Here is a 72,089-nt window from a genome sequence, read left to right on the forward strand (position 1 = left end):
AGTACTCCATATACTCAATATAGGAATAATAGCAATCCTACCTACTTCAACGGATTCTTGTGAGAAAAGCACATTGTCAACTGTTTTTTCAAAACACTGTATTCTAATATTCTTGATATTGCTAAGGGCTGAGCAGCTGGCATTTCTGTCCTAGTCTTGCCGTTTTCTACTGAAGTGCCCTCATGTTTCAGTGGCAACAGGCTAATTATACCTATGTTCCTGAGGGAAAGGACTCTCATTAGGATCCACAGCATTTAGGCTTTTTAGTTCCTGGAATTATTCTGTCCTGGCACCAAGAAAATACCCTGTTACAAGTCCCTCAGCACCATTCCCAGTAGATCAATCAGAGAAAAATGACCTTGTCCAGATCAGCTTGGGCTTCCAACCACAAGGCATCAGAGTCAAAGCATTGACTAGGGGCACCTAGGTGGCACAGTGGACAGAGCACTGGTCCTGGAGTCAGGAGTACCTGAGTTCAAATCCTGCCTCAGACACTTAACAATTACCTAGCTATTGTGGCCTTGGGGAAGCACGTAACCCCATTGCCTAGCAACAAAAAATCAAAAATAACAAAACAAAACAAAACAAAAAAAACCAAAAAGCATTGTCTGGTCAGAGAAGGAGCAGTTATTGCCCTAAATTTAGAATCAGAGACTCACTCTTTGGTTGGACCAGAATAGCCTGGTTAAATGTCAGTATTTGTTAGCAATTTGATCTCAATACAGTTTGCCTTTCTGATAAAGACAATAGCTCTTACCTCCAATCTTGAAGCGGTTTCTACATCCCAACATCAAGACTTACTTGTTCCTGACCTGGTCAGATGCTACACATTTGACTGTTCTCCAATTTGCCTAGGAACAGTTCTCCACTCCCATCCCATGAGGGGCAGTCCTCCCATCCTTTGGAGCATTCCTGTTTTATTTACCCCTTGTTTTCTGTCTTGTCTTTAAAACTGACATTGTACCAACTACCTGCTCAGTCTTCTGAAATTGATTTCACACTTTGGTTCATTCAGTTGTCTAGCAGAGCCCTAGTGATATATGGGCACCAGGCCTGTCAACCTTGTTCCTGTGCAAATCTACCAATCGAGTCTTTTCTATCTTTCAAGCTTGTGGAAGAAAGACACACAACATGCCCTGTTAATTTGGATGCTACCTGCACCCTTTCATGCTTTTGATTAAAATTGAAAGGTTCACTAAAACCTCTAGGGACTTTTAATCTCTAGCTTATACCAGAATTTTTCTTTAATTTTAAATATACTACTTTGTTGTTCAACTGTTTTTCAGTCATCTCCAAATACTTGATCCCATTTGGAGTTTTCTTGGCAAAGATACTAGAGTGGTTTGCCATTTTCTTCTCCAGATCACTTTACAAATGAGGAAACTGAGGCAAACAGAATTAAGTGACTTGCCCAGGATAACACAGAAGAAAGGAGTTCTCCTTACTTAAAAACTGGTATTCTATCCACTGCCCCAGTGAAAGAATTTGTTCCAATTAAATTTTATTATCTTTTTGCCTAGTTTCCAGTCTGCAGAGATCTTTGAAGCTGCTGCTGATGTTATCCAGGGTGATTGCTATCCCTCCTACTTTTTAAATTTCTGGAGTAATGATGATTTTTGTCTTTCATTTTCAAAGAAGAACATGGAATCAGGGAGGTGATGCCATGAAAAGCACATGAATTGGGTTTCAGTGAGGAGGGATTGGGCTATCACCAGTCTCACTTTCTCCTCCAGAGTCTTCTGGTTCCAGTGGCCAGATATGAATAAGGATGACTGAAGATGGTCTCAGGATGTGGGGCAGCTAAGTGGTATCATGGATAGAGCACTGGCTTTGGAGTCAGAAGGATGGGAGCTTGAATCTAATCTCAGATACTTGCCACTTACTGTGTGACCTTGGGTAAGTCACTTAACTCTGCCTCATATCCATCTATCTATCCATCCAGTGATATAGTGAAGTCTAAGATATAAACCTTACTTATGGTTGGTGGAACCAAGAGTATAAACCATATCACACAGTAGTGTGATGAAGAAGTATAAAGTGTAGATGGACTTAGGCTTGGTGCAAACTCTGGCAAAAACCACATCACACTGCAGTATGATGGGGAAACCTAAAGTGGAGACCCTAAGGTATAGACAGCCTTTGTGACTGGCTAAAGCACAGTGTAGGTCAATGGAGTTAAGTGGTGAAAGGGGAGGATAGAAATATCTATGTGCATGCTGAAATCTCCAATTATGAAGACAGAGATATGGGGTGGAAAGAAAGACTGTGCCAGTTACTGAACTGCTTGAAAAAGCAGAGTGAGTGGGAATCTGGTGGGGAGCAGATGGTATGAGTAAAAGAACGTGTAAAGAATATTCAAGGAGTGATGATGACTAGACCATTTTGGCTGCAATGGAGAGTCCATAGAGAAGAGTGGGAAAGAAAGCTGGCAAGGTGGTTTCCTTACTCTAAGGGACTGATGATAGGCACTTTATTATCTACTGTCTGGCATTGATCACTGCTTCTTTCATCTAAATCTCCACTTTATAGTGAAAGTTTAAATAAAGTCTTTAAAGGCAAGGCTATAGCCTCAGAAATCAGCCCTCCCTGCACTTAAAGGAACTCCAAAGTACTTATGAAATCCTATTATTTACAGAGAAAAAGAGAGAACTTAAGGATGCCTCTTGCCAAAACTGCTTCTCCTGAGTCTAGAACCAGAAGAGTAAGGAAACAAATCTTTCTCCTTTTAGGTATAGGGAGGAAAAATGTAGGAGAAATTTTGTCCATGGACTCAAAGATGGTCATACCTTTGATCTTGTCAACATCCATAAATGGACCACCTCTATGTTCAAAATCAGAAATTCCTTTGTCTTACCGATTATGGTAAGCCTATAGATTATTACTGGCTTTTTACCTCTCCCTCTCCCTCTCTATCACACCACCTTCTGTTACACTTTCTCTCTCTCTCTCTCTCTCTCTCTCTCTCTCTCTCTCTCTCTCTCTCTCTCTCTCTCTCTCTCTCTTTCCTCTAAATCCCTATGCATCATACTTGCTGCGATCTCCAATCTCTTTCTTTACCTTCAAATCTCTCCCAGAAAATCTCCCCAAACCTAACTCATCTTGACTCCTTGGTAAACCAATTCAATTCTACACTGTCCTTTTCTTTGAATTAGTAGTAGTAGTAGTAGTAGTAGTAACAATAACAACAATAATAGTAATCACTGATTATACTTAACTAAGACTTATCTTGCCTACTCCCACCATTCATCACCTTTATTCTTTCACCTGTGCTGATAAACAAAGTTGAAAAAAATCACACAACCATTTGAACTGAGGCTGATACAAATTGAGGTTTCATAATTTGAAACCTTGAAGCTGTACTATAATAATTCCCTTATCAACTTTCTCTCCCTTGTTCCACAGAGATTCTTTCACATACCTCATCAAATCTCCTATGGCTCTCCCTCTCCCTCTGACTCTTAATTCAGAACTTTGTCTTATATTTACAGAAAATATTGAAATTATTCTCTGAACTCCCTTCCCCCCTCCCTTCCTCATTTCCTATCATGCAGGTACCTTCGGTCACTCTCTCCTCTTCACCCTTTTTTCACAGGATAAAGTGTTCTTACTCCTCCTTATCAAGGCTGACCCTTCTCCTTGTTCAAGTGATTTCATTCCATTCTGTTTCCTTCCCCAGCTCCTTTAATCCCCCACTCTGGTCTTCAAAATTGAAGGACAAACATCATCTTTCTTTTGTTTCCCTTTCTGTGACTCCTTTTCCACTGCCTACAACTTGCTCATCTTTTCTTTATCCTGAAAAAAACCTTCACTAGATATTTCCATCTCCACTAATTGGATCAATGAATGTGGAGGAGAAAATAAGTTTGGTAACTTTACACAGTCCTCCCTCACTTAATCAAATTCAGTTGCATGGTGTGGAATCACTTCTCTGATATCGGAAAAAGGACAAGCAACTATATTCCCAAAAGGTTTTTTTTTCCCCTTTGTATGTAAGTACCTCAAAATAGGATGTCTAACAGTAGGTGCCTCTACTTTCTCTCCTCTCTATTAATCCCTAACAATCTGATTTTGATGTTATAATTCTACCGAATCAACCCCTTCAAAGTTACTAATGATTTGCCAAATCCAAATCTCAATCCTCATTCACTTTGGTTTCTTTGCGGCCTTTGACATTTGATCACACTCTCTCCTCTTTAATATTTCTTCTCTCTAGGTTTTCAAGATCCCACTTTCTCTTAGTTTTCCAATTTATCTGATCACTATTTCTTGGGCTCCTTTGCCAAGACTTCCTCCAGACCATACCCTCTAACCATAAATGTCTTTCAGATTTCTGTGCTAGGTCCTCTTCTCTTCTCCCTTTATCCTGTTTCATTTGTGATCTTATCTGTTTCCATCATTTATTTACCATATCTAAGCTGATGATTCTCAAATCTGTCTATCCTGCCTAACTTCTGCAGACCCTTGATCTCATATCTCTATCTGGCATTTAGAACAGGAAGTTCAATAGACATCTTAAATTAATAAGTCCAATACAGAATTTATAATCTATCAATCCAAATACCCCTTGCCCATTGCTATAAAGGACAATACAATCTTCCCAGTTTCTCAGACTCATCCTGGATGATGATGATGATGATGATTATTTCTTCTTCTACTTCTCCTTCTCCTCCTAATTTTCTTCCTCCTGCTCCTTTCTTCTTCTCCTCTCCCTCCTTCCTTACCTCCTTTAATTTCTCTCTCTCTCTCTGTCTATGTCTCTCTCTCTCTATCTCTGTGTTTCTCTGTCTGTCTTTCTCCATATCCAAGCTTTTCAATTTCATTTTTGCACCATCTCTCACATATACCTCTTTTCTTCTCTGACATTACCACCACTCTGGAGAAAGACTTAATCATTTCACATATTGATTATTTCAATAGCCTAGTAGAGGGCCTGCCTGCCTTCTTCAGGTCTCTCTCCACTCCAAACTATTCACCATTCAGCTACTAATGTGATTTTCCTAAAGTGCAGAACTGATCATATCACCACCCCACTCAAGAAACTCCATAGCTTCCTTTTGCCTGTATTAGCAGATTCAAAAATTATCTATTTAGTATACAAAACCCTTAATAATCTAGCTGCCTCCCTACTCATTTAGTCTTCTTAAGCTGTGCTGTACGAACATGATCCAGTGACACTCATTAGTATCTTCTCTAACTTTCCCCATGGCTGGTATTCTGTTCCCCCCCTGCTCTGACTACTGCCCTGCCTGACTTCTTTTAAGTCTCAACTAAAATGCCAACCCCCTTTAGGAATCCTTCCCCAACCATTGTTCATTTCAGTGCTTTCCCTTTCAATTGAATTAATTTGTATTCATCCTGCACGTAGTTTGCTTTGTATCTATTTGCCTGAATATTGTCTCACCCATTAGACTGCATGCTCCTTGAAGTCAGGGATTGACCTGTTGCTTCTTTTTGTATCCCCTAGTGATTAGTTAGGTGCTTAATTAATGTTTATTGATTTATTAGACATGTAAATGTAGTCAGGATTTTTATTGGTTGATTTTGATTAATGATTTTAAAAAGATATTAAGGAATGTCTCATTAGGCAAAGGGGCAGAAGAATATATTCAGAAATGAAGATCTAACAACAAAAAGATATCAGTGAGAAAGAAATTTTCTTGTTATGATTTCAATCAATAAAGAATTTCTCAGACTTTGGTTTTTATATTAGTGTAGGTGAGGTTCAAGATTTGATATTTGATTTCAATTGGTATGGGGAACTTCCAGTGAGGAAATTTCCTTCACCAATAGCAATTTAGTGCAACTTACAATTCCCACCAACAATCAGCAGTTTTTATACAATTTAAAATTATCTCTACCAATAAGCAATTTATGTGAAACTTAGTATCAAACAGTTACATAAGGAACTTAGAGTTTGTCAATTGGTCATGTGTATGTGTGCTTGCTGTATGTTGCTTGCACATGGTAAAAGCTTGACTTGGATCCATGTCTTCCTAACTCACAGACTGGTCATCTCTTCAATGTACCAGATTGCTGACAATAGTATTTGTTTTATGACTCTAATATTTGCATCAATGCCATTTTCTACCTTATAGTCACTAGATTTGATCCTCTACTAAATTGAAAGCTCTCCTTGGAGGTTTGGTCATATCTCAACTGAAGTTTGTATATTTGCCCTAGCAACTAATTTGGTTATTGTACACAGCAGGAGGTTAATATATGTTCATTGAATGAATGCATGAATCAAACATCTCATTATGCTGGACACAGAGTAGGCACCCAATAATTGTTGTGGAATAGATTTAAGCCATTTTTCTATTCTTAGCAAAAGATAAAATCTGAGCCTCTTTCTCACTTTTCTCCTCCTTTTGATTTCACATGCGGAAAACAAAAATACCCAAGTACTGAAAGAGATAGTACTGTGAGAGGCTTGGAAATGTTTCTGTTAAACGGCCATACACTCCCTTCCTGCATCTCCTAGCATCAACTGCCAAATGTTGCTTTCATCTCCACTGTTTGCTTCCATTAGCCTCGTATAGTAGAACAAAGCAAAACCGTCAAAGCATAAACTCAATTACTCCATTTGCACTGCACTAAAATCTGCTGATCCATTTTTCTAGTCACTGAATTTACAAGGCAATAAAGAGTTGCATACTGATGAGTTCTGACGAAATATGGAGGTGTTGTAGTCAAGGATTTCCATATGCAGGTACCAGCTAACGAAGCAGTAATCTTTGAAGCTGTTTTTATTGTTTGAAAAGCTAAAATAAAAATCCTGTCTTCTCTTGCTCCCATCATTATTTTTTAATGCTCATCTCCCATCTAACAGTACCTTTTAAGCTGCTCTTTGCTTCTAATCAAACAAATTGCATCAAATTAGATTCTATTTAAATGTTTAATTTGATTGATCATGTGCATATAAATCTCAGGGAAGGTAGTTTGTTTGTTAAGGGGGCAGTTAGAAATGATAAAAAGTCCTGATTTCCTCTACGAGTGTCTGACTGATTCAACCTTCAGGGATTTAATTTTTTTTCAAATCCAGTCCAGAAACATTCATTAGACAATTACTATTTTCCAGGAACAATGATAAATCCCTTCTACATAAGTAGAAGCAAAAAAAGAGAGAAAGCTTACCTTCAAAGTGTTTCCACAATAATGAAGGAAGATAACATATAAACATAGTTGGAAATGGGTGGAATGAAGAAAGTTTTCCATGTGTGAACATGATAGAGGGGAGGGTGTAAGAATGACTGACTTGAGGGGCCGCTAGGTGGCGCAGTGGATAAAGCACCGGCGGTGGAGTCAGTAGTACCTTGGTTCAAATCCTGTGTCAGATGCTTGATAATTACCTAGCTCTGTGGCCTTGGGCAAGCCACTTAACCCCATTTGCCTTGCAAAAAAAAACAAAAACAAAAACAAAAACAAAAACAAAAACCTAAAAAGAATGACTGACTTGGGCTCTCATAAAAAAGAAAGGTAAATCTGAGAGACATTTAGCAATGGCTACCAAAAAGCTACATGGTTAGAGGTATCTTCCACAGTGAGAAAACATTTTGTTCAACATATTGCAAAGAGTTTTCTTGAATTTGGAGTCAAGATTTGGGTTCAAATGCTGCCTTTAGAAAGAGTAGCTGTTTGACATTGGGTAAATCAGTTTCTTCAACTTTAAAAAAAAGCATTGACAAAAGCATCTAATTAGCAGGCATGTGAGAATCAAATGGAAAATGTATTTAAGTATTCAAAGACCTTTGAAAACATTAAATGACTATATAATTATATGCCATCATCATCATTGTAATCACTATCTCCAACATTGTTATGATTATTATGAAGAAACTAGTCAGTTATCATTACTTTTTTTCTTCTACTAATCATCCCTTTAACTTTAGCTTCATTTATAGAATCATTGAATTTAGTCATCAAAATTACCCGAATTTATCTAATTCACCCTATCCCACATGAGATTTTTTTACAGATAAAGAAACTGAGTCCCAAAGTATTTGAGTGAATTTGCATTTAATCATGAAGACATTAATTAGAAGAAACAAGGCTCCAAACCCAAGTCTTCTGCCTTCAAATTCAGAACTAGTTCCATTATACTGTACTGCCTCTCATTCCAAGTAGGCTGCTTCCCAAGCAAAATTTGCTTACTCCCAAGCACATTGATTGCTCCTTCCCCCTCACCCTCAGCATTACATCTTCTCCGTCTGGAAAAAGACTTGAGCAATGCTGCAATTTGAACCAATACAACCTTAATTCTATCATCTTGTTGAATGGTAAGTCCAAGGTGATAAATGAACAACTATAAAATCTGCCCAGCATGTGACCAAATGAATAGCTAGAACTAAATTAAAGTGGCACGAGAACAATGGTGATGCATTTAGCAATCAGGCTTAATTGAATAATTATTTAATTTGTCCTCTTTGTCTCACTGGGGGAAGTCCCAGAGGATGCCCCATGAATTTACCAAGTGAAGGCAGTTCAAGCTTTGTGCAGGAAGCTGAGAAATGATTCAGGAGCCCTTCTGCTATGCATGATTATGGTTGAAATGTTCTTCAAATTCAGCTTCATGGAAACATTTCTGCCCACAGGAACTTGGATTCCTGAGTTATCTGTCATTCACAGCTAGTGTTTGACATTTTCAAGTAATTCCAGAGTCATTTTGTCCTTCCTTTCCACCCCCACTTTTTCTGAGATGTTTAAGTATAGCCAACCTACTCTGTAGTGTTGGACCACCTGAGCCCAGAGTCAGGTAGCTGACCAGCAAGTAAATAATACCCGTCATATACACAGCCTCCCCCAGTTTTTGTCTCAGTCTGTGCCTCTCTCTCTCTCTCTCTCTCTCTCTCTCTCTCTCTCTCTCACAAACACACACACACACACACAAACACACACACACACACACACACACAATAGTAAAATAAAATGACACTCCCAATAAATGGTTATGATGACATGATGATTCCATAAATCCATTGATTCAGAGAATCATCAATTCAATCTCCTTTCTCTTAGAAAAGTGACTTACCCAAATTCACAAAGTCATTGGATTCTGTTGATTTGTTCTATCTCCAACTCGGAAACCTATAATCCATGAGTTGGAAACAGAAATAGGGACTAGAAATTGCATGTCCTGACTCCCCATCAAATACTATTGCCTTTATGCTATTCTTCAAAAGAATCTCTTTATTGAGTTCCTACTATACATGAAGTCCTAGGTCTGGTTTGTTATCTTCAAGATGTGACCATTTGATCCCTTCCTTAGAAGTATCATTTGCCTTCTCCATGAGGAAACAAACAATATCCATAAATTGGTAACAATAGAAAATAGTACATATATATCAATCAACAAGTATTTGTTAAATTTCCATTACTTCCCAGATGCTGTGTTAAGTGATGGGACCACAAAGATACTTTTTACAATGCTTTCCCTCAAGGTGTTTACAGTCTCTAAGGAGAGACAAATCTATAAAAAATATAAGTATATCCAGTTTAAGGGGAGTTAGGAAATTAGAAATTGGGAAAAGAAATTAGAAAAGTCTTCATGTAGTAGGTATGCTTTAAACTAAGCTTTGAACACAAATAGGGATACCAAATTAATAGATGAGAAATGAGTATATTCTACGTATATGCAACAGTCTATCGAATAGGAGAAAATAAATATAGCAAGAGATCAGAAGAGGTAGAGGTGAGATTCAGGTGACTTGTAGCGTATAGTCAGAAAAGGCTTCATAGAGGAAATGAAACTTAAGCTTGACTTTGAAAGCTGGACATAATTTTAAGAGAAAGAATGAGAAAATCTAGGGAACAAATTGAGTCAAAGTACAGATATAGACAAGTCCCAGATGTGGTGATGGGGACTGAGAGGAATAGAGAAGAACAGTGAGTCTGCTTGTTATTAGGGGAAGCTGGTTGTAGGAGAAAGAGTTTATGAGGTAAAATAACATGGCTGAGGTCCATGTGATGTGAAAGGGCCTTTTATGCCATTTTAAGTACTTAGATTTTAACCTGTAGGTAGAAGAGAGGCATTACAGGATTTTGAGCAGGGCAGTGCCACTGTGAAAGTTAGCATCTAACCAAAATGAGACTTGGTATCATGGATACAATGAGCATCCTGAATCCAACAAGCTCAGATTTTGTTTTTCTTTCACCTTTCCCCACCGGAGGCCCATTTCTTTGCCTCTTTCTAATTGTCAATTCTTTTCCTTGTTTAATGTGGTTCTATAAACCACTGAGAGTATACCAACCTCTTAGATGACTTCAAGATTTATTATGAAGCCCTCTTACAGAGTAGACAATGAAGACAGGAGAGGAAACAGTAAGAGAGGGTCTTTTGGATTAATCCTAGTTCTCAATGTTAACTATCAGATATCTGGTCATTTCTCTTCTAAATTTCTTCTTGAAGTCTCAGTTTTGAAATACTCCTAGTTTCAGTTCCATTCCCATGGGATGGGCTGGCTAGGGATTGCTAACTTTAGACCTTGGGAAGCTTTTCTTCAAATCTCAAGACACCATACTAGGCAGACTTTCTCCTAACATCCCACCTTTGGTTAATATGCAGAGTGAGAGAGAGATCTGGATCTGGAGTCAGGGGAAACTTAGTTTGAATTTTGATGGATGACACTTATTTGCTGTGTGGACAGGAACAAGTTGCTTAAATTCTCTGGGCCTCTGTTTTCTCATTTGTAAAACAAAGCTTTTTGGGCTAGATGATTTTGAAGGTTGCCATCATCTCCCAATATATAGACTCTATTCAACTTAGCCAAAGTGTGGGGAAGTCTACCATCACAAATTTTTACAATCACTTTGTCCCTCCTCCCACTTCCCAGACTGTTTGAGGTGTTTAAGTGTAGCCATGCTAATTGGGAACCTTGGACCACCTGGACCCAAAGTCCTGTGACTGACAAAAAAGTGATAACACCTCATTTACCTCCATCTCCATCTGGATAGAACCTTGAATACAGGGGCTGTCTTATTTTTTTTTATATTTATACTTCCTACAGGTAGCCAGTATCTGGAAAGTGGCGAGCATTTAATAATTGTCTTCTCATTTCATTCACAAATATCCAGATATTCTCATCCCTCAAAAGTGGAGCAGAGTAATTTCAACACATTGAGTATCTGTAATGTTTTAGAGATGAAAAGACATAGAAAGGCCATGACCTCCTTTCACAATGCTTTTGAAACTCTCCTCAATTCATAGGATTCAAGGTCATTTTCTGGGATAGTCAGTGTCTAGGGAAGTTGGATTTTTTTCCTAGATCAGCATTGGAGAAAGTGCCAAAGATTGGTCTCCTCCTGCTGGGTTTGAAATCTCTTCCTTTTTATTGACTCAGCTTTGGTTAAGAGATCCCTGCATGGCTAATGAGTAGAATTCTGACTTTTAGGATATTTTGCTGTTAGATTTTTCTCTTCTGCCTGTGGTAGAGTAGGCCTGTGAGTTCCCCATAATGAAAAGCAGAGCACTTTTCTAATGCTAAAAATACCCACCTCGCCTACAAACACTCTGCCTGGCTTTGAGTAGAAAAGACATGAAGCAGCTTTAAAAGTTAACACTTTCCTTAGAACTTCAGTGGGATTGAGACCTGTGTTAATACTGAGGGAGTGGGAAAGAGGCACAGCATCCCATGTGAAAGTGTCATTTTTCCAGTTCATTCCAGTGTACTGGTTTCTGATAAGTCACTGGAAAAGTTAAAAGAAGTTGAAATGACCTTTCTTACTGCCTGCACTCCTGGCCAAATGCTTATATTGGATTGCTATGATTTCACTGCCAATGTATATCTTCAGCTTCTAGTCTTGGAGACTTGCTAGGGACACTAAGGTTACAATTAACCCAGGGTCATGCATCAGAGGTATCAGAAGCTGGAATGGAATATCACCCTTCCTGACCCCAACTCTGGTTCTATGCACTACCTCCATCACTGATTTGTCAAATTTTATTCCCTAAAAAAGGGAGCCATCGTAGAGAGTCATTTCAGGATCTGAAATCATAACTTTTTGATAGAGAGCCATCCAAGTTGTTTTGACATTCAAATCTAACATAACACATTTGACCATCATGAATGATGCAAGCCTATCATGTGAGAAGGATGAACTCAATACCTTTTGCTTTTTCCCAAATCTGAATTCCTCATATAATATTGGAAAGTTGCCAAGATGTTTTGGGGATTTTCTTCATTGCTTCTCTTCTTCCCTTCCCTCAATTCCATCCCAACCCACTCCATCTAGGGATCCTTCAAAAATCCACTCAATGGCCTCATATTCTTTTCCCAATGATATCAGAACCTAATTTCAGTAGAGGATTTAAAGTGCTATACAAGGTCAGGGCCTATCTAAACTGTCACCCAATTTAGACAACTTAAGTTTAGTTTATTTATCTCTCAAGGGGACAATCAGAAGCAATGAGTGAAAATCAGAGAGAGAGGCAAATTTTGAATCCATATAAGGAAAGATGCTCTAATTAGAGCTGTCCAACAACAGAATGGAAAATCTTGGAAATTAGCAATCTCCCTCGTAATTGGAATGGTTTAAGTAGAAATTAGTTGACTAGTTATTTGAAATGTTATTTGAGAGTTATTTGAGATTTCTTGCATGATGTAAAGGGTCCCTTCTCAGATTCTATGCTGCTGAACAAGCTTCACTGTGTTTATGGTCTATTTATACCTCATAACATCAGAAAAAATATTTTTGAAGCATCAGTGCACATATCATAGACAGCTTGATGATATCATTGTTTAAGCATCACTTGAAGTATACTACACAACAGCTAGTCTATATCTCTTTGAAAGATTACAGTTGCAGACCTTGAATGAGCCTCAAAGGTCATTTAGACTGACCATCTCAATTTTGGAGATGAAGCAACTGAAGTTCCAAGAGGTTCATGTCTGTTGCCCAGGTTCACACGAGCCCTAGTTTGAGAACCTGATATTTGAATCCAAGTTTATATCCAAGTTTAGCTGCTTTTCTGCTAGCCCAGATTGATCTCAGTCAGGTGATTGATAATAGCAACAGTTTCTTCTTACTCAACTTTTGCAAGGTGCCCATTAAGGTAGGTAATAGGAGAATTATCGACTGTCTCAAAAATCTTGTGCAGTTTTAAATTGTAATGCTGAACTAAGACTTTGAGACACCCTGTACTTTCCCTACTTTAAAGATATGGAAAATGAGGTTTTATTATGATTTTTGCAATATCTCACCTGGTCTAGTAAATAATGGAATACTCCAGGGCAGTATAGGGTGGCAAAAAGAATAAAACATTTGGAGTCAGAGCAGATTCTATCACTGATACTTTCTAATTATATGACCCTAGGTAAATCCCTTAAACTAACTGTAAGTTGGGGATAAACACACAAGCTTTGCCTTCTTCACTACTCCAGTGATCTAGTACAAAAAATAAATTTTATCACATCTGAAATACATGTGCTATTACCACCATCATTGTTCAATTTATATTAAAGATTTTTATTTAAGATGTTGTTCAGTGGGCACATAATCATAGTCTGATACAAGATTACAAGACTATACTCTCTTGTGCTAATGTTAATGCTAATAAAAGATAACATTTATATAAATCATACTATGTATTAGGCATTATGCTAAACACTCTAGAAATATTATCACATTTTATCTTCACAACCCCATGGGATAGACATATTATTTTACCCATTATACAGATGAGGAACCTGAACCAAACTGAGTTTAAGTGACTTGTCCAAGGTCACATAGCACAGAAGTATATGAACCCAGCTCTGAACTCCGGTTTTCCTAACTCTATGCTCAGTGCTCTATCCATGATACTTGACTACTCAATAGAGACTAGAATAGAGGGTCAGATTGTTGAGAGGAAGATTGAGCTGAGTAGGATATCAGACTTTGGGGTAAAATTTCTGAAGTTTAGGCCTATAAGAGAAGGTTACAATTGTCATATTATACATGATCATAAATGTCTATTGCCTTCAGTATGCAGACACCAGTAAAGTGTCCTATAGCTAGTTATTTGCTTTATAAAGAATGTCTTCCCTTCACAATCAAGACCCAATTCTACTAGGAAAATGCAAATTTTATTGTTCATGCTTATTCCTCTTTCCTTGGATTGCTAATAATAGTGAAGACAACAATGATGATGATGATAATACGGTAGATTGCAAGGTATATGCAAATGGAAGTGACAGTAGATTGCAAGAATAATTGTTATTATTGTGATAATTATTAGGGTTAGAGTTATTACTTACTCATAGAAAATATTGTTTGCACTCTTGGGGAAAAAAAAAGAACAAAGGCTTCTCAAAAATCTGAAAGTCTGGGATGACATGACATCGTTTGTCCAGTGATGGATGAAGGTATCTGTCACCCAAGAACAAAATTAAATTTGGAGGAGCTCATCAAAGGATTGGTCAATGTGGAATGAATTTTGGGGGAAGAGCAACCCCCAAAACTCATCATGAAGATATGGTGGAGATGGAATCTGGTCCATTGGAGGAAAGAGACAAATCTCACTTGTAATCAATAAAATCATAAATTGCTCTTGAATTATTAAAAAAGGAGTAGAAAAGAGTGCCAAGGACCAGGGAACTTATGAATTCTATTATGTGAATTGGCATTGGGGGATTTACCTAGCACTCTTTGCAGAGATTGCCCTTCCATGCATGTCACTTTGGCTTCCTGGTTGCTCTACTTTGGCTTAAGATTCCTGGGGGTGAAAAGAAAGCTGTCAGTCCAGAATGATTACCCCTAGGCTTAGACAACTATGTCTTCTTTTTCCAGTGTGAATTATGTAGCCCATCTAAGAGGGTTACACTAAACCCCAGTGTCAACACAGCATAAATTGTTCATGAATGTTCCCGTAACACTGAGCAATGTCAATCTAGCCTGCAGACAAAATTGTTTACCATGGGCAAGCATGACATAACTTTAATAAAGTGGAGATGGAACCCAATCAGGTATATAGGTCAGCTTCTTCAAAACAGGCGAATCCTCAGGCTTATCATACTTAAACCAAAACCCTTCTTCATGGCTGTAATAAGTTTGGACTTTTTTTCCTTCACTAATTACTGTGAATCCAGGCTTGAAGCAAAACAAATACCAGACAGATATTCCAAATGATTCTGAAGTTTCATACTAACAGGAAAAAAGAAAGAGGACATGGTCAGCATTAATGAAAACTCAAGAGGAAAAATTGGCAGAGAAACAAGAGAAGCTTTGCTCACAACCAGCTTCTTTTTCCTCCCCTTTTCTTTTTGATTATGACCATTTGGCATCATTGATATCCATTTATTTGTGATGTCCATTTCATAAGGAAGCATCAATTTTATTCATTTTATTTGAGAATCAGAGCAGTATTTTAGAAAAGGAACTTTGGAAAAGAAACAGAAGAGTCAAACTCTACATACTTACTAGCTAGATGACCTTGGACAATATAATTAAACAATCAATACGCATTTCAGCTCTTACTATGTTCTAAGTACTGTTCTAACATTGAAGATACAAAGAAAACCCACCACAATAATTTTTTCCCTAAAGAAGCTTATGTACTCATGAGAGAGACAATATAGACTATATGATGTATATACATGATAGGTACAGAGTAGATGAAACATTTGAGGGGAGGTTTGAAGTAACTGAGCAGATCAGAAATGCCTTCTTTAGAAGATAATATTTGAGTATGATCTTGAAAGGAGAAAGTGACAAGAGAGAGGGCCTTGAAGGTTCAGTGACAATTTAGTGTAAAAGCATGGAGATAAGAAATAAAGGATTAGGTCATTTGCAAAGAAAAGGTAACTAGGCTGATATCACTGAAACATATAGCATGTCAAAGTTGAGTTATGTGAAAAGAATAGAAAAAGGGTATTTACATCTTGCAGTTATGAGATTATGGATAGTTTCAGAAAGAATTGTTTCAGTTGGACAATACAGTTGGAAGTCAGACTCTTATGGTTTTAGAAAAGATAAAGCAGAGGCATTGAGTATCTTTACAAGGAATTTATTTGAAAAGTAAAGGGGAAATATAGGGTGGTAATTTGTAGGGATAGTTAGAACAAGTAAGAGTTTATTTTTTTGGTTTTGTTTTGTCTTTTTTAAGGATGAAAAAGATCTGAATATTTGTAAGAAGAGTTTGTAAGTACCAAATAAGGAACCAAAAGACAGGAATAGATTGCAGATTAGAGAGAGAATGAGGATGACAGTAGAGACAATCTACTTGAAAAGATAGGAGAGGATGGAATCAAGGGGCATATAGACAGGTTGCTCTTGGCAAGGAGAAGAGTCTCCTTTTCATCTGTGACTTGAGAAGGGGAGATATGGTGGGTGATAATGACAGAGGGACATTAGCAAAAGAATTTTTAGTCTTTGGCCTCAGTTTTTTCTTCAGTGAAATGTGAAGCAAATTGAGAGTCTGAAAGGAGAGGGATGCAATAATAGGCTTGAACATAGACATGATTTGGATCAGCTCTTGTGATGAATGGGAGAGAGAATCACTGGAAGAAGTTGAATGATTGACTCTCTGCTTATGAAGGCTCTAGTTGAGGATAGATAACATTGAATTAATAGTAGACTTAATCAACACTGGTGGTCAAGGAGTCCATGAGTAGAGGGTAGAATAGAATTGAACAGGTTCACAAAAATGTCACTATTCGTAAGGGAGCGAATGTCTGGGAAAGTATTGAGGGTTGAGGGGATTAAAGGTCCTAGTGAAGATGAAGATTAAAGTTAACAGTTAAGCATTATCAAAAAAGATGGAATGATTAAAGATGAAATTGGACAGAAGAATTTCAGTTTCTAAACCTTGATATAGATCATTTTGAGAGTGATAATTCCCAAAAGTTTGGTCTTCTTGAGGTAGAGTAGTATACAAAGTAATTGAGTAGATTGGAGAACATTATTTGAAGGAACATCAATATACATTTTAATGTCCCTCATATGAGGGGAGGTGTTTGAGATGGAGAGACAGACTCAGTGAAGGAGGTAAAAGACCCTGGGAATCAATAGATAACTTCATAGTCCTTATCTGCAAAATAGGGGTAATATAATGTGCCAAGCTTATCTGCATCCAAAAGGCATTTACAAAAATGAAATAAACTAAAGGATTTTGATAGTTATAAAACAACTGTTAATGGGCATATGATCCCTCTGAGATTCTGGGGTACTTTTGGGCAAGTCTATCATCATTTTTTAAAGGTAGAGAGAAAAAGATAATGATCAGAATTTATTAATTTATGAATTCTGTACAGAAGATAGTAAAAGCTCAGTTTCCCTACTGATCTGAGATGAATATATGCAGTTAGTTTGGTCTCAAAAGTTTGCTGTGCCTCATTTACTGGCCCTGAGGAGTTTTTGAGAAACAGTGTGGTATAGTGAGAAAAGAACTGTATTTGAAATCAGAAGACTTGAAATCCAAAGCTAGTTTTACTTCTTATAAGTTTATTTGACCTTAGCAAATCATTGTGTACTCTTTGAGCCTCAATTCCTTCTAATGTAAAATGGATATTATGGGATATTGTTCTTCCCACGTACATGGATTGTTACAAGTAAAGTGCTTTGTGAACTTTAAAGTTCTCTATAAATGTAAGCAATTATTATGACACAGTTATTAACCTGTGCTTTCTCAAAAGTGTAATGGGTATATATAGTAAATGCCTTGCAAATGCTAGGTAACTTTTTCAACATATTGACTCAGGTTTCATTATCATGCAACAGGTTGAGAATGATCTAATCCTGCCCTTAGACCAAGCTAACTGCAAAGATTTTAGCAGTCATTCTACTTCATTTTATTGATGCACCAATGTAGATTTTATTGGTATAACCAGGGAAGCAGAGGTAGAGAGGTCAATTTCTTTTTTGCTTTCTCAATTTGTCTGGGTTGTGGATAAAGTTCTTGAATATTCTTGTAAAGGCTTTCCCTGATTTTAGAGTCAAGCAAATTTCAGTCTCAAATATTTATAAGAGAACTCAGAGCTGGAAGAGGGATGGATGGAATCATCTGGGGCTCTCTACTATTATCCTGCCAAGGCTGTTTGGAAGAAGTCCAGAGTTGCTGTTGGAGATGAATATTTGAAAAATGTGATTAGAAAAGTCTTTCCCAGTCTTATTTGCAATAGGCAGCATATGGTACCCAAATGGTAAAAAGAGAAGATGGGTATGGGTACTTAGAAAACTAAGATTCTTGAATATCTCCTTATTACTCATTTACCACCAAACGATCCATTCTAAGTGTAAGCAGTTATGCAAGGATATTGTTACTGGAAAAAAATGACTTATTTCAATTTTCAACATTCTATCTATAATACTCCATTCTTAGACCTGCTTCTCTTGACACTACTACAATGCTCTCATCAACTTCCAAGGATACAGTTATCACTTTGCTGTAGATGAATACCATTGCTACATATTCAGTTTTCATTTCTCTCAAGCCTGACTGGTAATGCATGCTAGATATTATCTTTTAAATTTCTAGTTGATATTTCAAATGTAACATGTCCAAAACTGACCTCACCATTTTCCCCTTTGAAGCCAGTTCTCTTCCCAACTTTCTAATTACTATTAGAATGTTTCCATTTAGAAGGACTAAAAGTCCCTCTAGTTCACAACTTAGAATCATCCTTGAATCTTTCCTCTTCCCTCCCCACCGATATCTAAGCATCTGACAATTCCTATTAATTCTGTTTCCACAACATCTCTCATATCTTCTCATTCTTCTCTCCATTTACCCCACAATCACTCTAATTCAGACTCTTAGAACTACTTAACAGAAATTTTGCATAACCTGCTCACTGTCACCTTGGCTTCCTCCATTTCCCTGGGATGGGGTTAAAGTTCTTGAGTGTACTTTTCAAAACTAGCACTGGAATCAAAAAGAAGAATATTAGTCATCTTAAGTACTAGTAAAAGGACCCAGTTAGGGTTAGCAGCTCATTACTAGAAGGGGAAATGGAGGAGAGATAAATGGAATCATCTAATTATTGTCCTTACATCTGGCCTCTCTCCTTTCATCCTCCACTCAACTGTCCAAATGATATTCTCAAAGCACAATTCTGGTCTTAGTGTTGAACTAATTAAGAACATTCACTGTCTATTTCCTCAAAAATGTGATACCACTGATTTTTGCAATTTTATTGATTTACAGAGGTGGCATAAAGGAATTCCTTTGACCAATGGATGATGACACTTTCTTTGGAACTCATAGTCTTAGAAAATTTCCTATAACCCTGAGAGATTAACTGACAAGCCAGGGTCACATATTCCTTAGGCAAAAAAGGCAAGCCTTGAACTTAGGTCTGTCTTACTCCAAAGCTAACTCTATCATACCTCACTTCCTCTCTACTACTTCTAGAATAAAATAGAAATTTATCTATTTGACATTTCCAGTACCTAACAATTTTCATATTGACAATTTATTATATATTGTTTCTCATCATACAGTTTGTGTTTCAGCTAATGGAACCTATTTGTTGCTCCCTCAATATAATGTTTCACCTCCAGTCTCCAAACCTGAGTGTTCACCCTTCTTAGTTATCCTACCTTTCTTAAAGGCTCACCTTTACCACCACATTTTGTTCAAGGCCTTTTAAACCTGATTCTCCCAATGGAATTGTTCTTTCCCTAAATATATGTTTGTAAAGATATAGATATATAGATACTGATGTTCATGTTGCATCTTTTCTGTTTTCTGTGAGGTTTAATACACACACACACACGTTCACACATACACACACACACACACACACACACACACACACACAAACACATTGTAGGACCTCTTCCAGCAAACTAAATTGCTTCAGTATGAGACCAAACTTGGGATTACATTTGTCACAATTGCATTTTTTCTTGGTATACATGTTACAGCCTTTAAAATAGATGACAGGGGCAATTAAGTGGGACAGTGGATAGAACACTGACTCTGGATTCAGGAGTACCTGAGTTCAAATCCAGCCTCAGACGCTTAATAATAATTACCTAGCTGTGTGGATTGGGCAAGCCACTTAACCCTGTTTGCCTTGCAAAAACCTTAAAAAAAGTAGAATATGATCTCTTTGAAGGTAGAGTTCATCTTGTTTTTGCATCACTAGTGCCTATTTCAGAATTCCTTTGCCCATTTCAGACACTTTGCAAATGCATAAAGAAGGGCATTGTATTTACCCCAATATTTGGGGCTAGAAGGAGCTGTTAAGTTCACCTAGTTCAATCAATTCACTTTACACACGCAGTAGTAACAAGACCAGAAAAAAACATTTCTTGAAAGTCACACGAGTGACTTTGTGTCTACAAGATCTGGGATTCAAAGCAAAGGTCTTCTGCTAAATTTGTTCCTTTTTTCACTAAGCCATACCCTTCACCTGAATGCACAGAACTTCTTACAATTCAATTTTCAGAAATGAAAATTTAGCATTTTCAAAACTGCATAAAAAAGGACTGTTCCTTGGCTTTCTCTTTGTATTCTAGTTGCCTAGGGGATAATGTTACCTTTTAAAGTGAAAGTAAATACTTCCCTTACATCCTACCACCCAAGAAAGGTAATACTTGTAGTCTATGGCTAGTGTTATTATGGAAAGATGTGTCAACTTGGCACATTTAAAAAATAAACATACCCTAAGGTAAAAAATGGATCATTTCTATACTTTCTTTCCCTCCCCTTTGAGCCTGCTGAGACCTCCCATGGTCTCTAAGTTATTAAATTAAAACTTCCTTGATCATCCAAAGGTCATGATGCCTAATGTGTGTTAATGTGATGAAAGTGTCAGATACAATTAGTTTCAGTAGTAAAACATGATTTTATAGCTCTACATGCAATAAATTAGAACATGCCTCTTAGATTTCTAGAGTCAGGAAAATTTCTGCACCATTAAGGCTTGATGAGAAAGCTTGTGCCCTCTTGGATACTGGGGAGATAATGGGGAAAAAAAGGTAGGAACAACTTGAAGTTATTCTCATTTTTCCCTAATTTCCCTAATTGATGTTAACAGTGGTTGTCAACTCATCAATTAATATAGTGACAAATATTAATCAAGCACTTTCCATCTGCAAGGCACATAACAGGAAGTATAAGACCTTCACCTTGCCCTCAAGAAATTTACAGTCAAGTTAGGGAAATGAAAAATACTTTTTGCTCACTGAAGTCATTGTTGGTGCTATCTCTATTTTTCTTTTTTTTGGGGGGGGGAATGACACTATATATTTTTAGAGTCTTCAGAGTCTTTTTAAGTAGAATCATAGCAGCCTAGTTTTAAAGCTGGAAGGGAGATTGGAAGTCAGTTGATCAAAGTCTTTCATTTCATAGAAACTGAGGTCTCTATAAAGTTAAGGGGCTTGTTCAAGCTCATTCAGATAGTAAGTGGCAAAGTAGAAATTTGAACCCAAGTTTTCTTACTTTAGAAGCTCTTTTAACACCATGTTATTATCACAACTATTCTGTACAGTAACTCGAGTAAAGTGAAAGAACATGGATTATTACTTTTTTTCCCCTAGGTGATTGATTTGTGGTTAAGGAGAGTGAGTTGCCTACTCTGTTTTTTTTTCTCTTTTAAATCTCATTATCTTTCCCCTGCACATGGCAGGGGTATATATTTGCCTTCATAAGGGCCAATGCTTACCCTAATTGGTCATCTTTTGGTCACCATTGACTTTGGACACATGAAATTAGTATTATAACTGATCATCCTAAGTTAACACAAACAGAGAATTTCCTGAGAACATGTGAAATTAGCACTACAACTGGTCATCCTAAACAAACATGAACAGTGTATTTCCTTGTCTTGCTTATTTTCATTTAGTCTTTTTTTTCTATTAGGAAAATTCTTAAATATAATTTTGTACTTGAGAATCTTTTCCATTATCTAAGACTTATAGCTGGGCAAAAATGAATTATTTCTTCCTATTTCCAGTCCAGGCTTTTCAGAGTAGACTGTTAAATTAGAAATAGAAATAGAATTTAGAAGCCAACAAATCAGGATAAAGTAATAAGGGAGAATAAATTACAGAGACCTTTCATCTAATGGAATAAAATTATATAATGAGCCAATTTGGTTTCTATTTTCTTCAAGTAAATACACTGTACAGTCAGAATAATACCAGAGTGTAGTGTGACTGACAGGATAAATATGAAAAGAATTGGGACATTAGAATTGGATAGAAAATAAGATGTGGGAGTCAAGAGACCTTAGACAAGTCTCATCACATTTCTGGATCTCTGTATCCTCAAATAATATAATGATACAAAGTTCCCTAAGACTCTGAACTCCCATGAATCAATACTACTTCTGGAACTGTCCCACAAGAGTTATTTGTTTTCTCTCTTTGGTTCATTGTTCCCATCTAGTGAATCTAGGAAACATCCAAAATAAAATGGATATTTGATTTGGAAATAGGAATCTGCAAATCTAGGTAACAAGTTCTGCATTTCAATAAGGTAACAATGCAGATAGGTAGGATAGTGAGTATTTCACTACCACCCCACCAAAAGTATTGTTTCAGATGCAGAGTACACAGGAGTCTGTAAAAAGATAGAAAAATGCATAAAGAACTCAATTAGACCACCTCTTAAAAGGGAATTGAACTTGAGGTTGCCTTTAGGGTAATATTTTTAACATTTTGGTGGTCCCATACCTCTCTTACAACATCCTACACAGTACTTCTTAGTCACAAAGTTAGCCCCATGGTTTAGATTCCCCAGGAGTCAAACATACTCTGGGGCTACCTAATAAGCAACCTTTCCCACCAGACTCTCCAAATAACTCACTGGATTTGATTTTCACATTGAGCACACTTTGCTATTCTTTTCTTTCTTCAAGGGAAATGATATATCAGGAAGTCTACTTACACCTCCTACACACACACACACACACACACACACACACACACACACACATACATACATACATCCCAAAAAACTATGCTTATACTCTTAAATTTGAGCTCTCTTGAATTTGAGATTATCTATCAACATTGGCACTGGCTAGGATATCTTCCTTCTCTGACTAGAAAGACAAGATTTCAAGATCATATTGTCTACTAAATACAATGTTTCTCTACTCTACACAAATATTTGGAATTCATAAACATTATCCAAGAGCTAAGCTTGATCCGAGAATGCATGAATGTGTCTGCTTCTACTATTTGATCCTTTTGGAAATCTGTTAATGTCCCAGTTTTTTGTCAACTCTTGATCTTGGAACATCTACTGGAAAGACTGCCAAAACTGTAGTTGAGAGAGACCTGCTGGCAAATACATAGACTGTGGGAAAGTCACTAAAACTCTTTGAATCCTAGTTTCCTCATCTGTACAGTGAACATATTAATATCTGTAGCACTTTTCTAATAGAGTATTGAGAATTCAGCATATGATATGTTGGTTGGTTCTTGTCCTTCATTATTGAAGAAAATCAAAATGGCATACTTTGTTTGACACAAATAATAGTGTATCAGACATGGTTAATCAGACCAATAGGAGCTCAGAATGCTCTACCACAGGTTGGGTACAAATAGTCCATGTGAACCCCTGGGGTGGGTATTCTAAACTTAACTATGTTACATTTCTTTTGTGCTGCTTCAATTCTACCTTCCTCATGAAAGTACAGCTTCCTCACTAATGAGGGCATGTCATTCTGGGTGATCCTGTGCCAGGGTCTCCTATGCTGTACAATCAATTTTAAAATTCTTCAATGAGACCATCAGGATGTCTTAGTATTTCTTCTTCTGACCCTCTTATGAACACTTGCCCTATGTGAGTTGTCCATAAAATAGTTTTTCTGGCAAGTGTATGTCTGGCATTTTCACAATGTGTCCAACCCATCTATGTAGTAATGCTTGAATGCTAGGCAGTTTAGTTCAAGAAAGGACCTCAGTGTCTGGTATCTTCTCCTGCCAGGTGATCTTCAGAATCTTCCTAAGACAATTTAAATAGAAGTGATTCAGTCTCCTGACATGGCACTGGTATCCTGTCCAGGTTTTCCAGGCATATAGCCATGAGGTCAACACAATGGCTCTGGAGACTTTCAGTTTAGGGTCAGTCTGATACTTCTTCTCTCCAATACTTTCTTTCAGAGCCTCCCAAACATTGAACTAGTTCTAGCAATGTGTCAGTCTCATTGTCAATGTGTGCCTCTTTGGAAAGGTTGCTGCCAAGGGAAGCAAACTTATCCACAGTACTCAAAACTTCTCTATTTGCTGTGATCAATGTTTCCACATATGGATGGTGTGGTGCTGACTGATGGAGCACCTGTGTTTCCTTGGTATTAATTGTTAGACAAAAATGAACACAATCGATTGCATCTCAGTTTCAGAGGCTGCATTGAGGCACAAACATCTGCAAACAGAAGATCATGTACAAACACTCCCTCTACTTTGGTCTTGGCTTGTAGCCTTTTCAAGTTGAAGAATTTGCCATCTGTGTGGTAGCTGACCTTGAGGCCCTATGATATGTAAAATAAAGTTATTTCTATTTATTCAGGATGACTTCCATGGCCTGTTATAGCATGTTAAATAGAAAAGGAGATTAACCTAGGAAACTGTTCTTGCAATTGGCCCTCATATAGTGGAAAATATAGATGATTCCTTCTTAGAATAAAATTCTGTGATTTGGTATTTCCTAGAAAGCAAAGGAATGAGTTATGAAATTGGGGAGTTGGTTTGCATGATTAGAATGTAAACTCCTTGAGGGAAGAGACTGTCTTTGGCTGCTTTTTTTTATTTCCAGCATTAGTGTAATGCTTATAAGGTACTTAATAAATGTCTTTTGAATAATTGATTGATTGATTGATTGATTAATGAATGAATGAATGCTCTCTAATTGTAAGGGTCTGCCTGACCTTTAAGGTCAAAACCTCATCAATACTAGTCAGCTTCCTAGGACTTCTTCCACCCATATTTACTTTAAAAAAACAAATACATACCAACTTCCTGGATGACTTGATTAGTGGGATTGAAATATTATTTGTGGTAGAGTTTTAAAAACCCCATATAGTTTAGGTCATGATAAAATTGTGGCATCAGTTCTAGTTCCCAGAGGCACTGATTATAGTTCTTAAATGGCATGGGAATTTTCTTAAAATTTGGGAAGGAGAAATAGAATGTTACAAGAAAACTTAGACTATGTATTTGCATTAGGAGGGAGCTAAAAGCAGGGAGGGCTTCATAAATATCTTAGAATTCTTCACTGGCCAGCAGTAAATTGAGAAATAACCTGAAGAGAACAGAGTTTATGGATCAAACCCATCAGGAGGTAAGCAACTACAAAAGGGAAAACATTCTGACATTCAGCATAATGGAGAAAGTTGGAGCAAAATAGGAATCAGTATATGGAGGTCTAGTCAGGCCAGTGGTGGAATAATTTCCTTGGATGGATATAATTTGATGCAATCTCATAAAAATGGCACAAAACTGCGTAGGAAACAAAAACCAGAATATAGCTTCCTTTAAGTCCTATCTCCTACAGTAAGCTTTCTTCAGCCTTTACACCCACCTTTTAAAAGCCCACCTGATGAGCTTTCTCCAATCTCTCTTAATTCCAGTGTTTTTCCTCTGTTAATTATTTCCTATTTATCCAGTATATAGCTTGTTTTGTATAGTTTTGTTTGTATGTTGGGGCAAGGCTGTCTTTTGCCTCTTTTTGTATCCTCAGCACTTAGCACAGTGCCTATACTTACTAAATGTTTATTAAATTGAATTGAAAAGTACATAAGTGATGAAAAAGGAACCAAAAAAAGGAGAGGGGGAAAAGAAGGGAAAACGAGTATGAAAGTAGTCCAGGAGAGAGGGTAGCTTTCCACCTATTTCCAGAAATGAAAAACTTCTAGGCACATTAAAGTTCAAACTACTCTTCTCTACAATTTATTTCTTTTTAAGTTTTAACTGTAATTACTCTTCTTGAGAACTCCTTCCAAACTGGACTACTTGTGATCCCCCTTTTTACTCTTCACCTTAAAAAGGGTTTAATCAGATAGAGGAGATGAGGACATTTGATGAGATACAAGGGGCAGGATTGGGGAAATGAGAACAAAGACAATGATTTGAAAAGGTAGTGGTGGGTTGTATGTCAAAAAAACTGATCAGAGATTAATAACAGAATAGTTATGAAGTAGGAGGAATCCAAAAGACGTTCTGTAGCATTAAATTATATGGGACCTAGTTTGAATAATTTGTCAGCTTCATCTGGCAAAATTCAGATAGGTAGAGACAGAAAAAAAGCATAAAGACTGTAGGTGAGGATTAGCAAAAAATCAGGGAGTAATATATTTAAAGATAGAATGTATTTTAGAGACCATTGAGTCTAACGCTCTCATCTTACTGAGGAGGAGACTAAAATTGAAAGGAGTTAAGAAACCTGCCCATGGTCACATATAGAGGTTGATCGACTTGTTCTAATTCACAGACCTAGGATTCTGAGGCTGGATTTGAATTTATATCTTCTTAATATTAATTCCAGTGTTTTATCCAATGTGCTACCGGGGGGGGGGGTAAATAATAGAGTATAGTGCCCTATTTAGTCAGTTCATTGCAATATGTAGGTAGTGAAAGAAGAAAATCAAGACCTCATAATAGTATTGCATAGGGAGGAAGGAAGGATAGAGGAAATAGAAATCTTAATTATTATAAAGAATAGATATAGGAATGAAACAAGAGGAAGAGAGATTATTGTTTTTATAAAAGGAGAGAAAATTGGGGGTAGCTTGCTGGGGCAAGTAAATAGGGAACTGGTTCTGGAGTCAGGAGGATCTGAGTTCAAATAAGACACTTCATATTTATTTAGCTGTGTGACCTTGGGCAAATCACTTAACCCCATTGCCTTACCAAAAAAAAAATGAGAGAGAAAATTTCTGTATATAAGAACATAGATGGAGGAGGGATCATGTGGTTGTTTGCCTGTGGGAAGAGAGATTCCAGTACAGCAAAGGAGGGTGAACTGGGAACTTGATGGGTTTCAATATGATTATTGAAGTGACCACATATAATAATTGAGACTTGATTGGAGAGGAAAACTGTGAGGCAAGTCCAGAAGGTAACTCATCAAGGAGGGTAAGGTGAATTAGAACCCAGTAAATTATAGTAACAAGGATATTGCTCAAGTGATACTAAGGAATGGGATTTCAAAGAAAGAGAGGGTGTCCAATGATAGTGGTAGAGGAAGTGTTTGGAAGTTGTAGAAGGCAAAGCAAGAAATATTGAGACTCTTCCTCTTGTCTTTGTCTTCTGGAGTGGCCAGTGCTAAAGTTAAGGCAAGATAGGAGGTATCTTCAAAAGAAAATCTGGGTGCCTGAGTTCTGGTGAAGGAAAGTGAGGGGAAAAAAGAGGTTTTTAGAATGTCTATTGTTAACAAAAGAAGGGGAATGCTCAGAGAGCGTGATGAAAAGGGATGGGGAGGGAGATAGAAGCTAGAAAGAATTAAGACTCTAGGGATAGGGTTGGGCAAGAGGAAAGACAAGGAGAGAAAGAAATATTTATTAAGTTCCTGCAATGGGTCAGTTACTGTACTAAAATGCTAAATGTCTGAATATTGCCCCATTTTGTCCTCACTTAGGAGAGGTAGAAGACTACCATCATCACCATTTTAAAGTTGAAGATTTTATGACAGCCAGAGGTTAAGTCATATGCCAAGTGTCTTAGGTCAGATGTGAATTGAGTCCTTCCCGATTCCAACTCTGTTCTTTTCACTTTGCCAATTAGCCATCTCAAAGTTACAGGAATATAACAAGAGAAAGGAGTTTCTCTGGTCAGAAAACAGTTCTGAATCTGTTGGCTAAATTGTATGGGCCTTAGTCTGAATAATTTGCTGGCTTTGTCTGGCAGAATTCAGATAGGTAGAAATAGAAAAGGCATATATATATAATGGAGGTGAGGAGTAGCAAAAAAATCAGAAAATAATATACTTAGAGTTAGAAGGTATTTTAGAGATCATTGAGTCCAGCCCTCTCATTTTACTGATGAGTAGACTAAAATTGAAAGAAATTAAGAAATTTTCAAATCGTCACATACAGCGGTTGACTGGCTTGTCCTAATTCACAGTGCTAGGATGCTGAGGCAGGATTTGAATTCAGGTCTTCTTGATGCCTGTTTCAGTGTTTTATCCATTGTGTTACAAAGGGATAAATAATAGAGTTATAATGCTGTATTAAGCTAGTTAATTGAAGAATGTAGGTTGTGAAGGAAGGAAATCAAGGCCTTCTTACAGTGCTACATAGGGAGGGAGGAAGGACAGAGGAATTAGAAATCTTCATCATTATAAAGAGCAGAAATAGGAGGGAAATGAGAGGATGAGAGATCACGTTAAAAAAAAAGAAAATTTCTGTATATAAGAACATATATGGAGGATGGATCATTTTGGTTGTTTGTTTGTAGGCATAGAAGGGGAAAGTACTACCTGGAGAGATTTGTAGGTCAAATTGGCCTTACACTAGAACATTAATGGTTTCTCCCAGATGAGCTCCAGCCCCATGGGAGATCCTCCTCATGAGAAATGGGAGGGGGAAGACCAAGGCTCAGGGTGGTGGGGAAGGTACTGAGGTAAAGGAAACTTTGGCTGTTCTGTTTCCAGGTAGAGCCTTGGAAGACAAAGAGCAGGAACTGACCCCTTTCATGAATGTCATTTTTAACATTGCCTTCCCTGACTAGGAAGAAGGAAGGTTTTCCAACCTGAAATTCCTTTAAAAAAAACAGAAATGCTTCAGGGAGAATTCAAACTTTTAAGCTGTTATCAGCTTATACCTTCAATGACAGCAGAGCCAAAGAACAGAACAAGTGATCAATACAGGAGAGGAAACAAAAGTACAACATTTCTACTTCTACATTTTCTGCTTCCAATTTTTACTTAGAGTTTTTATTCTGACTGTATCTTGGGCATTCATGACATAGATTGACAGTTTAACACAGGTTTTCCACGCTCAGTTGAGATTTGATCTTTGAATGATATTCTCTCATTTGTGGAGATCACACTGAAACATCATTCCTTTTGAAACTCTGGGTCTGGCTGATTCTATAAACTCTTCTAATAAAATTAAGTTGCCCACTCAGCAATTCTTTTCCCCTCAAATTGGTTCTTTCAATATCCAACCTTTTTCATCTCTGCCATCCACCATCATTACTCTAAACACAAATTTCTTTCTCCTTATTTGCCTCTTCCAACTCTCATCCTTATGCTTATCTTACTAAACCATCCCCCTCCCCAAGCTCATTCCTCCATTATCCCAACTTTCATTGCATCCTTTTAAACTTTTGTTCTAATATAATGAGAAATACAAATCCTTCTCTCCCTGTTGAAATAATTCCAAGGGAGTATATCACTCTCCTGTTCTAACTCATTCAAAAAATAAATGCTTTAGGAAGCAGCACCAGGTAGTTTAAACTAACTCAACTAAGCTGTCCCAGAGGAAAAAAAAAATAAGGAAAACTAAGAGATAAAAGAGGAATTTTGGTATTCTCCTGAGCCAGTAGGCCCTTCTTGGATGTGGGCATTAGGAACTCATGTTCATCTAGGTATTGGGGGACTGAGACCATTTGTCACCCTGATCATGATGTGGATAACACAGTCCTGTAGTAGGTATTAGTTGGGAAGAGTTTCTGACACTTGAATATGCTTTTCCTGTGAGAAATGAATTTTCAAGAACCACAACATAGATGAAAGCTCTGATAGAATGTAAAAATCTGATGACAGGACCTATTCATTCAATGCTTAATATATGAGTCTTGTATTTAATGAAAATGGAGTATACAATCTTGTCTACTTCTTTCATGTTTCCTTGTAAATTTCTTTTCCTAAGATTATCTCCTAAATTCAAGCCTGCTAACTCCCACTTGGACTTATTTCTCTCAAACTCTAGACTCTCCTCCTGTAATACATCATCCAATAACTACTATCAGGATAATGTCAAAGATTACAGACCCCATCACATCACCTCCTTTCTTACAAATCTTTAATAGCTAGGGGCGGCTAGGTGGTGCAGTGGATAGAACAATTGCCTTGGAGTCAGGAGTACCTAAGTTCAAATCTAGCCTCAGACACTTAATAATTACCTAGCCATGTGGCCTTGGGCAAGCCACTTAACCCCATTGTCTTGAAAAAATCTAAAAAAAAAAAAAATAAAACAAATCTTCAATAGCTTCCCATTGTGCACAGATTAAATCTGAGGTTAGCCTACCATTTAAGGTTTTCAAATATTTTTTTCAAATTTTATATCCAACTATTTGTCTTCTACATCCTTTAACGTCTTGCATAATGAACCGCTACTTGTTATCCATACATTACTGTGATTTCCAACCTTCAAATATTTATTCACATTATTCTCACTGCCTTTAATGTCTTTTTCTTTTTCTCTGTTTATTCCATTCTTGTCCATCCTTCATAAGAGATGAAGAATCATCCATATATTCTTAGATTTATTATATTATAGAATTGGAACCAATAAGCTAGACTATTGTATACGTTTTTGATGACTAAGTGTCTTTCTCCCAGAAGAGTATCAGACACCATTTTAAGTACTGAAAGAAAAAAAAAACAAAGAGTATATGCCAACTTTATGGATAGAAAAGTGCCACAAATAATTCTTTAAAAAATTTAAATTAACTTCCCAATTACTAATTGTCAAATTACAAAGCTTTGGACATAAGTTCCTTCCTTTCTGTGACTGATTTATTGTCAACCTTATAGCTAAATTTAATTATAATCACCTTCATTAGAGCAAAACCACTTCATTATTTTCAATACCAGAATCTCTGAATGAAGCAGTAATGAAATTAAAATACCCTCTGAGCACAAGGGATCCTGGGAAGGACAAAGAGAATGAGGGCTGAGCCTAAAAAAAGAGGAGTATGTAGGGTTCCCAAGGATTTATGAGACATGTTATAAGTCTACAAGAAGTGTTAAGAAAGATTATCTGTCTTTATTCTGCTGTGTAAGGCTCTAGCAAGAAAAAATGAGTTTGACTGAAATAGTCTTCTAACATTCTTATAAACATCAAGCCTAGCTGCGGTAAGTCATAAATTCCTATTCAACTACAGTCAAGCTTTGAGTCAGAATTCTCCCAATCTTCCATAAGTATTTTCTTTTAGCTCCAAATGCCAAGGATGCCTATGAACTAAGCCTTAAGGGGTGTTTCATGGAAACCTACAACTATTATGTGACAAGGGAAATCTGTTCCCCTTATTAGACAGTATCTATAAAATCAACAATGATTTTGACTTCAAGAGGTACTCAGTCATACATTTTTGAAACTAGAACAGATTGAGCTGAGTAATCAGAGAAGGAGATCGGCAAATATAAGGTTGGCCTCAAGCCCAGGCAGACCAGGTGGCTCTAAGTGAAGACTACATGGAAGACCACTCTCACTCCCACCAGGCTGGTGTTCTACCATTGGAGATGCAGATTTGGGTTAAACCTTAGTCCCCTATAAAAATTTAACCTCTTCCCACACAAATGATAATATATCAGTCCACGATATGATATCAACCCTTTATTATAAATTAGTTGCTCAGATTTTCTCCAATGTGATAGAGAAAACAAGTTTTGATATTATAGAGAGAGGGACTTTGAGGCTATTAAGTTGTGGGGAGGGGCGTGAGTAAAGGAGAAACCACATGGAAGGAAAGAGGCCAGTTTTTCCTAAGGGCCTTAATCAGCCCAGTTCATCCTTAGTTTGCAGATGCATAGGAATGACATCCAGACTACAATAGTATTAATTATATTTTTATATAATAATTATATATTTATAATTATATATTTGACTGCAAGTTAAGAATACAAGATGAAATATTGGACCCAATATTAGTCAGATATGCTCTCTGTCCCCCACAGAAACTTGGCCTAGATTCTGATAGCAGCATGTTCAAATGGTGAGGGTCTTATCATAACTCAATTTTTATCCCCAAATATTGTGTAGCTAGTCAGCATGGCACTCCTAGGGTGACTGTCAAAGCAAAAAATGACTTGTGGTTACCTGTCTTAGGACTTTCCCCATAACTTATTTTACAGTTTTTCACAGTTAACTTTCTATTTTGCTGTTACCCTATGACATCAGTTGGGGGGTATTAAACAAGGTCCAGACAAAGCCCATTAGAAAACCTATTCTGTCCAAATTCAGTCCAGGTTAAAGATCACAAGACCAGACTTTCCAGAAAAAATATTTATTACTCATATTTTCACTGAAAATTGGCTTCTTTTTGCAAATTCACAAATGTCTGACTGAGTCACTTAATTAAACTCAATCTCTGAAGGATGTGGGAGAATTACAGCACTGTGACACTGAGAGTCACATAACTAAACAGAGCCATGGGACTTTTAATTTAAAATTAAATAAAAAAGAACTAGTCTAATTACTTAAAAATTGATTAGTTGATGAGAATAATAAGGGCTTTTTGAGTCTTTTTATGATCCTTCTTCTTGGTCTATAATATAATTTGGTATAATTCATTTACTGTATTTTAGTAGGAATTGTGTTAGGATTGCTTTGCCAGAAAGGTGAGAGTGGGCCAGGCCATGCTGAGTACATTTTGCTGAATTTTGAGTGTTGGCATTCTGATGTATGCTATTATAAGGGTAACAAGATCTCTGATGACTGAGTCTCAACTATTTCTGGACCATGCTCAAGAGAACAGAGGAAAGCTTATTGGTTGGTTAATTGTTTGTTCTTGAAAGAGGATCAAAATAACATCTCTCTGTTGGAATCAAGTACAGTGATCCGATCATGGCTGATCCACTAATTCAAGTTTGAAAAATCTTACCACAGATCAGGTACAAGCAGTCCATATGAACATTTGGAGTGAGGTTGGCTCTAAATTTATGCATCTCATATTTCTTCTTCATGGATGATAGATCATAGATCATAAGAACCATCTTTGATGTGGGCATACCATAGTCCTTTGCCAGTATCTTCTATGTCATATAATAGAGTCAAAAATTTTTCAGAGAGACCTTGAGAAGATCTTTGTATTGTTTCTTCTGGTCTCCTTGTGAACTTGTCTTGTGTGAATTCTCTGTAAAATAGTCTTTGAGGCAATTTTGTGTTACAGAGTTATCATCTAAATTATAATATCGGACAATTTATAGTATAGACTAGTACACACACTTTCTCCATAGAAGAACCAGTCACATACATAATGACATCCAGAAAAGACTTGGAAGAATTACCAACTATACCCTTGCAATGCTCTTTCATCAGCTCTAGGTCTTATGTAGTTCACCTCTCTCATCACAATCAGTTTTAGTGCCACACTTTATGAACTATTTTAGAAAGATCATCATAGAGGCCTGGACTCTGTTTTCATTTACTTCCTAGAGGGATAAAATCATAAATTCATAGAATATATAGAATTCTATTAATCCTATAAAATTATAGATTGATGGGAGAGTTTGAAGGGACCCATACCTGAACAGGCAGCCCTCCTAAAACTTCCCTGATAACTGGGGCATTTGTTTGACTCTAATACTTTAGTACATCTCCTATTTTTTAAAGATCATTTCTAGAGGCTTAACAATCATATCACCAAGTTTTAGTGGGGCAGAGTTCCATAAATTATAGTTTATTAAGATATAAGGATTTGAACTCATTTGGTATAACTGTGTCCTCTGAACACTTCATTTATCTTGAATTTAAATTCCTTATTAGCCATTTTTGCTCTCTACTTCTCAGGCTCAAGCTCATTCTTCTTAGCAAGAAAACATATAATTAAAGACAACATAGTAAACTGGAAGGTGGAAAGGATTTGTGGCCAGAAGTCCTGAGTGAAACCTGGCCTTGGCAATTGCTACTTGTATTATAGCAGATAAGTCACAACCTTTTTAGACTTTTGTTTTGTCATTTGTAAAATCAAGGGCTGGATTAGATGACCTCTAAGGTCTCTAAATCCATGTTCCAAAATAAGAGTCATGTTCTTTCATCTGTCTCAAGCTTCCCATCTGTCTTGAAGCAACAGTCCTAACCCTTCTTTGATCTCTCTTGACGTTCCCGTGAGTGAAAAAAACTCTTTTTGTTGTCTTTAGCATTCATTTCAAGCCTCAGCTCCTTTCTGACATTCTTATACAAGCATGCCAGTCTATCACTTTCATCTTCAGTGTCCTCTTCTTGTTTCTATTCACAATACATGTATTTTATAGATTTTAACAGTATTAATTTCCTTTGCATCTGTGTTAATCTCTTCAGACACTTTCCCTCATTCTTCCTAATTGAGATTTTTGTTTAAATGTCAGAATACAAAAAGTGAAACCCTGTGCAAAGGTTATTTATAATAGTTGCTGTTTTTCTGCTCACATAGGTTCAATTACCCTGTCTATCTGATTCTGGCAACAATTCCTTCAGTAGTCAATCTCCCTTTCCAAGGGACATACCTGTTCCACCATTGGACCTGCAAGAGATTAGCAAATTTATCCCTTCTGGAGACAACTGAATACCCCTATAGATTATCAGAAATGAGATGATTGGACTAGATAATCTCTAACATTTCTTCTAGCTCTCAGCACTGTTCTCCTCTAACCCTGTGGTCCTCTACTCTTCAGGTCTCTCTGTTGATTAATCTGGCTCTGTGTCTTTTCTCCCCTCCTCTTTAAGAGTAGGCATAATTCTCTAAACAAATTTATACCCCTCTTAGGAACTAAAATAGTATTTTTCTCCATATCAAACCTTCAATAAATGCATACTGAACAAATGTTAGAAAATCAGAAATGGGGAAACTTCTTAAAATGTGGAAAATTATTCTCAGCAAGATCCCTTTGAAGTAGAGTCATTCTGTAAATAGTGTGAAAAGCTGTGTAGCTTGTCTTGATGCCTCTGTCTTTCCTCTGACCTCCCCTCTGATCCTATTATTTCTTTTCCTCCAGGCATTTAATGTTCCCAGACTCTTCAAAAAGGAAAGAAAGTGATATCACTAACACCATAGTGTGAATTAATCTAAAGTGTTATCCTTCCCAGTAATATCAATATTTTAACAGGCAACCCACAAGGAAACCAATGAATTTCTAATTGCAGAAAGGTACCAGTATAAGTCAGAAGAAGGCAGGTGAAGGGCATTCTGGATACCTCTAAAAGTCATTTCACATAGATAACCAGAGTCTCCATGTATAAATCTAACCTTGCGTAGGAAATAGAGTTTCAAATAACTGAATGGGAGAGGTAGTCTTTAGGGAAATCAGCCCTTTGCTTATCTACCTCTGAGACTCATTATATTAATCCCTTACAGTATCTTCTGTCATCTTTGGTGCTGTTACTTATCATGGGTTTCTTCACCAGAAAGGTTATAAATGCTAGACCCTTAAGCTCTATGTCACCACACTAAAGTTCTTTTGACTAACTGTGACTTCTTCCAACAAGAAAACAACTTAAAATCATGCTTAAAAGGTATTACAATGTACTTCCCCTTTAACCCAGAGAATCCATTCCCTGACCCATAGCCCAAGAAGGATGAAGACAGAAAGATTCCGTATGGACCAAAATATTTATAGAAGCCTTGTTGTGCTGTGTTGTTGTTCTGACAAGACCCAGAGGTAGGAAGGAATGGTTAAACAAACCATAGAAAAAGAGCATTATTGTGCCGTAAGAAATGATGAATATGAGGAATTCAGAGAAAAATGAAATGGCTAATATAAACTGATGGAGAGTGAAGAAACCACAAATGGGGAAAATACATAAAGACTACACCAATACGAGGGCTCATAACAACACCAGAAACTCAATGCTATGTAGTAACAATAACCAGGCTTGACCCTGAAGAAAAGATGAGAAAACGCATCTCCCTCCCTTCTTTTGCAGAGATATGTGGGCGGTGGGGAAGGGACTAGGCATGTGAAAAATTGCATGCATTGTAAGACTTGGTTGATGGGCTTATTTTTTTTTCTGTACTGAATTATTTCTCACTCTCTCAGTCTCTGTCTTTGTCTCTGTATCTTTCTCTGTCTCTATCTCCCAGTCTTTGTCTCTGTCTCTGTGTCTCTCTATTCTTTGTGAAAGCGAATAGCTCAATGCAGAGGGGAGATGGCAGGGATATGTTCAGAACTGAAGGTGATGGAAACACAAAAGATATCAATAAAATTAGTAAAAAAAACCAAGTATGCCTTCATTCTTCTGTCAAATCTTTTCAAGGTTGTACATTAGAGATCGTTTAAGATAATCAAAATCTTATACCTGAAAATCTAAAAATTACTGAATAAAAACTTATTTTTAGAAAGAAAATGAACTTTTGGAGAAACTTCTAGCTTAGTATAAACACAGAATGATAATGTGGCATAATGGATAGAGAGCAAACTACAAAAACCTGAGAGATCTGGGTTCAGATTGCACCTCTGCTATATAATTGACTTGTGACCTGGGGCAAATCATTTTAACTTCTCAATGCTTAAGCACCTTTCTAATACTAGTAGTTGCAGAGAAGGTATCAACCTGAATTAGCAGGTGTTTCCTTGTTTGGGAATTTCTTATACTAATGAAATCCAAATCCAGACCCCACCAAAATGACTTCTATAAATTGAATATATAATTCTTATTGGTAACCACAAAGATATAAGTGATGTTTATACAAAATAGTTTACAATTAGATTGCATCTTCTGGATTTGAGTATAACTTGACCTTTGCTAATGGTAAGAAATATATCTTCTCTTGCACTTCTCTAATACTATTGAACAGGCTGTTCTGACCACTGGTCAAAAGTTTGTTTGTCTTCTCTCTCTCTCTGAAAGAGGACTATGCCCTCCTATATGATCCCATAAAATACAGCATAGGCTAGGATCATGAAATGCTCAAATAATGAAAATGAAATAATCATTAGAGGATAGGATATACAAACAGAGAATAAGATCATGAAGGGTATTGGATAGTTCAACAGGACACCTCTTTCTTAAATTTTTTTGAGGAATTTATATCAACAAGGGAGAGGCAACATGAAAAGGTAATGGAAAGCCAACACTGAAATCCAAGGAAGACCTAGAGACAAATTGTATTGCTAATACTGGCTGGTTGTTTGACTCTGGGCAAGTCATAGTCTCTTTATATCCTTAGGCAATTATCTAAGAGTAAAATTTGAAAGGTAGCTAATGATTTATAGAAAGATTTCTTCACAGGGAGAATACCACACTTATGAAATGACATGTTCCAATAGGGAAAAAAATCACAAAATTTGATTAGAACACTCAATCTTTGAGAATTTCAAATGTCTTCAACTAAGGGGGGGGTGACTAAATTCCTCAGATTTGGAGTTGCATTTTTCAGTTTTGGGATTATTTAGTGTGGGTGTCTGAATGTGTTTCTATAGCAGAGAGGTGAGATTTCTAAGCTCCCCCGTGCATGTGACATGGAGACAGCATTATCTCTGACCAAGGCCTCTTATCCAAAAGAACAGTCCCTTGGGGACTGATGCATTAAGGAGGCTGTTTAGCTCTATCTGCCAGATCAGCTCCTCTGGCTCCCTCCCCTCCTTCTGAGATAGCACTGCATTTGAAGAAGGCCATTTTTCACTCCTGCCTTTCCATTTATCACCAATAGGAAAGGCTTTGACCAATGGCCTCTCACCTTTCTGTATGGAACAGCTCAAGCGCTCCAACTGCAACCCTTCCCTTCTAGAAGTTGCAGTTTCATAAAGGAAGCAAAATAATGTGTTTTCTTCATAGAACTTAACAGCTTGCAAAGAGCTTTCATGACACCATACTAAGCCCTGAATGTTTAGATTCTTTGACATTTTTAATTAGTTAATTTATTATTAACAACAAGTACTTTTCAATTTTGAAAAGCACTTTACAAATATTATATCATTTGATTCTCAGAATCACATTAGATGCTATTATTATTATTCCCAGTTTTATAGATGAGGAAACTGAGACTGCTAGGTGGCTTAGTGGATGAGATGTCCTTGATATCAGAAAGATTTAAGTTGCTTTAGACAATTACTTGCTATGTAGTTCAGGACAAGTCACTGAAACTTTATCAACAAGATTCACAAACATTAAAATACATTAGAAATTCTATCATTATATACTGTTGCTGCTGTTGTTGATGATGATGATGATGATAATTTAAGTCATTTTTCCAGGGTAACACAGCTAGTAAGCATCTGAGACAACTCAAATCTTCCTAACATCAAGTCCAGTGTTCTAACTATTAACTACTTAGTAGCCTTTTGTACCAATGAATCTTTGATTCAATACAAATCCTTCAAAGTCCACTATTCCTCTCCTTTCAATCTGAATGGTCTTCAAGCCATTCTCCAATGTGAAATGTATGTCTTTGCCCAAGTAGTCAGTGCCGCATGCTTTGAATGCCCCCTCCTCAACTCTTTCCATTGCGTCCTGACTCTCCATCTTATAGAATTCTGAACTAGTATTAAAATATATTCAGATGTTATTTTATACACGAATACCACCATCCTCTGGGGGTGAGTAATTAATAATAACTAAAGAAACAATGCTAGCTACACCATTCATTAGCAAAACAAGCATAATAAATGAGTCATTGGACTCCCCAGCCAGTCCAAGGACCCTGATACACAATCAGGCATTTTTATGTATTAAAAACAATTAATCAAATAAAACCAATGAACTAAAAGAATAGTATACAAGCCAAGTTACAAAATTAGGTAATCTAATTTCTAATTGGAGGAAGGATTAGGAGCTTTCCAAATTGGGAGAGGGAAAAAGTAAATTTTGGTCAAGTTGTGAGGGGATGAGTAGGTTTCAGAGTTTCCCTTTTTCCCAGAATTGAGAGAAGCTGATTAATTGTATTCACCTGGATTTACAAGCCAATACTGGCTTATATCTTTCAGTTTCCTTGGGTGATTTGCAAAAAAAAAAAAAAAAAAGCAAAAACAAAAAAAAAACAAAACAAAATGGAGAATAATATATGTGGCAGCACAAGATGGAGCCACTGTTCCTGAGATACAATGAAATGGATTTTCTTGATTCTCACACTAAACCAACTCCATTTTGTAATTGATCTTTACTCCAATTCATCTCTTTTCATTTATTAACATCATCTTTTTAAATATTTACTCTTTTGCTTATAATTGTTTTGTGTATTGTACATAGTTCATATATATATGTATATACATATATATATATATATAATATATATATATTATATATATATATATGCTTTTCCCTTCACAAGAATGTAAGTTCCCTCAGGGCAGGAAACGTTTTACTTTGGTATCTATTTCTTTGATGTATCTTCATTTCTTTACTAACATCTTCAATAGGTACCTTATGCCTAGAAGGCTCTTAAATATGTTGTCTTTTTTAAGTCTTGTTTTGTACTTTTGTGCAAAAATTCTGGTGGTATTTGGGGGATGGGAGAGTGATAAATGTGATCTCTAAACATTTTTTTAGTTTCTAAATGGATGGGTTATCTCCAGAATGTGGGCCATCTTATTCTGGCTGCCAAGGCAACTCATAAGATGAGACTTGAAATTCGATAAATCTAGTGGTTTTGGGGGGGATGAATTAATTAAATATTTGACCAAATATAGCCCTTGAATGATGTTATAAGACAGAAAAAAGATTACTCATCCTTGCTCTGAACCTATAAGAGTCTGAAAAGATAGTCTGCCAACAAGGAACTTAAGAATCTAGGGTAGGAAAAGAGTAGATATATAGAGCATGTATAGGTGTACAACACAATGGTAACAATATGACCCACATGTGCAGAAGCACTAGACTAGAGGGTACAGAAAATGAATGCTGGAAGATCAGTTAGAGAAGAGAGCACTGTGGATTTGAGCTTTATCACAGGATGATTTGAATAGATATAGGAGTTCTTGTAGAAAGTCAGAAGGGCAGCTAGGTGGCGCTGTGGATAGAGCACTGGCCCTGGAGTCAGGAGGACCTGAGTTCAAATTCGAACTGGACACTTAATAATGACCTAGCTGTGTGGCCCTGGGCAAGCCACTTAACCCCACTGCCTTGCAAAACAAAAAGTCAGGGAGAGGGTGGTGAATGGAGTAATGGAGTACTTGAAAACCAGGCTGAGGAATTTGGAACAGTCTGTGTGTTCTAGTAGAAAGAATAAAGGACTTGTTGACAAATCCCTGTTCTGTGTTCTTAATCCCTGTTTAAATACAGGAAAGACACAGACGTGAAGTTCCTTTATTTCTAAAATAAAGGATTTAGCCCAAAAGATTGCTGAGTCCCTTTTCAATCTATGGTCTCTATACATGAACCCTGTAGATAATAGAAGATTGGAAAAATTTTGAAAACAAAGTCTTTTGCTGTATCTACAATGTAGACCTGATTTTGCCTCCTTTAAGAAATCCAAACTTTTTAAACATACTTTTCCATAGTGTCTTATTTTTTTATTGGCACCTCTGACTCCTCTTTTTGAGAGTGTCCCATATAAAATGGCTCAAGGGACGAAAACCAAACTGTTTTAACTCAATTTCTTTTTGGCAGTGGATAGAGAGGTATAGTTCCAATCATGCAATTTCATTGGAGTAGATGGCTCCCAATGCTAAAATTCCCTCTACCAATACAGATCAACCCCTGTTTTGCCACTCAGTGCCTAAAGTATTAAGAGATCATCTCATAGTCAGTACACATTTAAGATAGGTCTTGGACCAGGTCTGTCTCACTCTGAGGTCAGCTCTCTTGCTCCCATCTGTCTCTATAGCCCATAATACTCAATGGAAAAAAAATTGCCTGCTGGAAGTTGATCTTTTGGTCTGTCCCAGTTTCAGGAATCCCTCACTCCCCCATATGCCAGTCTGCATGTGATAAATTCAGAAAAAGCATCACTAGCATGTAGAAAATTCTCTCCTTTGAGAGTTCTCCAAATTGGTGACTAAGAAGAATCATTGAAATACTTCTGGATCTCCACCCACTCTTACATGATAATTTCAGACTTTTAATATTCCCAACATGCTTTTCATTTACTAGCTCATCTGAACCTCCCAAGAACCTGTGAAATAAATATTTGACATGTTATTGTCCTCATTTTAGAGTTGAGATGAAGAATGTCATTCTAAGAAGGGTTTGTCCATGGTCACAAAGCTAGCAAATACCAGAGGGAGGATTTGAACTCAGTTCTCTTTCAACTTAAACATCAGTATTCTTTCTACCATAGCACGTCGCTTCCTCATTACCTGGAGAACAACCTTTCCTACCCCATCCTCATCCAATTCCCTTATCTCCCCCTTCAGAACACCCGGAAATAGGAGCAAGGTAGTTGTTCTTGGAAAGTTTTAAATTCTCACCTTTGAGAATCAAAGGCCAAATATCTATTACCAGGTAGAATTTCCCTACTAACACCTTGGTGAACTGAAGAAATAAGAGCAGAGATGGCATTAATATCTTTGCTGTATTTATATGGCATGTATTCATTTATGAATCTGTATAGTTTATTATTCTCCTCCATTTCAAATAAAAACTTCTTGAGGACAGGAATTATTTTTGCTTTTGTCAGAGGGAAGATGTTGCTAGGCATAACATTTATTATATTGACTGACACATAGTAAGTAAGAAAAGCTTGCTGATGGTCTAAGCAGAAGTGGTAATCATCCTGAGTTTAGACAAATTGAATTAAAATATAATATTTAACAAAATAAATTAAAATGTAGTTGAATATAGATAATGTCAATATGTGAGCTGCTAAGTCAAGAGGCTTCCCAAACAGTAGCCATATGTATAATTTAATTACCCTGATTTTTGTATTTTACTTTTTCCAATGCAACGGGGTTAAGTGACTTGCTCAAGGTCACCCAGATAAGTAAATAGTAAGCATCTGAGGTCCTCCTTACTCTTTGACCAGTGCTTTATCCACTGCCACCTGGTTGCCCCTGAGGAGCCCCTATTTCTATTTGAGGCAGTCAAGTGGCAATAGTGCCTAGAGTTGTGGGTCTGGAGTCAGAAGCTTGTTATTGTTGGATCATTTCAGTGGTGTTGGCTTTGAGGCTGGATTTGAAATCAGGTCTTCCTGACTCCAGGACTGATTCTATATCCACTGTACCATCTAGCTGCCCTGGAGTCAGGAGGACCAAGTTCAAATTTTGTCTCAGACACTTATTGGCTATGTGACCCCAGGAAAATCACTTAACCCTATTTGCTTCAGTTTTTCTCATCTGTTAAATGAACTGGAGAAGGAAATGGCAAACCACTGCAGTATCTTTATTGAGAAAACACTAAATGGAGCCCCAGTCAGACATGACTAATGGACTAAACAGCAACAATTAAGTTCTATTTGACTTTGACACTGCTGGTCTAGGAGGAAGAAATAAAGAATCATAATTCCTTACCTAGTAGTCATTCAGAAAGTTAGAAAGCCTGGATTCTAGTCCTGCTTCTGGTGTTAGTAACTTATGTGTCCTTGTGAAAATGATTAGCCTGCCTATCCACCTCCATCCCAGAGATGTTGGGAAGATTGGATGAGGTCATACACGGATCAGAAGCCTTGAAAACTTCAAAGAACTTTGTGAAGGAAAGGAGGCATGGTGGACTTCCCCTTCTCAGTCTGCCCTACTGACTCTTTTCTGCCTCCCCTCAAGTCAAAGGGATCTCTGACTAATACAAAGTAGTCAGGATAAAAGGTCTTCTCATGTCCTGTGTCCTACCCAGATCAGCCTTTTTCCCTCCCTCTGCCTTTGTCTTGCTGCCAGAGAGGAATGCAGACTTTCACTCATTTGATCCAGACTAATAAGTCCCTCATCCCTCATTTGCCATAGCCCATGCCTCACTGTCTGCCAGGGCAATGGATCTTGACAATCTCACTCCCTCCTTTGTGTCCTCTCTGCCCTTGCTTTCCTTCCCCTAACCTTGTGGACTGTTCTTACAAATCAGGTTAAGGCAGAAAAATACCTGCCTCAGACAAGGCCACCTGCAAAAGTAGAAAATCTAGGGTCAAGATGGAAAAACCATCCTTTACACAGGTCTTATTTTTTCATATATATATATACATATATGTATATATATACATATATGTATATATATATATATATATATTGCCATTCTCCATATCTAGTCTCCTTCATTACTCGAGTGTCATCTTTTAAAGGAGTCCTTGATGTCTTTCTCATTTCCTTAGAACAAGAATGGGGAACCTTTTTTTTTCCCTAAGGGACATTTGAATATTTATAACATCATTTGTGGGTTATAGTTGGTCAAACATTTAATTAATTCACCCCTAAAAAATTGCTGCTTTTCTTGAATTTTGAATTCCTTGCAGTTGCCTTGGCAGCAGGATGTTTGCTGCCCCTACCTGGATGCTAATACTTTTCTTGCATTTATTTTGCATATACCTATAGATGTACACATATCATTTCTCCAATTAGACTATGGGGTCCTGAAAGACAGTGACTATTTCAGTTTTATCTTTGGATCCTCAGATCCTAAAAGGTGTCTAAGAAATGCCAGCCTAATTGGTAAAAGGAGATACTAATACCACCGACCTCACAGTGTTATTGGGAAGAATAAATGAAAAGTTTGTAAATTGCTTTGTAAGGTTAAAGCACCATATAAATGCTAACTATCATCATCCTCATTATTACAGGAATAAGTATGATATGATTTGAATGCCACAAAAACCATGGTCCCTGAGGTTTCTATGTCCATTCCATTTACTAAGCTCCTTAGGGTACTCTTCTAAAGCACAGGAAAGGATCATTCTGAGGTCTTCCACAGGGACAAGTGAAGTAGAGGGGACAGGATGACTAGTATACATCAGAAAATCACTATCAGAAAAATTTGCTTTCCTAGAAGGCCTCATTCAAGAAAACAAAAACAAAATTTGGCCCTTTTCATTTTATCCCAAGCTATCCCCTTTCCTCCTCTATCATCCTTGAGTAAACCTTATCTCTGTCATCCTTTCCTCCTACCTTTCCTGATGTGGACTGAACTAAGACAAGATTATAACTCATTAATAAGCCCTTTCTACTTAAGTCCCAGGGTACATTGGAGACAACCTTTGTTCTCCATCATTCAGCTTCTATTCCATGACCACAACCAAGAAGTTGACTCTTTGAGACAGAGAAGGCAGTTTTGCATGCTGCTTTGCCTCCTCAGGTGTAATATGAGTCCAAAGCAAAAAAGGAGAAGGCAAACAAGGTAGAGTGACAGATCCGCTAATTCATGTCCCTACTGTGTATTTGATCTATTCAGATGCAAGGCAAGGGTTATCCTGGAACAAAATATTCCCATGGCACCATGGGTCATCGATCTATGTGGATTTTGCCTGATACATAGTGAATTCTTAAATGTTCACTCTGACTCTCTCTCTCTCTCTCTCTCTCTCTCTCTCTCTCTCTCTCTCTGTCTCTCTCCATCCATCTATCCATCCATCCATCCATCCATCTATCTACATATCTGTCTACATATCCACCTCTGTCTGTCTACCTAGCTACCTGTCTGTCTATCCATTCATTAATCCACCTGTCTAGCCAGCTAGCTCTAGCTAGGCGGAACCAGAAAAGAGGGCTGGACCTGGTAACAGAAAGTTTTATCTTCTTGAGTTCACATATGCCTTACCCATTTGCTAGCTGGATGACCCTGGGTAAGTCACTTAACTCTGTTTGTTTCAGTCATCTATAAAATTATTTGGAGAAGGAAATGGTAAACCACTCTAGTATATTTGCCAAGAAAAATCCCAAATAGGGCCATGAAGAGTGAAGCATGACTGAAACAATTGAACAACAATCTATTCCTTCTTCCTGATTCCTCCACTTAAAGTTGCCTCCATATTGCTGAACAAAGACATACTAGAAAACCATGACTTTCCTGGCTGCTCTTGGGGAAGCCTGCTAATGTGGAAGATAGCCACATGTCTTTCATTCCTCCCCATTCCATCACTTTCCTCTCTGAATCATCTTTTAAAGAACAAGTTAAGTGACAATCTTCTCTTGAAGACTGCTACAGTCATTCTAACCAATCTCTAGCTCCCTCTGGTCTGTACTACAGTTCATGGTTTAGTAATATATAGATTTTGTGTAGGAAAAAAAGTGAAGTTATTTCATGCCTCCCAGCTATCTCTATCTCTAGGAGAGCTTCTCTTCATGCCTAGAAGTTCCTTCTAGGTAGGGGTTATCTAGATAAAGGGTGGAAGAATCTGACTTAAGAACCAATTAAAGAGATGATATAATTTCTTATAATGGAAAGAATCCTGGGATAGGGATTTGAGTCTTCTCATGGTTCTCAAGATAAGTCAAAAGTCTTTACAGGGCACCTATAAAGAACCCAGGCTTATGTGAGGCATGGATGGGGGGGTGAATACAAGAAGAAGATGAATAAAAATAGCTGGAATTTTATGCAGTATTTTAATATTTTCATAAAACTTAGCATAATTTATCTCATTTGATCCTCACAACATTGAAAATTATATATATATATATATATATATATATATATATATATATATATAAAGGATATTATTGTCTCTCCCATTTCACTGATGAGTAAACTGAGGGTCCAATGATTTACCCAAGGTCACTGGATAAATAAGAATGAATCTCAGAGGCTATCTACTGAAACTCATCACATATTACAGATAAGAAAATGACCCTATGAAAAGTTTAGTGATATAGCCAAGTGTCAGAAGCAGGACTAGAATCCTATCCTCTGAGGACTCCAGGAACAGTACTCCTTTTCTTACATTTTACAAATATAAGCTATAATTCTAGATCCTTTGTAGTTTCAGATTATGATGAGGGGGAACTTAGAGAATTAGATCAGGGTCATCTAGGTGGTGCAGTACATAGAGCACCAGCCCTGAGGTCAGGAGTACCTGAGTTCAAATCCGGCCTCAGACACTTAATGATTACCTAGTTGTGTGGCTTTGGGCAAGTCATTTAACCCCATTGCCTTACAAAAAAAACCCCAAACCCCAAAAAACAAAGAAACAAACAAAAAGAGAATGAGATCAGATGATGGAGAGACTAGTTTGAGAGTACATAATAGAGTGGGATGACCATTCACTCTAGAGTCAAGAAAACTGGGTTCAAATCTTGTATCTGACTAATGTGACATTAGGCAAGTCATTTCACTTACCTAGGACCTATTTTTTCTCCTCTTAGTCTTGTCTCAGATAACCACTGGGGTCCTTTACAATTCTAGCTCTATTCTTCAATATTAATGCAGGAGTGAGGTGAAACTGTAAAGAAAAGCCATTGAGGAAGTGTTCAAAGAGAATGGTTTGGAATTAGAAAGGTTGGGAGAAGAGAAAGAATATTTCAAATGTGAGGAGACAATCAGACCACAGAGGTTTACACATATATAGCACATCCATATGAGACCAATTTTATTTGAGTAAAAGGTTGGAATGTTTTAGAATTGGGGGATTCATTTGGACATGCAGAATGGGGGTCAGCATGCACTCTTAAATGCTGGGGCAAGGACTTGAGAATGAACATCCACAAATATGAGGAATATGCCTAAATTAATGCTGGACAATGAGCAGCAATGCTTAAAATATTACTGTTCAAATCAGACCAAAGAAATTCTTCCTAGGTTTAGAGGTGGGGATGCTATAAAAATCTTTCACTTTCCATAATAGACTTTAACCCTTTGGTTAATTAAATTGCTTTTTTGACCTAAAGACATAAAACCATATCACCTCAACCCTTCCCTCCTGAAACATCCATAATTTTCCAAAACCAATTATTCTATCTTCTAATTCTGCTATCCATTCTCAGATAAAGATTTGCATTTGGGCCTCTAGGTTAATAATAAATTTAGGGAATGCTAGATAATTCTCCTGTTGCTATTGCCTCCTCCCACACCAGTTAAAATATTTTAAGAAACAGGCCCTAGTAATTAGTAGAAAAGAAGCAGGTTATAGCCTGAAGAAAGCTTAAGCTGTCTTCAGGAGGATAAAATGAATATTTGTGAATTTTGAGTGAGTGGTTACTTGATTAAAATGGGCTTCCCACAGGTCAGAGATTTATAGCACCTCTCAGTCCTTATACTTTTTGCCTAGGGTTTTCTATTGGACTCTGTCAAGAAGAGATGAAAATAGAGAAAATCCATTACAGCAAATCTCGGAAAATATAGAGAATCTTGGGAATACATAATAATTATCTTTCTTCCTTTAGAAAAAAAAATCTGTAAGGCTTGTTTTTTCCCTCTACAAAAGCCTTCCACAAAAATAAGTATCACTACATTTCTAATACATTTCTAATTGAGGGGTGATCAAGCTTTTCATAAAATGGAGGAAATCCATAGAGTTCTATGAAAGTCTCCCTAAAAAGCAATATGTGAAATTGGCCTAAACAGACTAAAATGGCCTTCATTGAGTACCAAAAATGACTTCCCTTTAGGTATCTTGGATTACTTATTTTGTGATAATTTTTTTTTTAGTGCCAGCGTTTAGGCTGCTTAATTCCACAGCCTAAGATGTGGATTAGTGACTATTTGCAGGCCACTGCATGAGTCATTTAATCTTGGTGGATCTGAGTGTATTCATAAAATGAGAAGAGTGTACCCCTTCGGATGCTTCTAGCTCTAAATCTATAAACCTGGGAAATAAGACTTTGCTGCAATTGGAGAAACCTCACAATTAAAACAAGTGAGGAACAGGCGACTTTTGAACACATGTTCTTGCAGGTATATCCTCCCCCACTAATGGTGTAATGGAGAAAATGACCCTTGTGTGTGGCAGAAGCTTTCTAGTCACTTATCTTGCACTGTTTTTTCATTAAATGCCTTTGCTATGACTCTATTATCTCTAGGTTGATTAATTACTCTTGTTTATTTTTTTTAAGCAAGTTCCTTGAGGGCAAGAATTGTTTTACTTTTTACTTTTACATTTTTACCCCAGGACCTAATATAGTGGCTGGTAAAAATAATTGAACACATAGGTAGGGGGAAATGGGGGTCTCATGAACTATGGTTTTGAAAGATTGAAGACCCAGAAAACTTTGTACCTAGTACATATTTTTTGGGGGGAGGAGATATATCTTTGAGGGACACATGCCTGTTTCTACGTATGAAACGCTTTCCAGCCTTTCTACCCTAGCTCCCTTGAAAACTTGTACCATTCCCAAAGGTGTTTCTAGATGATCTGTCTTCATCCTGATTCTGGTAAATCCATATGGCTCCACACCTGTCACATAACTGTTGAAGCAACTGGACAGAAAGTGTGGTTTCCCTCTTTGTCTTGACATTCTCCCTACAAATGCAGAGTTATTATTTCCAGTCAAAGTCTCAAGAGATATGTTTGTTCAAAAAGACTTTACCTTGTCTTTTTCTCCCTATATTTAGGTCTGGTCTGACAGAGTTAGCATAGCATTAATTGTAAAAGTAAGGATCTTGGTGAGCACATATTTTTCACTAGTTTCCATTAGACACACCCTGTTTACAGAGTATGAATGCCTATATTGTCCTAGTTCAGATAATGAACCATATGAAACTGGTTAGAAAGTGAACACCATGAGCTGGAGAAAAATAGAATCAAAAAGTCAACCATGACCTAATCAGGTACTAACCAGAACACTCTCCCTACCCTGATAACACCATTAGTTAGTGGGAAGATTGAGTCTGAGGTGGAAGCAAAGAGGGAGTGCCTGTCAGACAGGTGGGGCAGTCAGTACAAAGGCATGCAAGATGGGACACTTGGAAGAGATCTAGGAAGGAATCTCAGTTTATAAATGAGAAAATTGCATCTCAAAGAGGTGAAGGATACAGAGTAAGCAACTGAGCTGGAAGGCTAATCTGGAGTTTCTTTTACAGAACACAATTTCTCTCAACAATGTGGATTGAAAAAGAAGTAAACCAGGAGAAGTGACAAATAGCTAAGACTAACAGCAGGAAACAAAGGAATTTGACAGTGTTTAGGTTGGAATATTCAGAGCTAACAATATCAGAGAAATGCTTTAAATACTCACAAAATACTGTGAATAGCTGATATTTCAATTCTTCTTCCTTCCTTCTTCTCCTCTTTCTCCTTCTCTGTTTTGCTTTCTTCTTCTTCCTCCTTCTTTCTACTTTTTCCTATTCTCTCTCTCTCTCTCTCTCTCTCTCTCTCTCTCTCTCTCTCTCTCTCTCTCTCTCTCTCTCTCTCTCTTTCTCTCTCTCTGTTACTGATTTGCCAGTAAGTAACATCTAGTCCTTCCCTTGTAGTTTCTTCTTCTCCAAAATGTCCATGAGTACCATCTACTCTAGTCCAAATTTATTCATCTGTGACCTGTACTCTTTGTGCCCTGATCTTTGCATGAAGCTAACCTGCTCCCAAAGATAAATAACACCCTACCAAAGATAAATGAAGCCTCTACTCTGGCATTCACACTACAGATCCCACCAAGAAAAGAGAGAAGATTTAAAGAAGTTTTCAACTATTGACACTGTGAAGGATCTTCACTGAAGGTCTGTCTCTTTGGGGGAAAAGGGGAAGAAAAGTCCAGGAGGCAGGGAGAATGGGGAAAGCCAGCAGGAGACTTTTAGCCACAGTGCAATCTAGGGCCCAACAGAGGTCCTAGCAGCCTGATAGCAAGTCAGCTGGGAGGACTCCAGCACCAAACAAAGTCTGAACCCTGAGAGCACCGGGTGGGAACAATCTTCTGTTAAGTCAGAACCTGGACATAAAGGAGGAAACAAACCTCTGCAAGGGCCAGGTCTGAACTGTTTAGGCAACAACTTGGCCAACAAGAAACCAGGGAAGAGACCCCAGCCCCAATAAAATAAAAGCTTGGATTTATACTCCATGTACTCCAGGAGCAGAAATGCAACAATAAAATTGAGCAAAAATGGTAAAAGAGCACTCACTATCGAAAACTATTTCTCAGGTAAAGAAGACAACAATGCCATATCTGAAGAAGAAAACAGTGAAAAATCACTCACAGGTGAAGTATACAAAGTCTATAAATTGGACTCAAATACAAAAGCTCATCAAAGAGATTAAAAAGAATTTAAAAACCAAAGAAGAGAGAAGAAAAATAGAAAAAAGAAATGAAAGTCAAGCAGGAAAATTGTGACAAGTTGATTAAAGAAATCAACTACATTAAAAGTAAAAGTAACCAACTGGAAAAGGAAACATAGAAGATAATTGAAATAAATAAAATCCTAAAAAGTAGAATTGAATGGTTAGAAACTAATGAATCTACAAGACTACAAGATTCCATCAAACAAAATCAAAATTAAATAAAATGTAAAGTACATTCTAGGGAAGAATTAAAAACCAGAATCTTACAATATGTTGTTTACAAGAAACACATTTGAAGCAGAGAGATACATACACTGTAAAGGTTAAAGGAAAAATATATTATGCCTCAGAAGAAGTAAAAAAAAAATCTGGGGTAGTGATCCTAACCTCAGACAATGTAAAAGTGAAAATCAATCTCTTTAAAAGAGATAATGAAGGAAACTACATCTTTGTGAAAGGCAGCATTGGTAATGTACCTATATCATTACTAAACATGTATGCACCTGGTGGTATAGCATACAGATTCCTACAGGAAAAGCTGAGTGAATTATAAAGAAAATAGTAAAACTTTAATAATGGGAGACTTTAATGTCTCTCACTCAAACTAGATAAATCTAACAACAAAATAAATAAGAAAGAAGCTAAGAAGGTGAATGAAATATTAAAAAAAACTTTATGATAGACCTCTGGAGAAAACCTAATGGGGATAGAAAAGAATATTCCTTTTTCTTAGCAGTACATGGTACCTTCACCAAAATTGACCATGAACTAGGCCATAAAAACCTTAAAATCAAATGCATAAAGGCACACACTTCTCAGACCATGGTGCAATAAAAATTACTAATTCTAGTAAAGGGTCAGGGAAAGATAAACCAAGAACTAATTGGAAATTAAATAACTTTATTTTAAATAATGGGTGGATCAAACAACAAATAATAGAAATAATCAGTAATTATATCCAAGAAAATTATAATAATGAGACATCATATCAAAATTTGTGGGATGCAGCAGAGGCAGTTTTGAGGGGAAACTATATCTCTAGATATCTATATGAATAAAATAGAGAAAGAAGAGTTCAATGAATTGGTTCAGTAACTGAAAAATCTAGAAAAAGAACAAACTAAACAACTCCAGTTAAATACCAAATTAGAAATTCTGAAAATCGAGGGAGAGATTAATAAAATGGAAAACAAGAAAACCATTGATCTCATAAATAAAACTAAGAGTTGGTTTTATGAAAAAGCCAATAAAATAGACAAACCTCTGATTAATCTGAATGAAAAAATAAGAAGATACCTAAATTACCAGTATCAAAAATGAAAAGGGTGAACTAACTACCAATGAGAGGGAAATTAAAGAGATGAGTTGGAGTTATTTTGTCAAACTGTAAGTTGATAAATTGGACAACTTGAGTGAAAAGGATGAATATTTACACAAATGCAAACTGCCCAGATTAACAGAAGAGGAAGTAAATGACAACCCCATTTTAGAAAAAGAAATTGAAGAAACCATCAAATAACTCCCTAAGAAAAAGTCATCCAGGTCCAGATGGATTTACAAGTGAATTCAACCAAACATCTAAGGAATAATTAATTCCTATTCTACAGAAACTAGTTTAAAAAATAGAAGAAGTAGTTCTGCCAAACTCCTTTTATGACACCAAGATGGTGCTGATACCTAAACCAGGAAGAGCCAAAATAAAGAAAATATAGACCAATCTCCCTTATGAACATCGTTGCAAAAATCTTAAATAAAATTTTAGCAATGAGACTACAGCAAGTTATTACCAGCATAATACACCATGATCAGGTTGGATTTATACCAGGCAGGCAGGGATGGTTCAATATTAGGAAAACACTCAACATAATTAAACATATCAACAGCAAAACCAAGGTAAATCATATGATTATCTCAAGAGATGCTGAAAAGGCCTTTGTTAAAATACATCAATTCCTATTGAAAATACTAGAAAGTTTAGGGATAAATGGAGTTTTCCTTAAAGTAATAAATAATATCTATCTAAAGCCTTCAACAAATATTTAATGGGAATAAACACAGAGAATTTCCAATAAATTCAGGGGTGAAACAAAGATGCCCTTTATCACCATTACTATTCAATATAGTATTGGAAATGCTAGCAGTAGTAATAAGAAAAAGAAATAGAAATTGAAGGAATCCAGATTGGCAATGAGGAAGCAAAACTTTCACTCTTTGCAGATGATATGATGGTATACCTAGAAAACCTGAGAAAATCATCTAAAAAACTCCTTGAAACAATTAACAAATTCAACAAAGTAGCAGAATATAAAATAAACCCACATAAATCATATATACATATATATATATATATATACATATATATATATATTCAACAAAGCTCAAGAACAAGAGATATGTAGAGAAATTCCAATTAAAATAACTGTAGACAACATTAAATACTGGGGATTCTGCCTTCCAAGACAAACCCAGAAACTGTATGAACACAATTATAAACCTCTCCTCACCCAAATAAAATCAGATCTAAATAATTGGAAAAATTTCAAATGCTCATGGTTAGGTCAAGCTAATTGAGTAAAAATGACAATTCTATCCAAATTAAATGACTTATTCAGTGCCATACCAATTAAACTACCAAATAGTAACAAAATTCAATTGGAACAACAAAAGGGCAAGAATAGCAAGGGAACTGATGGAAAAAAAAAAAACTATAATGGAAGGTGACCTAGCTCTACTGGATCTAAAACTATAATATAAAGCAGCAGTTATCAAAACTGCCTGGTACTGGTTAAGAAATAGAGTAATGGATCAGTGGATTAGGATAGGTTCAAAAGAAACTGCAGTAAATGACCATAGCAATCTACTATTTGAGAATGAGGTATGATCTCACACCAGAAGATGATCAATGTTGGGAGGTTGTGGAAGGATTGAGATGTTGATGCATTGCTAGTGGAGTTGTGAAAGGATCCAACCTTTCTGGAGAGCAATATGGAACTATGCCCAAAGACCAATAAAACTGTTCATACCCTTTGACCCAGCAATTCCAAATCTAGGATTATACCAGAAGAAATTGTAAAAAAATGGGAAAAGTCCTACATGTTCCAATATATCCTTAACAGCTCTTTTTGGAGTGGCAATGAATTGGAAATTGAGGGGATGCCCATTAATTGGGGAATGCCTAAAGAAGTTATGGTAAATGAATACTATGGAATATTATTGTTCTATAAGAAACCATGAATGGCTGGACTCTAGAGAAACATGGAATGACTTAAGGGATCTGATGTTGAGTGAAGGGAGTAGAGTTAAGAGAACAATGTACATATCATCAACAACAACATTATGAGATGAACAGCCTTGATGGAAGCAATTGCTCTTGACAGTCCAGAGAGCTAGGACAACTATATTGGACTGGATATGGACTTTATTATCTCTCCAACCAGAGGAAGAAAAACAAAACAGAACAAAACACATGGGAAAAAAAACACCCCTGACAAATCTGATGAACACTTTATGAAAAGTATCACTTATTATCTCTTTACCTTAATCCTAATTCCTCATGCCAAAAATTTACTAATTTGTAAATATGTTTAACAAAATATGTATGTAAAATGCTAACCTGTTTCCTACTGAGGGGAGAGGGGTGGAAAGGAAGTATGGAGGGAAATGTTTTAACTTGGAAATATACATGTACACATATGGATGAAAATTAAAAAATTCCAAAAAAAAGACCCAGGAAAGTTTTAAAAAAAAAAGAAAGTAATTAATTTGATAAACAATTGGGAGATCGACAGCCCCGTTCTTATTATTGAGGGAAAATGGGAGAAGTGATGAAGGAAGTGATGTTTGAGGGTGGATCTGAGGTTATTAATCTATAAAATGAGGATAGGTTGAGGTGTTTGTGTGTCTGTGTGTGTGTGTGTGTGTGTGTGTGTGTGTGTGTGTGTGTGTGACCTTGAATCTCATACTCCAAAGAGAGGGACAAAGCCATAATTAAGCAACCTGATGTTCAAAGAAGGAAGGTGAAGAACAGGAAGGACCAAGACAATGTGGCCATTATTGAATGGAATGGGTGGGGTGGGGTGGCATGTGTCTATTAATGTTAAACTATCTTCAAGGTAAAATCAGGAAAGGCTGGAACCAGGAGCCTAGTGGATTGAGAGAGCCATCCAAAGATTTCAGATGGTAGAAAAAAATGAGTCTGGGAGAGGATCCCCTGTTAGTTAGCTACAAAACTGGACCACAATAGATAACTTAAAAAAACCTATTTTGGGAAACACCTTAGAGAATGAGAAGCCCAGAGAGATTAAATGATTTACTAAAGTTACTGAGACAGCAAGCATCAGAACTGTGTTTAAAATACATATCTAACTTTAAATTCAGTCTCTTCTTTTCCACAGTGTTGTTCATATGTTTGTCCTTCTATGGAGGGGTATGGCTAGAGACTAGAGATGAAGTGTTTCAGTGGCCTAGGAATGTTGAAATTCGGTGAAGTCCAGGGACTACTGTCTCCATAGATAATATTGTGAAAGAAATAAATTAAGAGGGGAGAAGAATAGAAATATGGACATGCATATCATTTAATCAAGCTGAATTCCTTGGGTAGAGACAGCACTGAAATGGTATAGAAGTAGAAAACTGTAACTATATCTAGGAGAGGGAAGAATTAATCCAGTCAGAAGGAGATAAAACTAAATGTTAGATATTTTGGGAAGGACGAAGGGTGTTTATCCCATCAAAGCACTTTTGTTTCTGGAGTCAAATAGATTTGGGTTCACACTAGAGGTGACCTAATACTAAAAAGAAGGATAAAGGAGAAATAAAGTACAAACAGGAGCAAGATAAAATGGAGAGAAATAAAAAAAAAAAGATTTTGCACAGATAAAACCAATGCAACCAAGACTGAATGTCATGATCAAAAAAAGAGCATAGACACAAACCTTTGAAGAAATTATAAAGGAAAATGATCTTGATATCCTAGAACCAGAGGATAAAATAGTAACTGAAAGGATGCACCAATCACATCCTGAAAGCACTCCCAAAATGAAAACTACTGGGAATATTGTAGCTAGATTCCAGAGCTTTCCAGTCAAAGAGAAAATATTGTAAACAGCTCAAAAACAATTCAAATATTGGGGAGCCACAATCAAGAGAACACAAAATTGAGTAGCTTCTATACTGAAGCATTAGAAGGCTTGCAATGTGATATTCCAGAAGGTAAAGAAGTATTTATTTACTGGGAAGTTATAAACTGAATTCAACAATTGTGGAGAGCAATTAAGAATTGTGTGAAAAGGACTATAGAATCATGCATACTCTTTGACCCTGTATTATCACTCCTAGGTCTTTACCCCCACCCCAAAAAAAGATAAATAAAAAAGAAAAGAACGAAAAGGACCTATATTAACACAGTTATTTATAGTATTTCTTTTACTGGTGGCGAAGAATAGGAAATTGAGGGGATGCCCATCACTTGGAAAATGACTAAACAAGTTGTGATAGAATACTGTAGTATAAGAAATGACAAGCAGGATATTGTCAGACAAACCTGGAAAGACTAACATGAACAGATTTTTTAAGTGTATTGAATAGCATTAGGAGAATATTGTACACAATAACAGTATTGTATGATGATCAATTGTGAATGACTTAGCATTGCAAGATACAAGGTAAGGGAGGGAATAAAAAACTTAGGGAATCTGAATGCAGAACAAAGTACACATTTTAAACTTTATTTTTCTTGTTTTGTTTTTTCATGTTTCATGTTTTTCTTTCACAAGATGATTGATATGGAAATATGTTTGTTTTGCTGCACATGAATAACCTATTTCAAATTTCTTGCCTTCTCAATGGGGGGTATAAGGTGGGAGATAAATTAGAACTCAAATAAATTTAAATGAAGAGTTACAATTAGTTTTGTATGCCTTTGGGGGAAATAAAATATTAAATTAAAAAATAAATAAAAGTTTAAGTATGGTTCATATCAAGGGCTTCCCTAAAAGGTATTATAGATTCCCTTTCACCAAAGGACCAAAAGCACTATTAGATTTACATTCCAGGGTCACCATATAACCATATAAATCAATATATATATATATATATATATATATATATGTATATGTGTTTGTGTGTGTGTGTGTGTGTGTGTGTGTGTGTGTGTGTGTATAAAACCAAACCTTTGACATAACATTTGGGAAATAACTAAATAAATTATAGTTCATGAATTTAAGGTATGTATTTTTAGAAACTGTGGTTTATATTTATTATATAATTCTTGTAGATATCTTGGTAGGAAGATGCCCAAATATTTTATACATTCTATAGTTAAATAAATTTTTTCTTCCTGCCTCTTCCTGTTTGGCTTTTTTGACATTATTTGGAAATGCTGATGATGTGTTGATTTATTTTAGAACCTGCTACTTTGCTGAGAGTTTTAATTGTATCCACTAAATTTTAGATGTCTTTCTAGGTTCTTTAGGCATACTATCGTATCATCTGCAAAGTAATAGTTTGTTGTTTTTCTTTTCTTTAAAATAGTATTTGTTATATGGGATGGCTGTACAGAATAGAAAGTGAGGAGAATGGGAAAGTATATAACATCAAAAGATATAAATAAAATTTTATTTTAAAGGGAACATAAAAGATATAAGGACCCTGCATAATGCAATGCCTTTATGTGATTCCAACATGCTACTAATGAAATATTCTACCCATTTCTGGACAAGAGGGCCTGAATTCAAATTTGACTTTAAACACTTAATAATTACTTAGCTGTGTGGTCTTAGGCAAGTCACTTAACCTTGACAAAAAAAAAACTTGTATTCAAGTTGCAAAATGAGACGTATTTTGGTATATGGACAGTGTAGGAATTTACTTTGTTTCACTATGAATATTTTTCACTTGTTTCAGAGAGAAGGAAGTAAGGGAGCTGGTAGAGAGAGGGAAGCAAATAATAGAGTTGCTAAAAAAAGAAAGAATAAAAAAGTTCATTTAAATATTTTTAAATGCACAGAAGAGAACAGAAGGAAGGCCAGAAGTAATCACAGACAAAGACGACAGCTTTGAAACTTATATGTTTAATTTATTATATACTTAAAAAGAAAAATAAATTGTGTATAATAAAGATTCACAGTTTCATATATAATCTTCTATGTAAATGCAAATGTTCACTCTATTTGATGCATTTAGAAAAAAATTCAATGAGAAAGAATGCTTCAGGTATCTTCAAAAACAGCTACTTTATATAAAAAATAAAGTTAGCTATGGGATAGCTATTTATTCCCTCCCTTATGAAATAGATATTTCAAACACAAAAGACATATTAGGCATGTTCAACAAAAGCTTAAACTATAACCTAGACCCTATTATATTCTCTTGGGAAGAAAGGATAATTGATCTACTGCTAAATATAGATATAGATATAGATATATAGATATAGATATAGATACAGATACAGATATAGATATAGATATAGATATAGATACAGATACAGATACAGATACAGATACAGATACATACATAAATACATACATACATACATACAGCATTCATCAGGCAATGAGGATACCCTCTGATACTCTGTCAAGTTACAGCAACTACCTTCTATTGGTAGCCATCAGTAACAGAGGAACATCTAATCTTTCCAACTCTATTCCTTCCAGTGAGATCAAAGGGCAATAGGTCTTATGATCTACCTGCTCTGCCTTTCTGCCCTTCAGTCCATTTTTCTGGCACTATTATTTCACTTACTAGGGTAACCTGAAGAGCCCAGGACCTTTTGAACTGCTGAAACCTTAGAATTTTGGGATTTTTCCATCAATTTTGGTACTGAAATTTCTTTTATGTGTTGTCTCCTCTGGTTGAGCTCCTTCTGAGCAGAAGCTGACTTGATTTTTTTTCTTTCTATCACCAGCACTTAGTAGAATGCTTTACCCATAGGAAGTACTAAAAGATTTTATTCATTCATTCATTCATGCATGCATGCATGCATGCATTCATTCAAGAGCTATACCTGTGGGCCTTGAAATCAAGGTTGGGCAGAGATCAGGTAGATTTTTCATTATCCTTGCATTAAGTCCACAGTGAAAGAACACAATTATAGAAGAGAGATGGAGAAGCCCATCTATATTCTCCCCCTGCCCCACTTTGTCCACACCCCCACACACACACAAAAGAATATCTCCTCTAAAGCTCAAAAACTCCCAAGTTCTGTCTGCCTCCATACTAAGCACTAGAGCCAGACCCACAGTTCAACTTGGAGAAAGGAAAGAGAGGGAGAGGAAGTATATTAAATTAGTGTAAATGAAGTGGAATGAAAAAATAAATTGATTTATTTTATAAGCAAGTCCTTATGTGCTTTGTTCCAGACTGTTTTGGTAGCCTAGACAGTGGCTAGTAGTTAATGAATTCAATGAAAATCCTATTTGATGACTAATTTCACCCTAGATAAACAGAAGTTTCTGTCCTTCTCCTTTTTAGCTCGAGAAGAAGAGCCCTTTAATTCAAATCTGATTACTGAACAAGGTCTGAAAGCGGAAAAACATATTATGGAAGGGGGATAGGGGCAGAGGTCACTTACTGTTGCACTACAAAAGCCAATCTTAGATAATAAACAGTGAGTTTTTCACTAGTAATTTAGCAGGCTTTTTTATATAAGCCCACTTCTGGTTTTCCTTTCCTCCATAATCAGTCAATGCAAAAAATTTCTACCTTTTCTTCTTTGGTTCAGTCTATTCCAATGCAGACTCCCAGCACACTTTCTTCTATTTATCATTTGATTTAGGAGGGGATCGGGATGGGGATAGGGAAGACTGAAAAGAACTATGATTTCTTTGTAAGGTCTGAATGTTCATTAACTCTCTGTGAATATTCCCAGGTGCAACCTGTTTTACACATGTTATAGGAAATAAACCAAACTTCAGAAAGGTTATAACATCCCAGGGATCACACAGATGGTTAGTTGCAGAATAAAAGAAATATTCCAATTATTTTTGATAGGTTGATGGAACCTTCTAATTCTTTGCAAAACTGCTCAACTGTCTTTGAAATTAGCATGGATTTTTAATTGTTAGAAAGAAGGCATCCTTGATTCATGGTAGTCAAGGTTCTCATCAAGTTGGTCACCAAAGCACTATCACCGCTGCTAAATGCCTAATCAATAAATTAATAAAATGAATGACTGAGTCAAAGAATGATAGAACATTGTACCAGATTTGTTCTTAGGTGTCATGGACATAATATTAGTGAGCTAGATAGTTCTTATCCCCAAAAAGCCTCCATTCTAGTGGGAGAAGACAACATACAAAAGTGATAACTGTGAAGAGGAAGCCCAGTATAATAAGGACCTGGTTTCAGGAAAGTTGAGGTGAAGATTCACTTAGAGGGCTTTAAAGAAGGAGTAGAAATTCAAAGAGGGGGGTGGGAGAAATAAAGCCACTCTAAGAAAAGGAAATGGCATGAGAAAAGGCAAAGAAGTAGGAAAGTATCAGGCATATATGGAGAAAGAGAGGGTGACAATCAACAGTAGTGTTTTATGGGAGAAGTAACATCCTTGAGAAGAGTGTAAAGCAAGTGTGATACTAGATTAAAGAGGGCTTGGAATGTCAAAATATGAAGTTCAGCTTTTTATGTAATGCATTTTATGTAATGCAAATTTAAGGTTTGCAAAGCACTTTACAGATATTATTTCTTTTTATCCTCACAAATTAGGGAAGCTGAAGATGTACTAGGTATTTTTTATAAATATTATTTCATTTGATCTTCACAATACCTCTCTGAGTTACCATTTGTTATCCATACCTTACAGTTGAAGATACCTCAGCAAATATGTTAAGTGACTTACCCAGGATCACACAACCAATATGTTTCTGAGACCAGATATAAACTTAGAATTCTTGAGTCAATGTTCTACCCACTACCTACTACCAGCTACTTCAATAAGTGTCTGAGGAAAGATTCAAAACCAAATTCTTTCTGATTTACTGAAGACTATCTCCTGTACCACCTAATTACCTAATATACAATATAGAACCATTGTGCCCAGAAATTTTGTCACTATGCCTAGTTCTCCAGGGAGTACTGGAGTCCAGGAACAATTGTTGAATTTTTGCTTGAAGCAATTATATCTCAGAAAGCAGCAAAAACTACAAATCTAGACTTCATTTGTTATTTTGTTACTTATCTAGTCTTAAGAAAGTAGCAGAGAAAATAATGATAATGAAGACTGAACTTAAAAGTGTATTGTTCAGGACTTCTGACCAAGATGGCAGAGAGCAGCCAGACACTATTTTCCCTCAGAACTAACATGAATTAAGCCTCTTAACAAATTTTGGATCCACAGAACCCACAAAAGACAAGAGGGGAACATCTTCCAGCAAGGTCTGTCATGGGGAAGGAACATGGGGGTGCCCAGGACAGAGAGCAAAGATCCAGTGCACTGACAGCAGGGTGAATTGGGGGACTAACCTGAGAATCCCAGCAGTAGGAGCAGAAACCTTTGCAGTGTGCATGGTGGGTAGACTGGGGAACTACATGTCAGAAATTAAGAGAGCTCTAACTTAGTTGCCTAGGTCATCATTCTGCCAGCTCAGCTGATCTGGAAGGCCCAGGTTGCAAGCCCCCAGTTACCTGTGGGAGGGCCTGGACTGTTTGGAACCATTGTACATGGGAACATTGTAAATTACCTTCACTTGGTGTCTTTGAACATCAGAGCCTTGTTCTACTAAGTGCCATGGGACTGGGAGTGGATTAGAGACTGGAAAGGTATTTAGGCACTGGTGTTTTGGTAAATAAATGGAGCACTTGGAGATCTTGATGGAGTACTTGTCTCCTTTGTAATCCTTGTCTCCCACACCTTCAATGCTAGCCTAGGGAGATTGAAGGAGTCCAGAAGTGGGACTCTACACAGTACAAACACAGAAACAGCCCCAGGTGTTCCAATCTTTCCTCAAGATCTGGGTGAGGGCAGCAGAACTTCCCCAGCACTGACTATCCAGAGATACCCTCTGGTCTTTCCAGTCCTGATAACCTAGTGCAGTGACTGGGTTGTTAGGAGGACAGACCAAATTCAGCCACAGGTCTAAGGTCACCAACACCCCTAACACAGACAATCTAGAAAAAGCTTCTGGCATACTTACTGGTGGGTCCACAGAACAACCACTTTGGAGTTCCTAGCCACAGTAAGCAAGGGCTCTAGGGTTCTCAACAGCAAACATCTGTGAGTCAATCCCCTCTCTCAACACAAGACCCTAGGAAAGCTAACATCCCAAAATTTAAAAAGGCTAGCAGAAGGCAGGGTCTATTGAATGTTACATTTGAATTAAGGAACTAAATCAGAAAGGGAGGAAAGAAAGAAAGCTACAAGAGGAGCTTCAGAGGGGAATGTGAATTGCTCTCCAGTTCATAAAGATTTCTTAGAAGAAATCAGGAAAAAGAATTTAAAAATCAGATGGAAAAATTGAGAAAAGAAATGATGCAAGAGAAACCAAACCCTATGGAAGAGAAAATAACATTTTATAACAAAAAATGTCAGAAGGAAACAAATCCTAACAAAATGCAATTGGACAAAGGCAAAAAGAAAATAATTCCCTCAAAAACACAATTGGGCAGATGGAAAAGGATAAAAAGTCCTTCAAAAATAGAATTCATCAAATGGAAAAGGAGATGCAAAAACTAAATAGAGAAAATTCCTCTCTGAAAAAAAGATTGAAAACTGTTGAAGCTAATGACTTCATGAGATATCAAGAATCTGTTAAAAAATTTTTTTTAAAAAACTGAAAAAAATAGAAGAAAATGTAAAAATACCTCATTGATAAAGCAATTCATCTGGAAAATAGATCCAGGAAAAACAATTTAAGAATCATAGGAGTATTTGAAAACTTGAAAAAAAAAGACCAGATATATACTTCAAGATATAGTTAAGGAGAACCACCCTAATATCCTGCAGGGTAGAATATATAGATCCTCTCCTGAAAGGGATCCCAAAATGAAAACACCAAGGAATATTGTGCCCAGATCAAGGAGAAAATCTTGCAAGTGACCAGAAAGAAGCGATTTAAATACCAAGGAGCCAGGATTACACAGGATCTAGCAGAATGAACATTAAGGGATCAAAGACTGGAATATGAAATTCCAGAAAGCCAGGGGGCTTGGATTACAACCAAGAATCCACTGTCCACTGAGCTTTCTCTTTCAGAGGAAAAGATGGACATTTAACAAAATAGGTGACTTTCAAACTTTCCTGATGAAAAGTCTGAACTAAAAAGAAATTTTGATGTCCAAACAGGACACTCAATCGATACTTGAAAAGGCAGACAGAAGAAAAGAAAATCTGTTCATGACTCTGATAGAATAATTTAAAATTATTCATTAAAAGGGAAAACTGTAAAGAAATGGGAGGAAGTTGAATGGGGATAAATTGCATCACATGAAGAGGTGCAAAGACTCTATTGCAATAGAGGGAAAGAAGGGAGGACGTGAGAACTGCCTAAAACTTACTCTCAACAGATTTAACTCAAAGAATGAGTAACACACACACACACACACACACACACACACACACACACACACACACACACAAACACACACCCCAAGCTGAATTTAGAAATTTATCTTATCTTTCAAGTATTAGGATGGGAAATGGTAGGGGGGAAGAGGAACTGAATGAAAACAGGGATAGAAAAAGAGGGAAAGGAAAAGGAGAAAGAAAATGGAGGATGTTGGAAGGGGGAAACACAGTGAGGAAGGCTGTATTCAGAAACAAAGCACTGGGGAGGAGGGATAAGGTGAAAGAATGAGAAAAATACGAATGCAGGGGAGATGGCATGGAGGGCAATAAAGAGTTACAATTGCAGTTTTGAATGTGAATTGGATTAATTCTCCCATAAAACAGAAGTGGATAGCAGAGTGGATTAAAAACCACAATCCTACAATATGCTGCTTATAAGAAACAAATTTGAAGCAGAGAGAGAGATAGAAACAGAGAAAAGATTAAAACACTGGAGTAGAATAGATTATACTTCAGCTAAAGTGAAAAGAGCTGAGGTTGCAATCCTTATTTCAGACAAGGCAGTTTCAAATGTAGATCTCATTAAAGGAGATAAGGAAGAAAACTATCCTCCTAAAAAGTGCCATAGACAATGAAATAATTTCAGTACTAAATGTGGGTGGGTGCACCAACTGGTATATCATTCAGATTCTTGGAGGAGAAACTAAATGAGTTACAGGATACAGACAGAAAAACTATTGCTAGGCGACCTCAACCTCCCTCTCTCAGAATTAGATAAATCTAACCATAAAATAAATAAGAAGGAAATTAATGAGGTGAACAGAATGTTAGAAAACTTAGGTAAGATAGATCTCTGGAGAAAATTGAATATGGGTAAAAAGGAATATGCTTTTTATGATACATGGAACTTACAAAAATTGACATTATTAGGGCATAAAAACCTCATATTCAAATGCAGAAAGGCAGAAATCTTGAACACATCCTTTTTCAGACCATGATGTAATGAAAATTACATTAAAAAGGTCCATGGAGAGATAGACCTAAAATTAATTGGAAACTAAATTGCTTAGTTTTAAAGAATGTGTAGATCAAATGGTAAATCATAGAAAAAATAATGATTTCATCCAAGATCATGGCAAAAATGAGACAGTATATCAAAACCTATGGAACTCAGACAAAGTAGTTAATAAAGAATATATCTCTAAATGCTTACATGAATAAAATAGAGAAAGAGAAGTTCAATGTACTGAGCATGCAGTTAAAAAGTGAGAAAACAAACAAATTAAAAATTCCCAATTAAATACCAAATTAAAAATTCTGAAAATTAAAGGTGAAATTAATAAAATTGAAAACAAGAAAACTGAAGTAAAGAAGAAATAAAGCCAAGGGTTGGTTCTTATGAAATAAATAATCAAATAGATAAACCTTTGGTTAATTTTATTTAAAAAAAGAACATCAAAATTGAAAAAGATGGATTCACCAGCAATGAGGAGGAAAATGGAGTAATAATTCAGAACTATTTTGTCCAACTGTATGTCAATAAATTTGATCATCTCAAGTGAAATTTCTTCTGTTTGCCTTTTCAAGTGAATATTTACAAAAATATAAATTGCTCAGCTTAAAAGAAGAGGAAATTAAATACTCGAATAACCCTATCTCAGAAAAAGAATTTCAATAAGCCATCAATTAACTTCCTAAGAAAAGAATCACCAGGGCCAGATGGATTCAAAAGTGAATATCTACCAAACATTCAAGGAACAATTGGTTCCAATTCTGTATAATCTATTTGGAAAAATAGGTAAAGATGGAAGTCTACCAGATTCCTTTTATGAGTTCAATATGGTACTGAGACCTCTTCTAGGAAGACTCAGAGAATAAAAATTATAGAACAACTTCCCTAATGAATATGAATGCAAAAATTTTAAATTAAAATATTAGAAAAGTGATTACAGGAGGCTATCACTAGGATAATATGCTATTATCAGGCAGAATTTATACCAGGAAGGCAGAGTTGGTTCAGTAGTAGGGAAACTATCAGAATAATTGACTATATCAATAACGAATCTAACAGAAATCATGATTATCACAATAGATGTTGAAAAAAGCTTTTTTCAAAATACAGTAGCCATTCTTACTAAAAATACTAGAAAGCATAGGAATATTCCTCAAAATGATAAGTGGTATCTCTCTGAAACCATCAACAAGCATTTTATGTAATTGGGATAAGTTAGAAGCATTCCCAATAAGATCAGGGGTGAAACAAGGCTGCCTGCTATCACCACTATTATTCAATATTGTAATAGAAATGTTAGCTTAAACAAGAAAAGGAACAAAAGAAATTGAAGGAAATAGAACTGGCAATGAGAAACAGAACTCTCACTCTAGAGAACCCTAGAATAAAAACTTTAGCAAAGTCACAGGATATAAAGTAAACCTACATAAATCCTCAGAATTTCTATTTACTTATTATTAACAAGTTACAGCAGCAAGAGATAGAGAAATCCCATTTAAAATAACTTCAGTCAACATATAATACCAAGATGGACTCAGAAACTTTATGAAAACAACTATGAAACACTTTACAGACACACACACACACACACACACACACACACACACACACACAAAATCAGATCTAAATAACTGGACAAATGTCAATTGCTCATGGGTAGATTGAACTAATATCATAATAATGACAATTCTACCTAAATTAAATTTCTTATTTAGTGTCATACCAATCTAATTTCCAAAAAAATTACTTTAATGAGCTAGAAAAAATATTAGCTAAATTCATATGTGGAGGATTAAAAGTTCAGTAATAATAATAATAAGGGAATTGATGAAAAATGCAAAGGAAGATTTAAACATATTATAAAGCAATTATATTATATTATAAATTATATTACAAAAACAACAAAACTGTTTGGTACTGGCCAAGAGATAGAGAAATGGATCAGTGGAATAGCTTAGGTACAAAAGTGACAGCAGGAAATGACTATAGTACTCTACAGTTTGTTAAACTCAAAGGTTCCAGCTTCTGGGATAAAAATTCACTCTTTAGTAAAGGCTCCTGGGAAAAGTATAAGATGGTATGGCAGAAACTAGGCATAGACCAATATCTCACACCCTATACCAAGATAAGTTTGAAAAAGGTACAAACTTTAGACATAATAGGTAATAAGGCAATTAAGAGAAATAGTTTAACTATCAGATCTATGGAAAGGGTAGCAATTTATAAAAATTTATAAATTTATGTATTTTAAATATAAATTTATATATAGTACATAAATATATAAGATACATAATATAACAATATATTATAACATTATATATTATGTTATATAATATTATAAATTAATATGTAAATGTATATAAATATAAATTATAAAAAATTTAGAAAAAAACAAATTAGATAATTTTGATTACATTAAATTAAAAATATCTTGCACAAACAAATTAAAAGGGGTGAAATAAGTTTAGGAAACAATGTTTACAACTAATGTTTCTCACAAAGGACTCATTTCTAAAATATAGAGAGAATTGAATCAAATTTAGGGAAAAAAAGTAATCCCCACCAATTGATAAATGGTCAAAAGATAGGAAAGGCAGTCCTCAGACAAGGAAATCAAAGTTCTCTAGTTATATGAATAAGTGCTCTAAGTCATTATTGATTAGAGAAATGCAAATTAAAATAGCTCTGAGGTGACACCTCACACCTTTCAGATTGACCAGAAAGGAAAATAAATAAATAATGTTGGAGAGGATGTGGGAAACCTGGGACACTAATGTATTATAGGTGGAGTTGTGAACTGATCCAACCTTTCTGGAGAGCAATTTGGTATTATATCCAAAGGGCAATAAAAATGTGCATACCCTTTCATCCAACAATATCACTATTGGATCAGTATCTTGAAGAGCCCATGAAAAAGGGTAAAAATTCCACATGTTCAAAAATATTCATGGCAGCTCTTTTTGTAGGGGCAAAGAATTAGAAATTGAGGGAATGCCAATCAATTAGAAAATGGTTGAACATTGTGATATATGTATATGACAGAACACTATTGTTCTAAAAGAACTCATGAATGACAGGATTTCAGAAAAGCATGGAAAGACTTGCTTGAATTGATGTGGAGTAAAGTGAGCAGAATCAGAAGAATAATACACATTAGCTATGACTTGGGTTGATGATAAACCATTTATCAAACCAACATTTCAGCAGTACAACAATCAAAGGTAATTCTTAAAGACTTGTGATGGAAAATACCATCTGTATCCAGAGAAGGAACTGTGGAGTTTAGAAGAAAACCAAAGCTTATTATCTTGAATTTTTAAAAGTTGTCACTTGTATTGTTTTTTCTCTCTCTAATGTTTCCTTTCTTCTGTTTGAATCCTATTCTTCTCTCAAAATATGTTCAATAGATATCTATGTTTATCATGGTTATAAATATAGAGCTTATATCAGATTGCTTTCTGTAGGGGAGGGAGGGAAGGGAGGGAGGAAGAAAAAACTCAAAATCTTGCAAAAAATGATTGGCAAAAACTACCATTGCATGTAGTTGGAAAAGTAAATTAAATATTTAATTTTTCTAAAAAATAAGTGAATTGTTCATATTTTTCCACCAGAGAACTCTTTGTTAAATATTCTCCAGTATAACTCCTCCCCGCTACCAGTAATGGAAAGGATGAGGTGGGAGATTATCTCAGGTTGGTAGATATTGAGGAGAAAAGAAACTGGTAAAGACTGATCAAGAAATTTGTCAACTTCTAGAAACTGCTATTAGATGGAGAGAAGTAAGGGGATGAATTTTAGTCAACAATCCTTAAAATGCAATGGGTACTATTTCCTTTTCCCCCACAGGAAAAAAAGATCTTTCTCTGAAACCAAGGATATCAGGAAAGAAGACTTTTAAGTAAATAGGGCTCAAAATTTTATCCTTCATTCTTAAAGAGCACCATGACATAATAGAAAGAACATTGATCTGGGACTCCATATACCTCAGCTCTCTAGTCACCATTTGGTTTGTAAATTTAGAGGCTAGTCACTGATGCTCTCGAGACCTCACTTTAGTCATCTGTAAAATATAAAAGTTGGAAATGATACCTTCTAAAATCTCTTCCACTCCAGTTTCTAAAACTAATCACTAGGGTCAGCTCGGTGGAACAAGGAGGTACAAGCACATTGAACTTCGAGTTGAAGACAAGTTCAAATCCTGCATTACCTATTGTTGTTTGCCCTTCATTTTCTAAGAAAACCAGGACATCAGGGAGGTGATGCTATGATGAGCATGTGAATTGATTGCAGTGAGGGGATGTTGGGCAAAGTCACCAACCTCCCTTTCTCCTCTGGAGTCATCTGGATCCAGTGGCAAGATATGAATCAAGAAGACAAGTTGGCCCTGTATTTGAGGCAATTAGGGTTAAGTGACATACCCAAGGTCTCACTGTTGCAAAGTGTCAAGTGTCTGAGACTGAATTTGAAACCAAGCCCTCTTGACTCCAGGGCCAGTGATCTATCCACTACACCTCTTATTTTACTTATTAGCTGTGTGACCTGGACACTTTTATATACCTCAGTTTCCTCATATGTAAAATGCAGATAGGAATAGCATCTACATTCCAGGGTGGCTGTGGGGATTAAATGAAATAGTGTAAGTAGAAAATTTTACAAAAGAAGTCATTATGGTGGAAGGTAATCTTTTTTTTTTAACAATAAAGCATAAAATCTCACCAAAATAATTTTGCTGGCTTCCATTTTTCTTCTGACTACAACATCTAATCCATATGAGGTAGATTTTTAGGCAACATGTCTGAGGAAGGTTTCAGGTAGCAGTTAATCTAAGTCTAAACGGATGAGCAGAATTTGAATAGGCAAATATAAATGAATAGGAAAGCGAAATTAGATGCAGAAAGATACTAAGGCAGATAAGAGCACTTGTGGTTCCAGGGATGATGAAGACAACCTGCAAAGGTCATATGGATAGATGATGATTAGATTGTTGAAAGTTGTTTTCATTACCAAACTAAGGGATTAGTATTCTAAGTGGTAGTCAAGGAGGAACTATTAGAAGTATTTCAGTCAAGGCTGGACAAACTTGAAGCTGTATTTTAAGAAAATTAATCTGGTCCCTGAGTACAAGAAGGATGAGAGGTGGAAGAAAGTGAGGGAGGAAGCTTTGGCAGCATCATAGACATAATATAGTAAAATTTTAAGCTACATTAGTGGAATGGGGGTGATCTAGAAAATAGATAAAAAACATTTCAAAAGGAAAAAAAGGCAGGGCTTATGAGATTTCTGAAAGGCTTTCCTATTATGAGGAAAGGATACCCCAATTCCAGAAGAAAATCAACAACTCTTCTGCAGCTGAAAGGGTTGGGAATGAAGCTGTTGTTGTTTTTTTTTTTTAACTCAGAGCCAACCAATCAATGACAACTGAAGTTGTTCTTCTAATAACTGATAAAAACACAGAAGTTTGCTGATGATTCAGAGATGCTGTCTTCTCAGAAACCTATTTTAAAACTCTTTTGCCTGCATCTGAACTGATGCAAGCGAATTCCAAAAAGCTCTTTAATCATTACCAGATTGCATATTGTAATTAAATTACATGTATGCAAATTGGCAATATTACTAAATTTGTTACATTAGGATTTTATTTTATTTTATTTTTTTATGAAGTGACTAGTGTTTGTGTCATTGGGGAAATAGGTTCATTTCAACAACTCACCCAGGCTATTTTTCAACTGCTGACAAACTAATATCCTCCTCCTCCTTGTATTTCCTTGCCTCCAGGCAAAACAGTGAAGGAAGAATCTGATGAAACAGAATACCTTCTGATGCTTTCTCTAGCGAGTTACCATAAACATATTTCTTAGTTTTACTGGAATTTAACAAGTATTTTGACTGGATGTTTGAAAGGTGAAATATTATTTCAGAAGTATAGGGGAGGGTAAAAACTTGTAATTGGAGGGTGACTGTTTGAGTTCCAGTTACATATAATATTTCTGTGATCCTGAGCAGATCAACAAACCTGTGACCTTTATTTCTTTTCTTTTGTTTTGTTTAGTTATTTAAGGCAATGAGGTTAAGTGACTTGTCCAATGTCATACAGCTAGGCAAATTTTTAAGTGTCTGAGGCTGATTTGAACTCAGGGCCTCATGACCTCCAGGTCAGTGCTCTATGCACTGTATATCCTAGCTGTTCCTGACTTTTATTTCTTTATCTGATGAGAGGACTGAGAGAGTGATTAGAGGTTGGTAGAGTGAATGACTAAAATGGAATCTATCACCTCAAAAACATCAATAGAAAAAAAGAAGCAAAGATTAAAATCATCCAAAGGAAAATGTTAAATTACTTAAATGAATAAAACAAAGAAATCTGACAATATTATGGGTTAAAAACAACAGGAAAAATGAAGAAGTCTATCTTAAAATTATGTTAAAAGAAGCAAGAGGAAACAAAGCTAATGTAATAAGGAATAATAGATATACTGAATCAATTAAAGAATAAAGTGAATTGAAGAAATGTATCAGGAGACTTGCATATAAAAAAAGCATTTCTGAAGCTATTTCCTAAATCTTAGCTGCAACAAAAAGCTTCTATAAATAATTTTATTATATTATTATACATGTAGATCCTTTGCCTTTGAAAACCAAAATTCAGGTTTGATTGAGCAAATCTTGGAAAGATAATCTAAACTTATGAAATGGAATAGACTGGGGATCTTACTTCCAGGAGAGCAGTACTGATAAGTAATGGAAGTAGATAGGAGAGATGCTGGTATGTGTGTAGATATTCTGTAATTAATTCTAGTATACTTCACCATGATGGTCAGTTTGTAGTAATGGAAGCATGGATATTTTCAAAAGGCCATTCTCCTTGGCCTTTCTCTTGATGGCTCTTTGTTCTTTATTGTGATTCCTATACTTCTCATGAGAGACAGCACTGTCCTGTCTCCATTCTTATCATATGTTCAAAGTAAATATCCCTCTGTAAAAGCTATTGGATTTTAAGTGGTTCAATGGAATTTGGACTCTTCTGTTGGCTAACAGTGAGGAAAACACATTCAAATGAGACCTCAAGTCAATGGCAGTAGAAAAACAGCTCCCAACTTTGAGAGTACTTCTGATATAGAGATATGACCAACCTGGTTTTGAGATAATGAGTCCAAACCAAATACATTATACAAGAATATCACAATATTCAATAAAGAGATGAGTGTGACTCAGGTTTAGCACAACAAGATGGTGATAAAAGTTTCAGGTAAATTGGTTTCAAAGTACAAAAAAAAATCAGAAGTAGAAAAACGTCACCCAAAAATTATTCAACTAAAAAAAATGAAAGGAATGTAGAGAAAATTGCTGAGGGGGCAGCTAGGTGGTGCAGTGAATAAGTACTGGCCCTGGAGTTAGGGGAATTCAAATATGAGTTTATATATGACCTCAGATACTTAATTACCTAGCTGTGTGACCTTGGTTGTCATTTAACCCCATTGCCTTGCAAAAAACATAATGAAAATTGTTGAATATGAAGGGTAAATTACAGAGAAGACAAAGAATTTGTGAATTTCCTGAAAACTGAAGAAGAAAATTTTTAATCACTATAATTTCAAGAAAATGTGTAAGTAGATTTCTAAGAAACACTGAAAAGAAAGAATACTTTGCACAGAGACATAATTTACAAGATGTCAATAGGAAACAAATTTCAACTCACTAGACATACTATGTCAAGTTTCAGTTAAAGAGACAAGAAAATTATATCATAAATAGCAAAGAAGGAAGTCTAGTTTGAAGAATCAAATTGATTGTTGCATAATATTTTTCTACAAAAGCCAGACTGTGATACACTGAAAATCAAGGGGAAATAGGGAGAAATAAGACTTTATCCCAAAAATCATGTTTCAAATAAAACCAAGATTCTGTTTTGGAAAAAATGGTGTGTTGGAACAATTCTTGGAAAGATAACCCAGTCTCCAAAGAGGTTTCAACATATAAACCCCAACAAGAATACAGTCTCTGAAAAAAATACTTAAATAATCAGACTAAGTGTTTTAATGAATAAATACAGTTGTGATCATCTTGCTATTTCAATGTAATTATCATAAGGAGTTTAAAAACAATGCTAGTATTATTTTGATTAATTGCTTAATAACAGAGTTAGGAAAGAAAGGATAAAAAGGAAGGAGAAAGTCAAAGAATGGGCTGATTATAGGTATTATACATGGAGAAAGAAAAAGCAAGGAAATAAGGGTGGGGATAGGTGAAAGAAAAGTTTTTCCAAGACATATAGAGTTAATAGTCTAAAATAACATTATTTAATTAATAGTATGTATTAGTGTACATAATGTTATATGTATGTGCAATAGTGTATTAAGATAAGAAAAATATAATTGAAATGTGGACTATCCTCTTTAGAAAATTTAAGGAACCAAGGAAAGATAGAGGATGCATTACATTTATCATCTAGATAGGAGGAAGACCTGGCAGGCAGATGCTAGTTGTATGACAATGAGTAAATCTTTTAGCCACTGAGTGTCCAAAACACTTCTAGAATACAAGCTGCCAATCTGCTTTGGTGGAAGGAGTTTCTAAACCAAAGGTTCTCACTGACGAAATCACTCACCTGAACCAAAACAGCAACAACAGTAACCTTGAATGGGAGAAGAAAAAAATTGAGTATATAAAAGAAATCAAAGACAAAGGTAAAGGATTGAGCTGTATAAAACTATAACACTTTTTGTTAAAGAACAAGTGAAAAGTAAGGGAGGGCTAATTGAGTAATGACTCACCAGCTATTATTGAGCTAAAACAGTG

Source organism: Macrotis lagotis, chromosome 4 (genome assembly GCF_037893015.1).
Source record: "Macrotis lagotis isolate mMagLag1 chromosome 4, bilby.v1.9.chrom.fasta, whole genome shotgun sequence".
NCBI classification, from domain to species: domain Eukaryota; kingdom Metazoa; phylum Chordata; class Mammalia; order Peramelemorphia; family Peramelidae; genus Macrotis; species Macrotis lagotis.